At 33.8% G+C, this 72,089-nt stretch overlaps 2 protein-coding genes, 1 long non-coding RNA gene and 1 pseudogene across 4 annotated transcripts; 3 read left to right on the forward strand and 1 right to left on the reverse strand.

Annotated features, from left to right (window-relative positions):
* Positions 1-10,697: 10,697 nt before the first annotated feature.
* On the forward strand, positions 10,698-11,142 carry LOC120134774. Its single transcript, XR_005517182.1, has 3 exons — positions 10,698-10,788; positions 10,887-10,996; positions 11,084-11,142. It is a non-coding gene; the product is annotated as an uncharacterized LOC120134774 (long non-coding RNA).
* A 17,948-nt stretch (positions 11,143-29,090) lies between these two features.
* Positions 29,091-36,515, forward strand: LOC120134947 (serrate RNA effector molecule-like). Of its 2 annotated transcripts, none has more exons than XM_039151321.1 (12): positions 29,091-29,585; positions 31,680-31,789; positions 33,160-33,217; positions 33,390-33,476; positions 33,574-33,648; positions 33,722-33,769; positions 33,940-34,008; positions 34,109-34,909; positions 34,986-35,034; positions 35,126-35,403; positions 35,478-35,657; positions 36,167-36,515. In XM_039151321.1, the coding sequence occupies exons 1-12, from the start codon at positions 29,182-29,184 to the stop codon at positions 36,225-36,227; spliced, it is 2,220 nt and encodes a 739-aa protein (XP_039007252.1). In that variant the 5' UTR covers positions 29,091-29,181; the 3' UTR covers positions 36,228-36,515. The 2 variants fall into 2 exon arrangements, with proteins under 2 accessions (XP_039007252.1, XP_039007261.1); XM_039151330.1 differs by having other exon boundaries at positions 33,402-33,476.
* Positions 36,516-36,860: 345 nt separating this feature from the next.
* Positions 36,861-39,596, reverse strand: LOC120134483 (annotated as a pseudogene).
* An 8,848-nt stretch (positions 39,597-48,444) lies between these two features.
* LOC120134510 (protein ROLLING AND ERECT LEAF 2-like) lies at positions 48,445-53,112 on the forward strand. Its single transcript, XM_039150942.1, has 5 exons — positions 48,445-49,684; positions 49,872-50,018; positions 50,937-51,151; positions 51,692-51,915; positions 52,073-53,112. Exons 1-5 carry the CDS (start codon positions 48,469-48,471, stop codon positions 52,848-52,850), a joined length of 2,580 nt encoding a protein of 859 aa, XP_039006873.1. The 5' UTR covers positions 48,445-48,468; the 3' UTR covers positions 52,851-53,112.
* The last annotated feature ends 18,977 nt before the right edge of the window (positions 53,113-72,089 follow it).

A 72,089-nucleotide genomic window follows, 5' to 3' on the forward strand; every position in this document is an offset into this window, starting at 1 on the left:
TTGCAAAAACACGGAGTACACTTTTAATTGTGTGTCATCTGTAAAAGTCATCTTTTAATTCCCCCCCAATAATTTTAATCCTTTCCCGCTTTTTCCCCTCAATCATCAGTTCACACTTTTGCATTCATGTTACCAAGAAACACAATATTGAGAGATCAGATTGAGAATGCTTCTTCCCCAAACGCTATCCCTCCAAATTCCAAACGAAAGCACCCAAAATCATCTAAGGAGGACTAATTGGCTAGCTTCAAAGGGGTCAGTACTCTTTCTCGTCTTTTTAATTTGATGGTATTTCAACGAAATACTGGAAATTCTTTTGGTGTCCTAACTTTTCTTGGGGAAAACCGCAACATTGTGGAGATAAGCAAAAAGAAGATGAGTTGTTTCCCTTGCTTTAATCCCCTTTCTAAAGATTCAAGGATCGACATTGGCAATGGAAGTCGAACCAGTTCTCGCCATTCCACTGATTCCTCAAGTTTCCTTTTCATTTCCCTTTTTCTCATTACTTTTCTGTACAATCTTGCTTATGTGTAAACTCTTTCTTCATTTTTGTAACCAGTTTCCCGCGCTACGAGAAGAAAGGTAATTCTAAAAGGTAATGCTAAGTATTTTAACACCAAATTTCTCGGGAAACTTTCTTCTTTCCCAGTGGATTTGATTATTAGTTTGTTCGAAATTTTGGTAACAGAGCATAAGAAAGGAAATGATCAGGGACATGGCTCCAAAGGCAATGGGGCACGTAGTTTCACATTCCGGGAATTAGCAACGGCAACAAGGAATTTCAGGGAAACTAATTTGCTATTTATGGAGAGCTCTAATTATTTTGATATTTATAGACCTCAAGTACACCTTTTTTTGGCTCTTTCTTTTCATATTTTATGTAGGGATTATATTGATCTATTTTAGTATAATGGGGGAATGTGATGAAACATAAAGCCTTCCCTTTGCAGGCAAAACCATAACTTGTTTTCAAGACGCTAGAAGCTGACAATACTTTGAATTTGCAAGTAAGTTTCTGGAAATCGAATTTATGTCAAAAGAAAAGAAAAAGAAACATAGTTGAAGTTTGGCTCTTTTTTTGTTTTGGTACCAGGATGTTCAAGGTCTCGTTACTTGGGTTCTTGCCGATCGATTCATGCCTTCTTGGGTTTTTTATTAAGGTATATAAATAGTATAATTTTATGTATTGAACTTTATACTTGATTTCATTATTAATGTGTGGAATAAAGTCTTTGATTGTTTGGTTTTTTTATAAGTTATATAACAAAACATTCTTATTTTATATTGTTTGCAGAATAAACTGTTGAGTTAATCGATCGACGAATATGGCCAAGAGGGGGTGAATTGGCAATTAAAATTTTAGTGGAAGCTTTTTCAGAAAATTGAAAGTACTTGCACAGCGATTTAGAGTGGTTCGACTTTCTCAACCAAAGTCTACGTCCACTACCTTAGCTATCCACACTAAGGATTTTCCACAAATTCACTAATTTGTCTTTCTTTTGCGGACAAAGAGTAACCTTACAAACCCTCAAGAATTATACCCCAAATTCTTGAGAATACTTTCTCCCAAAGAGAACAATACAAATTTGCAAACTTACAAGGAAATCTTCACAAGGTAGATTGTTTGCACAATTCTAGAATAAAGAAAAGAACACTCAAGAATAAATACAATTGAGCACAATAAGTGTTCTTGAAAGCAAAATGAATATTGAATGAAAAATTGGCTTGAAATGCTCAAACTTGAGGTTTGATGCTTTCTCTTTGATTCTCTCTTGATTCTAGTTGCTTGATGTTTCTTGTGGTTGATAAATGGCTTCTAAGCTTGCTTAAATACACCTTGAATTACTTCTGAACGTTGGGGATCATTAATGAAGTTATTGGAGTTGTTTAAGTGTGAAAACAATTAATATTTCTGCTTGGAACATGGGTGGAATCGGTACCCCTCATGGGGAATCGGTTCCCTAAGTGTAAAATTCAAATATTTCGACTGTTGAACAGTGGGGGGAATCGGTACCCCTGGGGGGAATCGGTTCCCTCCGAGCATACTGGAATTCTCGGAGCCAAACCACTCAGGGGGAATCGGTTCCCTCTGAGCAATCTGGAATTTTTGGCTTTGAAATGGTTCGAAATATTTTGTAAAATTGTTTTGAAATTATTTTAAGATTAAAACTTAATTTTACACTTGAGTAAGGATTTAAAATGAACTTTGAAATACTTTGAGTAATATTTTGATATTCGATTTAATATATCGAATATGCTTAGAAAAATCATTTTCAAAATTAAAATTCTTTTAATTTAATTTGTTATATCGAAACATCAAAATGTTTTCAACAATCTCCCCCTTTTTTATATAAAAAACATTTTAAGATTTTCTAATTTCAAAATGAATTTTGATTTTGAAAAATACTACTCCCCCTTATTTTAACACTACTCCTCTACAAAAATGCTTTTATCTCCCCCTTTTTGTTAAATCAAAAAGACTCGTAAAAGATTTTTAAACAAGGTTTTGAAATCATTTAGCCAATTGATTATATATATATAGCTTAAACTGCTAAGAACACAATCAAAAGAGAGGTTAGCCATTAGTTTCATAATCAATATTCATAAACATGTAATGGATAATTGGTCATATATGTCTAAAGATGCAAAATAAACACGAAATCCAAATCAAATGTATTAAACATAAGTTCGAATAACCAAAAATAAACAATCCAAAAGCATTCAAAATGTTTTAACAATAATGCAATTATCCAAGTTCAATCCAAACAAGCAAAGCAAAGATTAAAGTTCAAGCATTCGTAGGAGGATCGGGAGGAGGGAAATAAGCTTGCATCGCTGCCATTTCATGAGTGAGTTCATTAATATGAGCGTTGGTTACTTCATTGTTTGCACGCATCTCCCGAAGAATTTCCAATTGTTGAGCTTCCATAGTCGAGAAGTGAGATTCTATGGAAGTGAAGCGAGAATCCAATGATGCATAACGGAAATCAAATGTCTCCATAAATGATTGAAAATATGAAGGCACATGATCTTCTTGCTGAGCTTGTTCATCGTGTGTTCAGGCTCATCATCGACTTCGTCAATATCTTGCATTAATTGTTCAAGCTCGGGATCATCGTCAGCTTCTGGTGGAGCTTGAGAAGAGCTAGCTCCCGGAGTATTTTCAAAAGATCGAACCCATTCACCGGTGTCCTTATTATTTATCCATCCCGCTCTCGTTAAGGAAATAAGATTAATTTGTTTCTTGAGAGGAAAGACGGCATCTAGACCTACCCCAAGTCTGGCTTTAGAAAATAGATTACTCATAATACAACCGTAAACTAGAGATAAACAGAGTTTCTTATTAGGAACATGATTTACGATTTCAAAATTTTCAACAAAAATAATCTGAGGTAGGTTTATTTTAATATTATTTTGGAAACAGTGTAACCACCAAAGATTTAAAGCACAAAGAGTAGAGTAACGACCTCCGGATGGTCGAAACCACCAAGAAATCATTAGATGAAGAAAACGATCATGAAGATCTAAGACAATGGTAAACTATAAGTTCAAGGTCACAAAGTTTATCAAATTTCCACTCTTGTAAAAGAGGAAGATATCTAAAATCGATATCTATCATAGCTTGACGAGAAGGGATACGTTCTTCTCTAATTTTGTAAGAGTCAAAATATTAATAATACCAAAAACGATGATTTCTAGGACCAGGATGATTGAAGCACGAGTTTTGGATAGTCATATTAGGATCAACGAGATTTGGAATAGGAATTTCAGGAATAGGAGGAGGATTTGGAAGTGGGTTGGATTGACAGTTTGAGCGACTAGATGATGACCTAGCACGTTTAGGATTGGAAATGGTTTAGGAAATTAGAATTGAATGGATAACCTGCAATTTAGAAAACACATGTATGCAATTCAATCAATCCCAAAACTCAATTGAGTTCTCAATATTTCAAGGTTCTCTTAAACTAATCCTAATGGGCAAAGTTTTTGAAAAACTTATTGAAAAATGAGATTTTGAAAATCAATATATGTATAGTTTTCATAACAACAACATAATTCAATCAAAACACAATAATATTTTTTTTTATTTCGAAAATTTCAAAAATCTTGTGTTTTTGATGAAATTAGTTGTAAAAATTTAGTTTCTAAACACTAATAAGCAATGCCTGATCACTATTTCTATTTAGAACTAATTGAAACTAGTTCTATGTTCAAAATCAATGAAATAGAGAGTTTAGAAAAATTTACCTTGAAAGATGAGGTTGAGTGGATTTTGATGTTGTTTGCACGATTTTAATGATGCTAGCAGGTTTAGAAGATGATATTTGAAGAATTCCGATAAGAAATGTTGATTTGAGGCAAAAATGGAGATAGGAAAAGAGTAGAGAGGGGAACGACGTGAAGAATGAGAGAAAAGAGTTTGAGGCAAAGAAAGAGTTTTGGGTGTGATATAACCAGAACCCTCAGGGGGTATCGATTCCCCTGAGGGGGAATGGGTTCCCCTTCAAAGGGGGAATCGGTTCCCCTTCAAGGGGGTATCGATTCCCTCTGCCCTATAATTCAAAAATATGTATTTTAAACACTCAAAATGCTAAATTAATCTTCTCTATTGGTATTGGCAACTCATATATCAAAAATTAATTATGTTCAATCAATCAAATTAATCCTTAAACTACATTTGAACATAAAGTTAATTTTTCATCAAGAATCATAAATTCCCCTAACTAATAGCAATGAATGTAATCAGAAATTACTATTATAAGCATTTTTCATTTACTCTTAAAAGTGCTAAAATTATTTTAAACACTAAGTGAAGATAGGTCAGTTAAACCTAATTCTCTCCTAAGTGTCCAAAACATTCCTTGTCTAAAGGTTTTGTAAATATATCCGCTATTGAGTGAAGATAGGTCAGTTAAACCTAATTCTCTCCTAAGTGTCCAAAAACATTCCTTGTCTAAAGGTTTTGTAAATATATCCGCTATTGATGCAAAGTATCAACAAATTCTACAACTACATCTTCCTTAGTGACATGGTCTCTAATGAAGTGATGTCTTATTTCAATGTGCTTAGTTCTAGAGTGTTGGATGGGATTTTTAGTGAGACAAATAGCACTAGTATTGTCACACTTGATAGGAATGGTACCTACTTCAATTCCATAATCAAAAAGTTGTTGTTTCATCCATAAAACTTGTGCACAACAACTACCAGCTGAAATGTATTCGGCTTCAGTGGTAGATAATGCAACACAATTTTGTTTCTTTGAAAACCAAGAAATCATCATATTTCCAAGGAATTGGCAAGTACCGGAGGTGCTTTTCATATCTAATTTGCATCCTCCATAATCCGCATCAGAAAAGGCATGCAAGCTAAAGCTAGAGTCTCTAGGATACCAAAGTCCTAAACTAGAAGCTAGAGTCTCTAGGATACCAAAGTCCTAAACTAGGAGTGTCCTTAAGGTATCTGAAGATTCTCTTAACAGCTAGTAAATGTGATTCCTTAGGGCATGATTGAAATCTAGCACATAAGCAAACACTAAACATAATGTCCGGTCTACTTGCAGTTAGATAAAGTAGAGATCCAATCATTGACCTATATAATTTAACATCTACACATTTACCTCCTTCATCTAAGTCAAGCTTTGTTGAAGAGCTCATTGGAGTGTCATGAGGTTTGCCATTTTCCAGTCCAAACTTCTTGAGCATATCTTTGATGTACTTAGCTTGATTGATGAAGATGCCATCTTTTCTTTGCTTGATTTGGAGTCCCAAGAAAAATGAGAGCTCCCCCATCATGCTCATTTCGAATTCGCTTTGCATTAGCTTAGAAAATTATTGGCAAAGAACATCATTAGTAGAACCAAATATTATATCAACAACATATATTTGAACTACTAATAAATCTTTACCTTTATGCTTTAAAAACAATGTAGTGTCAACCTTCCCTTTTGAAAAACCCTTTTCAATTAAAAAATTTGACAATCTTTCATACCAAGCTCTAGGAGCTTGTTTTAAACCATAAAGTGCTTTTGTCAATTTAAGAACATGATCCGGAAATTTTGAATCTTCAAAACCTGGAGGTTGTTCCACATACACTTATTCTTTTATAAAACCATTTAAAAATGCACTTTTAGCATCCATTTGATATAGTTTAAATTCAAGAAAACATGCAAATGCTAATAACATTCTAATTGCTTCCATCATAGCTACGGGAACGTATGTTTCATCATAGTCTATGCCCTCTTCTTGAGTATACCCTTGAGCAACAAGTCTAGCCTTGTTTCTCACTATATTACCACTCTCATCAAGCTTATTCCTAAATACCCATCTAGTACCTACAGTAGATTTATTACTAGGCCTTTCAACTAATGTCCATACTTTACTTCTCTCAAATTGATTTAATTCTTCTTGCATAGCCATAATCCAATGTTCATCATTTAATGGATGGATCACCTATCTCACCATTCTTGACATAGTTGTACTCTCTTGGATAAGATACTTCCCTTTCTTCAATGGTTGGATTCTTGAGAGGATCATGAGTTTCCTCATCTTTCGTTTCTTCTTTTGATGATGGTTCTCCAACGTCATGTCTAATGTCATTTATAATGCCTACATAATCCTTCACACAAGAATCCTTCCTCGAAAGGAGATTATCATCGAAAACAACATGTATAGACTCTTCTACAACTAAAGTTCTTTTATTAAATACTCGATAAGCTTTAGAATTTAAGGAATAACCCAGAAAAATTCCTTCATCACTTTTAGCATCAAATTTGCCAAGGTTTTCTTTACCGTTGTTTAAAACAAAACATTTACATCCAAAAGGATGAAAATAGCTAATGTTAGGCTTTTTATTTTTGAAAATTTTATATGGAGTTTTCTTTAAAATTGGCCTAATCATTTCTCGATTTACAAGATAACAAGCGGTATTTGTGGCTTCCGCCCAAAAATATTTTGGCAAATTATTTTCACAAAGCATGGTTCTAGCCATTTCTTCTAAAGTTCAATTTTTCCTCTCAACAACTCCATTTTGTTGAGGGGTTCTAGGTGCTGAAAAATTATGGCTAATACCATTAGAAATACAAAACTTATTAAATCCAAGATTTTCAAATTCAGTGCAATGATCATTTCTAACACTAGTGATATAGTAACCTTTTTCGTTTTGGATTACTTTTGAAAATGTGATGAAATTTTCTAATGCTTCATCTTTAGTACTTAAGAATAGAACTCAAGTATATCTAGAATAGTCATCTACCAAGACAAATGCATATTGTTTTCCACCCAAGCTAGTAGTCCTAGTTGGCCCAAAAAGATCTATATGGATCAATTGTAATACTCTACTAGTTGACACATCATTAATGGATTTAAAAGAAACTCGATTTTGATTTCCTTTAGCACAAGCATCACAGATTTTATCATTATCAAATTTTAGTTTAGACAGCCCTCGAACCAATTCTCCATGAACTAACCGTTCCAAAACACTCATGCTAGCATGTCCTAGTCTCCTATGCCATAACCAACTATCATGCTCATCCTTTGCAACTAGGCATAAATTAGTCATTTCTATAGAGTCTAAATGCACCATATATATGTTTCCTATTCTATGACCAACAAGCATAATCCTATTAGATGTAATGTCAATGACTTTACAACTATTAGTTTCAAATATGACATTGAATCCCTTATCACATAATTGACTAATACTCAAGAGATTATGCTTTAATCCATTCACATATAACACATTTTTAATTTGTATGGAAGAGGTATTACCTATTATACCTATACCTTCAATGTGACCTTTTGAATTATCACCAAAAGTCACTTCTCCTCTATTTTTGGCGTTAAGCTCTATGAACCGGCTTTTATCTCTGGTCATGTGTCTCGAGCATCCACTATCAAGGTACCATGAATTTGAATTTGCTTCCTGTGCCTTGTAGCAATGCTCCTTTTCCTACAAACATAGATTAATTTCTAATTTTTGGTACCCAAATTCTTTTGGGTCCATATTCATTAGTTTCCAAAATCCTAGTCCCCTTAGGTATCAATTGATGTAGGATATCCTTATTTTTAGTAGTAATGAGTTCTTTGGGAACCCATATACTTCTAATGATTTTTCTATTAGAGGTTTGTCGGGGACCTCTATAATTTTAGTTTTTAAAACTTTTTCTAATAAAATTAGATTTTGAATTTTCTCCATTTTCAAAACGTTTTGTTCCAACTTTATCAAAAGAAGCTTTAAGATCATCAATTTTCTTTTGATGATCATCATTGACCTTTGAAAGTAAATTTTGCAAATCCAAATTTTTCTTTTCAAACTCTTCTAGTTTGATTTGCAAATCTTTGATTTTACTTTCAAGATCGTTGTTGGTTTTGGATATGAGTTTAATTTCATTTTTCAATTTTGAAACATCATTTTTATATTTTAAAAAAAATTTCTCATAATCCGAAGCCAACCCATTATATTCCTCTAATAACTCATCATAGGATAAATCATCAAAATTAGATGAGTTAGAGATTACCTTAGAATCTTCCCCAAATGCCATCAAGCACAAGTTTGCTACTTCTTGTTCCTCTGCATCATAACCTTCTTCATCGCTCCATGTAGCCACATGAGCCTTGTGTTTATTTTTTGATTGACCCTTTCTCTTCAATTGTGGGCAATCATATTTGACATGCCTCGGTTTTTTGTATTCATAGCAAATGATTGGGTCTTTTTCTTTTGGTTCATTTTTTAGGCCTTCACTTCGTTTGAATTTTCTTCCTTGGTAAGGTCTCATTATTTTTCTGAACCGTTTGGCAAACAATGACATTTCCTCATCATCGTCATCTTCATTACAATCACTCTCATCTTTTGTGGATTTGAGAGCAACTCCAATGTTTTTCTTCTTCTCATTCTCCTTTGGTGTCTCATCAATCTTATTGAGGCCCACCTCATCTTCAAGCATCATTTCATGAGTGAGGAGGGAACCGATTAATTCTTCAAGAGTTAAGGACGATAGGTCCTTAGACTCGATGATTGCCGTCTTCTTTGATTGCCATGATTTTGGAAGGGAGTAAACTAACTTCCTCACAAGCTTTTCATTTGAAATGATCTCTCTATATGATTTGAGACCATTGATAATCGTTGAGAATCTATTCGTCATAGCTTTAATATCTTCATTTGGTTTCATCCTGAAATTTTCATAGCTATGCGTTAGAAAACTAATTTTAGATTTCTTTACCTCATCGGTACCTTCATGAGTGACTTGAAGTTTGTCCCATATTTCTTTGGCGGTTGTACAAGATGAAACTCTTCTTTATTCATCTAGTCCAAGAGCACAAAATATGATATGGATGGCTTTGGAGTTGAGCTGGAACATTTTTGTCTCTCCTTCACTCCACAATCTTGGATGAGTGAGAGGCTTGATGTATCCTTCTTCTATGACATTCCATGCTCCCATGTCACTTGCTTGAATGAAGTACATCATCCTATTTTTCCAATAGGCATAGTTAGCCCCATTAAAGAAATGAGGCTTGTTGACGGGCATCGAATCGAGACCGGAGTCGAAGTTTGAAGCGGAGGCCATTGATGACTTTGATTATCGATATAACTCTTCCCGAATCGACTCAAGAGGTGATTAAACCTTCAAATGAGTTAGGCTCTGATGCTAATTGTTGAGTTAATCGATCGACGAATATGGCCAAGAGGGGGTGAATTGGCAATTAAAATTTTGGTAGAAGCTTTTGCAGAAAATTGAAAGTAATTGCACAGCGATTTAGAGTGGTTCGACTTTCTCAACCAAAGTCTACGTCCACTACCTTAGCTATCTACATTAAGGATTTTCCACAAATTCACTAATTTGTCTTTCTTTTGCGGACAAAGAGTAACCTTACAAACCCTCAAAAATTATACCCCAAATTCTTGAGAACACTCTCTCCCAAAGAGAACAATACAAATTTTCAAACTTACAAGGAAATCCTCACAAGGTAGATTGTTTGCACAATTCTAGAATAAAGAAAAGAACACTCAAGAATAATACAATTGAGCACAATAAGTGTTCTTGAAAGCAAAATGAATATTGAATGAAAAATTGGCTTGAAATGCTCAAACTTGAGGTTTGATGCTTTCTCTTTGATTCTCTCTTGATTATAGTTGCTTGATGTTTTTTATTATTGATCAATGGCTTCTGAGCTTGCTTAAATACACCTTGAATTACTTCCGAACGTTGGGGGATCATTAATGACGTTATTGGAGCCGTTTAAGTGTGAAAACAATTAGTATTTCTGCTTGGAGCGTGGGGGGAATCGGTACCCCTTATGGGGAATCGATTCCCTAAGTATAAAATTCAAATATTTCGACCGTTGAACAGTGGGGGGAATCGGTTCCCTCCGAGCATACTGGAATTCTCGGAGCCAAACCATTCAGGGGGAATCGGTTCCCTCTGAGCAATCTGGAATTTTTGGCTTTGAAATGGTTCGAAATATTTTGTAAAATCATTTTGAAATTATTTTAAGATTAAAACTTAATTTTACACTTGAGTAAGGAAATGAACTTTGAAATACTTTGAGTAATATTTTGATATTCGATTTAATATATCGAATATGCTTAGAAAAATCATTTTCAAAATTAAAATTCTTTTAATTTAATTTGTTATATCTAAACATCAAAATGTTTTCAACATAAACCACTGATTCTGAAAGTTGTAATGCTTTATGCCCCTGGCTTGGATGCATCTTTGTACTTGGCACAATCCATGAAACTTTCTGGTTTGAAACAAAGTTGTGGCAATCCTCGGCCGCTTTTAGCTTTTAGGTTTGTAATGACCTTGTTTCTGCATTCATTGTCTATCGAAAATATGCTCGGTGTAAATTACAATGCGGTGTGTTTATGAATATTTTTTTTTATTGTAGCTGTGTATCCGATGGGATGCAGACAATAGATGCACTCCTGACGTGCAAGGTGAAGAGAAAGAGAAATGTGATCGATTCAGTGAAGGAAATAAGCCAGCATGCTGAACAAGGTGCAAAATCTATCTTTGAAGTTGAACGGTCCGCTCCTTTGCTTGCATGAGTTTCTTACTTGTATGGTGGAATTAGATTCTTTACAGGGTTAGTTGGTTTTCATTAGAGGATTGTCAGTCCCAACTTGTGTGACTAGAAAAGCAAACCTTTAGGGACAGTAAACATGTGACATTTACTCATCTGGCGGTCTTAACTAACTTTCATGAGACAGAACAAAAGTAATTTAGTTGTTCTGCACTTGTTTATAGTGGTGTTATCAAATGGTTAAGATTCATATCCACTTTCTTACTCTGTATAGCTTAACCATTAGATTAACAAAATTTTCATCGTCACTCATTCCCATCCTTGTTCCAGACTTTGCCTAAGTGTTGTACGGAATAAATCTTGCCAGAGCTTTCGGCATCCTTCAGTGGGATTCAATCTAGTTTATTCCTTTCAAGGGTGTTTTTAAGCTTGGGCTATGTGTTATAGTGCAATATATAATATAATCTTTTACTTTGTAACATGCCCTAACTTGATTCCAACTGTTGTGCCCAAAAAAATATTAAAGGATGGTACATTGTATACTCTTGTATGATTTTTGGAAAGTTCTAGATCTGATATCATGCATTTGCTTTAGCATGTAATGTGTTGTGGCCCTTTCCTTTCAAATGATGTAATTCGATGTTCTAGTAACCCCACTCAGTCTTTCAACTTGCAAAAATAACTTGAAGTAGTTGGAGTTACTCAGAAAAAAGGCATATACGTTTATTCAAAAATAAGTCTATTGTCACTCTTACAATTATGGGGTCAAAGTTATCTTTTAATCAAAACAAGTGTTCTGAAATTTGGTTCAGAGCTTTTTGTATTTGCATGTCTCAATCTATATGCTCATCTCTCTCATTTTTAGGAGAGCATGGAAAATTAAACGAATGGCAGCCTCTTTTTATTGCTTGCTTATTTCTATTGGCATTTGTTGATATTTTTTTCTTCCCTCTCAACCATGATGCTTCTGAACCCTATAGACAACTATTGTTAAATATGGTAGCTAAATTTAGGTGCACTAATGACTTCTAAACTTTTGTAGACATCATCTGAAACAAAGTTAAAGGTTGAACTAGTCTTTGGTTGATCAAACTTTTGTCCTCCCAAATTGCACAAGGCAAAGTTTGCAGTTCTGGTATGACTGGTTTTGCCTTTCATTGTTGGTTCTTTCCCCTTAGTCCAAATCATCTAGTTCATCAGTTGTGTTCATATTTGATTCTCACGGATATTGTGTGGTCCCTTTGTTTCCAGCACAAGAAGTGGGAAAAGCATTAGGCACTGACCTGGGCATAACTGAGACACATAACCTTAGTTTCTGTCGTACTTTAATAAATGTTTTGTGCAACAATTACATTTTTGCCGATTGCACTGCTTGCTCATATGTACTACGTATATCACAACCCCCTGCGCTTTCTTTAGTTTTTTTTCTGTTGGTATGCTATAGTCTGAGCTATAGTTGTAGGTTAGCAATTAGCATTAGAGACCTCAACAACCCTCTTATCCTCTCCCCCTGGATATTCTTGATGATTCCATGTAAGAGTAGTAGTTAAAAACATTATGTTCTTGTATTTGATGTGAGGTAGCTTTTCAATTTTCTCTACATATCAGTATGACATTTCTTTTTTGTGCTTTGTTTGCACTAATCTTGCCACGCCATCTTCATGGTAAGTTGGGATTATAGATGTTTGATATAGGACCGATGTTAACATTTCATATGGTGATGTGTTCTGCAAATTGCTTATATGATATGGAGCTTATTATGTACTGGCTGTGCAAAATTTTGACATCTTTGTTTTATTTTACTTACCATTTGTTGATATTGTTTTTGCATATTCTAAGCATCCTCATTTTTTGTTGTTGTCAATATAGGTTTGACAACACTGCCTATTTGCACATATCTGTGGCTTTTATCCAGATGCTCAAAGCTTTAAGTATGTGGAAACAAAGTTCATTATTGTATATATATAATGGTTATATGTTCTTTCTCAATGTCGTATTTTCTTTGTTTTCTTTGACTAATCGTTTATTATAAACTATTTGTAGTGTGAATATATTGTATACAAATGTATTGCTTATATATAATATGATATATATATTTAGTATTACGAGGCATTAAATGTGATTTAGTTTGATTATTTGTCAATCTACAATATATATATATATATATATATATATATATATATATATATAATTCACGAAATACAATCACGACACACGAATGTGTATCATTTTATTTATGACGGGGGCTTCAATGACACGCAATGTAAGTCATAAATGTGTGTCATAAATTTATGACACATAAATGTGTGTCATCTTCATTTATGACGGGGGCTTCAATGACGCGCAATGTAAGTCATAAATGCGCGTCATAAATGCGTGTCATAAATGCGCGTCATAAATTTATGACGCACAGTTGCGCGTCATCTTAAATTCATGTCGGTGGCTTCAACGACAGGCAAATGTGTGTCATCCGCACCCATAGATGACGCGCAATGCGCGTCATTAAAGGGGTTTTTTCTACTAGTGATTTATACGAGCTGTGGTAACATCATTAGTGCACAACCTCTATAGACTCACATATCTATAGTTCTCACATGTGTACATGGGCTAATAAAGAAATAACAACAAATATATTACATGTGACTTGTATGCTTTTGTGCTATGAATGGTATTATATGATTTATATGATGATATGTAGAGTGTATGATTAAATGAGTCAAATGTTGGTTAAAATACTATGTATAAGAGGATATGTATTAAGTGATATAAACGATAATAATATTGATAATGAAATAAGGCTAATGATGGAAATGATGAGTGATGAATATATGTGTGTATATGTTCTTTTTATGTAATGATATATTGCATATGTGTTATAGGGATTTGTTACATGAATAAGGGTATGAGTGATAGTAGTAATTGTTCATGCATGATTACAAGTTATACTTTATATTTTATGTTTATTGCCTCACTAAGTCATAGACTTAGCGTGTGATTGTTTCACACGTAGGTTACCGAAGTGAGAAGAGTAAAGAGCAATGTGGAGCAAGACAGGTCAGTTCTCCTTACCAAAGGTCAGATCATAAGAAAGGTGAATAATATGTATTTTAATAAATAAAGTTCTAGCTGGCATGTATTCAAAATAATATATTGTATAAGCTCTAAATAGTTTGGTAAAAGGTTTTGAATAAGTTATATGTAATAATAAATTTTAAATTACTCACTATTTTATACTAGTAAAGGTTTTGAAAAGTCAATGTGACACTTCGGACTCGGATCTGAGTCGGATACGGGTTGGGGTGTTACAAAAGTAGTCCCAAATACAAATACCCAAAATCGGGCTCAATTACAAAGCAAACCCGAACCAATTATAATCGACCCAACCATTTTGGCCCAGAATGAAGAACCGGTAGACCCAAATCAGGCCCAAACCCGGCTAGGGTTTTCACCCTTAGCCCCAGCCACCTTCATCCTCAATCGTTGGATCTGATCTAGATCCAACGGTCCATATTAGACCAGAATTAGGGTTTTAGCCTAAGGAGTTATCAGTCACCGTCGCCGATGGAATCATAACTGTCCGATGGTACGCGTGAAAAGAACGTACCCAACTCTTAAACTTCCTGCCACGTGAGCCACCGATCAAGCCAAAGACAACGCTGATATCACTGGCCAGATCAAAGAATATCTAGGTGCATTTAATGCACCCAACCACCTCACCGGCTGCCCGCCCCTAATAACCACCATAGATCAGTGACTTAGAGGGAAACCCTCATTTGACCGGTCGTTGGTTCTATAAAAACCCACCTGCAAGAAAGAACATAACAAGATAGAGAGAAAGGAACCCATTCGAATAAAAAAAAGAGTCATCAACCAAGAACTAACAGCCAGTCGAATAGAAAAAACACCTAAAAACAGAATAGGAAGGGTTTTAGTCATTAGAATGTCGTTCGGATTAAGATCTATTTTGGGATCGGATGTCATTTTGGGATCGTTTTCTAAACTCTGGCCGCCGTGAACGACGACGGAGATCTCCAGCGGTGGTGGCTGGAGTCTGTCAGCTTCCCAACGGTGGGGAAAGGTAGAGAGAAGCCAGAGAGAAAGGCTTTCTCTCATTCTTGAGAGAGAAGTAAAAAGAGAGAAATGGGGTTTGGGCGGCCATTTAGGCCGATTTTAAGGCTATTTATACCCTCCCACATACGACACTGTTTTGAGAGGGTTTATGCGTTTTGGGCACATAGAAAAATCATTCCTACAGCCCTTGAGTTTTGTAAATTTTCATTTTAGTCACTGAAATAAATGTTCCTCGTATTTTAATTTGGATTTCAAATTTTACTTTGTTTCTATTTTTGTCACTAACCGTATTTATAGGTATTTTGGGTAAATGTGTAATTATGTCCTTATATTTTAATGATTTTCATTTTAATCCTGAATTGCGATGATGGCTAAATTACAATTCCAGTACCTATCTTTCATGATATTTTCTGTTTATGACCATTACTTTTGCTTTTTTTACAGTTTAGTACCCAAATTTTAATATTTCTTATTATTTTTGTCATTGATGAATGAAAATGGTTTATTTATGATTTAAGTGTCTAACATATAAAATATTTACATGGGCTGTCTTGATCTTTTGTTAGTTTTATAATTTAATCCCTAAATTTATCATATTTATTATTTTAATCCTTTATTTACATGTTTGTCAATTTTTGCTAATTGAAGTATTTTCACATATTATTTTATACGAGTAATTTAAATAAACGCCCCTTAACTGACAAGGAATATGTTTCTAAGGATTGCTCGAATAAAATAATACATTTTATGTTTTAAAGGAATTTGTTCATATTTGTATGTATATGTACATCTAAAATTAGTTATATTTTATCCGACATGTATAATGGCCTTATGAGCAATAACTCGACCCATATAAAATAATTTGACTAAGGGTAACACCTTTTCATTTTACAGTTGATATGAGGTGGTTGTCTTAACTTATGAGAAAGCTACTTCTGACAATTTAAAAATGAAAATGTATCCCGTTAAGTGAAACCCTAAAATTTGATCTCACCTAAAAATTAGGAAGGAGATAACAAGAAATGTTAGTCTATTTAAATAATCGAATATCCTTCTTCTTTCTAAAAGGATTGGTAATTTTTAAATTTGTTTAATTTCGTGTATTTGAATATTTCAATGAAACTGTGATATTTCTTTATTTCGATTAGAGTAAGAATTGGTTGTCTCAAGGTATGAGGGGTCATTTCTTCTTAATAAGAAATAATTAAATATTATTAGGTTTTAAAATTCATAATATTTTTTAAGGGATTATTAACTAAATTAAATTCGAACTTATAAATTTCATTGCAAAGACAATCAATTAATCGACCAGGTACCGATTTTGGGAGTTGTGGGGATGCTAATCCTTCCCCATGCGTAACCAACTCCCGAACCCTTGTCAAAACGAATTTCTGGTTAAATGCATATCATTATTTTTTTATCTTTTAAAATTGTTTTTCTTAAAATTATTTTAAAATGTATTTTTAGGTATTCGACTTACCTAACCGAAAGGTTGATTGCGACTCCAAATTTGTTTATTTATATATTTATTTTAAGACCTAATCATTTCCAATATTAAGTTGGATCGATCCCCGCCATAGCCCTAAAAAAATTGTAAGTACCGTTTCGACAGCTTGGCGACTCTACTGGGGACATATTGTTAGAGAGTCAAGCCACCAGTTCATTAATTAATCGTCTTTACAATAAAAATTATAAGTTTGTTTTAATTTAGTTTTTTATCATTTGATTGTTTTAAATAATCATTCTTTGTATGAATTGATTTAATATTAAATAGTTGCACGGATTCGTTCTCTAATGTTTTCAGATTAATTGTGTATTTATGGGAATTGAATGAGTGTTGTGTGTTTGTGATTATGTGTTTCTTTTTTATCTTTTCCTCATACACTGTACACTGCATTATCATGACATGAGCTAAAATCCCGCTCCATCATATTTAAATAGGAATAAGAAACTTCTCCCTCGTGTGGTTTTCACCTCCGTTTGGGATAGTGGATCGCTCCTGGAGCTCACGCCTTATGGTCCTCGTGACGGTTTTCACCTTCTTATGGATAGAAGGAGGTGTGTTTCCTCGAATTGAACTCGATCCAAAAGCCTGTGATGGGTTATGATTGAGGGTCTGGCATCCCAAGAGGGCACCGACAAGGACAATTCAAGAATATTCTACTTTAGAGCTGAACTCAGCATATAGTGAACCTAGAACTCGAACCTAGATTAGAGTCTAACCAAAACTTAGAAATCCCGTGAGGAAAGCACACAAGGAAAAACGTTTTGAGTATTTTAATTTTTGTAGTATAATTTTACTTTCCGAATAAATGTATGCGAACTAGAGATCATACGGTTAGGTTTATTTTTCATACAAAGCATACGAATTAGATACATGTGGTTAGGATTTTTTGTTATTGTAAATACAAAGCATGGGGGTATAAAACATGTATGGATAAGATTGCTATTTGATAAAAGCATGTCAGGGTAGATACCATGTTGGGTAGAATCTTTTCCTACTATTTTAATTGATTAGTATTAACCATTCCTCTTGACTTATTTTTCTATCTCTTATTTGAATTTGCATTTTTTGTTTTACATTAGCTTATTAATCTATTTATTTTGTTATTTATACTAACTTGTTTTTATGTTGCTTTCTTTTTGCCTACATTGCATGATCATAACATAATTAAAAGGTGTTGATTTGTGAGTGGTCATTAAAGTAAAAGGTTTTCATAATGGACAAAGGGTTTCATGATCAAGTAAACTATAACACAACTAGGGAATGGCATCTTGAGGAAGTTCTGAAAATAGTGGAGAGCTATGCACCCAAAGATCATATGTCAGATGAAGAGCAAAAGGAGATACAAGAGATGAGAGGGAAAATTTCCAAGATGATGGATAGAATATATGCTTTCGCCAAATGAAAATAAATTTCTGGACAAGAAGAGAAAGAGCTTGATAAACATAATCCTGTAATGTCAAATGCATAAGGGATTACTTTAGAACAAGTAGATCCTAGTAAATCTGAGAGATAACACACAGTCATCATTCGTATCAACAAATTATCTGGAAATACCAAAGAAATATTGACAACTGTAGAAGCTCCCATAGATGAAAAGAAATCATACAATAAGAACTCATTGATATTTAAGAGTTTGCTCCCAAAATCAGAGACTCAAGTTCAATCCAAGCTGAGAGGTGACTCTCATTTTGATTATATCCTTATATCATATAAGGAGTTATATGAAAAGCTACTAGATGCTCGAGAAGTGGCTCCGCATTATGTGAAACCTTGGCAACCCTCGTATCCAAATTAGTATGACTGCAATGTTCGTTGTGAATATCATGTCGGAGCTCAAGAATATTCCATTGAGAATTGCACTGTCTTCAAGCATCGAGTCTAACATCTTTTGGATCATGGAATCTTGGAGTTCGAGATAAAAGATTGACTTAGTTTGGTAATTGATTGTCTTGTTAGATTGGTTCCAAAAGTGTTCAAAGGTAAATGTATCAGTGGGGGCATCCAAAAGGAATAAAATTTGCTAAAGTATAAAGTTCAAATTCGTCATTTTAGAAATGCAAACGATAAACTGAATGGAGAGATGGAAGCCATGTGTGTTGGTTTTCAAAGGATCAATATAGCCTTTAAAAATGCTGGTATATGAAATACCCCGGAAGAGTGGACAATAGAGGTCACTAAACTGAAAATCGACGCTGAACACTAGAAAAAGAATTGCAAGACACACGAAGGTCGAGTTAAGAAATTCTCTCATGATTTATATATTGTTGAAAAAATATGCAATACTGCCATAAATGATTTAGAAAAATGCCAAGTCTAAAACCAGATGCTGAATATATCCATAGCTAATATGGAAATTTCATATCAGCACCACAAGGGCGAGACTGATGCTGAACTAGAAGCCACTAAGGCCAAAAACAAGACATTAATGAAGTTTGTAGATGATTATGAAGATCTTGTAGGGTAACTTCGTAGCCACAAAGATTTTCTTACAAGGAAAAATAAACTACATTATCTACAACTCTGAGAATTGACACAAAAGATGCAGGAAAAAGACAATGTCATGAAGGAAGCTGCTGCCTAAGAAAGTAATGTGGCTCATAAACTGGTTGATTTAGCTGGCTTTACTAGAGAATTAAAGCAGATTGACAACTCAACACCTGAATATGAGTGGAAGTTAACTTGGCTTTTAAGAGGGATAGAGAAGTTAGGAGTTAAAGTTATTCCTTATATGTAAAGTTTGTTTGATGTACCAAAACCTTTTGTGTTCAATGAAGGTTGTTCTATGGTGGTCACTTATGGAATTAACACCTTTTGCATTTGCATTTGGAATTTACATTTGCATTCACACTGTTTTAATTTAAGCATTTTTACATATATAAATCATGAAAACATGAGAGTAACTTACAAAGGATACTGTGGTAGGGTTTCTGAAAGCTAATTGAAATTCCCAGGGCATGTTTCTGGAAAGATAGAAAACAATGAATGAGATATTAACACGTGTTGGTAAGATCGAGAGAATTCAGGAACAACTCATAAAGACCCAACAAGAGATGATCGATCAAGCAAAAATGTTCCAGAAATGAATCAAGAAAACAAATTACCAAATTAATGGAGATGGTGAATGTTATGATCCATGGAGAAAAGCCATTAAAGGATCTCATTGTAAAGGATTTGAATGTGATTATGAATATCAGTGGTAGAGTCGAAATAATAATGACAGGTGATCGAGGACCTATTAAGGAGCAGAATATCTCAAGCCAGTTCCAAAAATCAGATATGGTCGTGGAAGGTCCCACTGAATCAACAATGAATGAAGAAGTAATGAGAGATAAAGGTTCCCTTGTGAGAGATAATCTTTACTCAAAGAAGAGGGGTATAGAAGAGGGTTGAATGCTAATCAAGAAAACTAAGAAGGATCAATCTTTCATTAGATGTTCTAACCCTTCGCAATCATTCAGTCAAGATAACCAAGTTTCATCTCTAAAACCATCACTAAGCAGTCTCTCGTCAAGGAGATTAGATGAAAAGAAAAAGAAAGTGCAAGGTTTTTAGTTCTCTCTCTTCCACTTTTCGTGTGAAAAAATGCATTAAAAAATACTCACAGCCAGATTGATTACAACGCGATATGTCTAGCCATAGTGACCTCCAAATGAGAAGTGGACCTATAAAGAGGTTACTTGGATAAACTAGATTTAAGCCCCAAATTATTCAACTAAGGTTCCTAGCAACCTTGAGGGAAAGTTCCAGGATCCTTTAGAGTAAGCAATTCAAAGGTGCAAGGTAAAAGAAAAAGGGGATAAGGTTCAATTCTCGAAAATCGTTGCCTCAATAGAGATTAATATAGTTAAATCATGTGAAGAACATATGACGCAAGAGGATGGGAAAGGAATCCAAGAAAAAGGGCTCTCATGGATGTAGTCCGAGACTGTCCCATAGGTTTAAGAATAAATTGGGCAGATACAACCCTGAAGACACCTCAAGCACCTGTATCACATTTTCTGAGGGCAATTAGGGCTTTGGGCAGTTTAGAGAGCCTGACAAATACTACGCCAATTACAGCTGCAATATGCGTTCAGAACCAGAACAAAACTATCATCACCAAGGAGAATTGTTTTGGATCTAAATTTGGTCCTAATTTCCAACCAGGGAAGAAAAAGGCTATTAGATAAGGAAGTGAAATTTTATCAAAAAGCTACTGAGGAGAAAGCAGAGATTTGTGCGTCCGAGGGATCATCCAAAAGATCCTTGATAAGAGAAATGATCGAGAAGCGGGGAGCAAGTGAGGATAAAAACCCTAACCCAATTGGACACCCGTCATTCTAGGAGAAATAGGGCATTTTGATCGTGCTCCACCACAGTCGCACTTTATGTTTTCAGCATCTTGTTTGAACTTGTTCTTTTTTTAATTTTCTTATCTTTATTTTTGTTAGGATATTTAAATGAATTTATGCTACTTTTTAAGGTCATGATCAATGAATCAAATTTTTAATCTTGAAGTTTTTTTAGTACTGAGTGAATTAAATATTCTTTTAATTTTTCAAGAGTTCTAAATCTTTGGCAAGTGGTAAAATTAGAGCTTTTAAATCCCATCTAAAGCCAAAAATACAATTACTTAATATGTTTTTTACCTTAAATAATTCTTGGTCATTACCAAAACCAAATTTTGGCACTACATATATCGGAGACTCTGAAGTCGTACTTTTACCTTTTTCGAGAATCCAAATCCATACTTTTACCTTCTCGGGTAGAGTCGATCTATTTATAACACTATGTTTCTCCATATACACGACTTCAAAGTCACATTCTTTTGTCTTTTCAGATACAAAACCATCATTTTTCTTTATACCAATGAAACCGAAAGGCCTCAAAGTACAAAACTTTCATTTGTCCGTGAATCTTCCTGCAAGAAGAGAGGAGATGGGGGCATACAAACCAACTTGTTGAAGAGAAGCTCGAGTAATATGGGCATGATCGAAGCAAGAAAAAGAAAAAAAATAAAGGGAATGATTTAAATAATTATATCATGCATTAATTGCATCGTTTTCCTGTAAATAAAAGTTAATCTTGAATATTCATCCCTTTGGGGATACCTTTTTTTTTACAAAGACTTCTGTGTATGAAAGGATGAACGTCATTCTTTCATTTATCCCTTAATAAAAGGAGAAAATATATCCCTTGTTGTCCCCATTTGAGCCTGAATTATTTTTCTTTTGGATTCAACCCTAACCAAGGATCACCCACTATATTGGGGGCAAGGTAAATGATATCTGCTCGTAGGAGTAAAGATCGTCAATTCAATTTTATTACAGAGGCAAGTCTCTATGAATTAAAGAGTAATAACAAGGAACCGCAACGTAGATCAAATGCAAAGTGCTCACATATTAAATCCAGTCGAGAACAATGAAAGAAGTTCCAAATACAAGAAATAAAGAAGAAAAGAAAAGAATAAGTAAAGAGATAAAAAGAATAAGAGAAAAAAGAGAAAAGTGAAAGAAAAGAGATAAAAAGAATAAGAGAAGAAAGAGAAGAAAAAAAAAGAAAAAAAAGAAAAAAAAGGAAAAAGAGAAAAAATGAGAAAGAAAATAAATCAAGTATTTCAAGATGGGTGACTCATTATGCCTCAAGCCATAAGGTTAATCTAGTGCAATCATTTCAACGATTCATAATTAACAAGAGGAGCGAGAAATGTTGAAGATATAAGAAAGTGGAAATGAACTCTAGGGTGAAAACCCAAAAATGTACAGTCTAGAGGGATCTAGAAAAAGAAAAAGAAGATAAAAGACAAGTAGCAAGCAGATCCAAGCCAAGCAATGCAAGATTAAAGGCATCAGAATGAATTAATCCTTGGTTCAATTACCATTAAACACTTGTTTGGGCCTATTTATCTATTTCTTTCGTAACCGTGAGCCCTGACCTATATTATATATTTGAAAAGTCCATTCTAATCACACATGGATTTCAAAGTGAAAGAAACTATCTTCAGATTTCATTATGCTTCTCAGGATTGATTTTTATTTGCAAAAATTGGTTTTGTAAAAATCTTTAATGCATGGTATGAAAAATAATAAAGGGGGTTAAAGACGTAAAATTTTGAATAACATCTTTAAGCCAAATGAGGATTCGAGTTGAAAACCTGAAAGGGCGGCTCGAATATTAAATTGTGTGACGACGACCTAAGAGACGGTATTACAAAGATCTTGATTAAATACTGCACATTCCAAAGGTGGTCTTGAGAGTTTGGAACCAATGAGTATCTCTAGAAGATGATCATAACAACCAGTTTTTCAAGTCAGTGGACGCCGAAAGAGCCATATATGCTATAATAAAAGTCAACCTGAGAGACCTTGCCTTTTCATAATCAACCTACACCTTAAATTTGTCAACAATTTTGACAATGGACTATGATTTTTGAAAGATTAAAAGAGTAGTTGGCTTGTTTGATATTCATTAAACTCCAGTTTTATAATTTGTTTCAATTGTGAAACCTAGAAAGGGGAAATATTTTTCATAAAAAATTTTATTAAACATTTTTCAAAATTCTTTTAGTTGATATTTTCAATTTTTTGGAAATAAAAGAAATGAGAAAAACATTTTCAAACAGGACAATCTCAAATGTGAAAGGTCCTTGAAGCATGTAATGTCTATTATGCCTCTATTGGAGAAAAAATAAGTGATGAAGCATTCCACAATCTTGAAAGCAAGTAGTCCAGGAGGATAGAACTTGTAATATTTCCTTGTGATGTTGTCGGTAACCCTTCGAGAAGCAGATAATCACCCTATTTGAAATGGGCACATATTCCAGCTCATGGCATTTCTGTTACCAAAATTGATTACTTCTTAAGTGTCTGTGGCATCTTAACATTGTTGTTTAGTAATGCAAGAGTGAGACCAGTCAAGGATGAAATTTTCGCACACAAATAGGGATGAGTCATGAAAGTACCTACATTGGGGCATGGCCAAAAGTCTAGATCATGTTGGGATAACAAGGTTCAGGCCAAAAAGACATTGACAATGAGCCTCACAACTTGGAGTGTCAGGGATAGACCATGAATTAGAGAAAAATATACCTTGTAGAGCAAATCAATCAAGCATCAATTAACTGTAGGGTCCTGGAAAAATAACTCTAATAGCGTAATTGATTCAAGGACAAAAAGGGGGCACCAAGGTTATAATTATGACTGCAGGAAGAATTCCACAAATGAAACATCTCTTCTAAGACTTTAATGCAAATGGGAAGACACAAAGATATAAGTGGATCAGATGGCTCTTAAAAGGTGCAAGTTTAAAATTATAAGTTGATACATTGATATCTGAAGTAAACCCTAGAAAATAATGATCAAATGGAAAAATATTGAGTTCGCCACTTTGGAGTCAAAAGAAAATTGAATGAATATTTATGCATTCATGAGAACATCATTTGCATAAAAGGAAATGCATTACATTTAATTGCATTCATATTTCGCATAAACACATGGTTTTTACAGATCTTCAAGTGAAAAGAGAAGATTCATGATGTCAAAATCCTTACAAGTGGAAGACAAAATTTAAACCTCAAATGTAAAAATCACGTTAGGAGAGGTAAGACCTGAAGAATAGTTGGGCGCAATCCAATTATTTTGAATTGGGGCATGTTACCCGATTATTAAGTTGTTTTAAAAATAAGAAACTGATTTCTAAAGTTTCTCATTTAATCTTTTTCAAAAATGAAATTTTTGAAAAGTAATAAAGCGATTTCCAAAGTTTCTTACCTAGTAAACTATTTCCTAAATTGGTAAGTCCTTCGAGCCATCAGTAAGTCTTTTGAGCATGATGATTAAATCCTTCGGGTCATCTGTAAGTCTTTCAAGCAAGATGACAAGTCCTTTGGGCCATCCGTAAGACCTTCGGGTAGGATGTTTTCACATGAATTGTGAAAATGGGAAAGCGATTTCCAAAGTTTCTCATTTAAATCTTTTCTAAAAATGAAATTTTTGAAAAACAAGAAACGATTACCAAAGTTTCTTACCCAGTAAATTATTTCTGAAATTGGTAAGTCATTCGGGCCATTAGTAAGACTTTCGAGCATCATGATTAAATCCTTCGGGTCAGTTGTAAGTCTTTCAAGGAAGATTATAAGTCATTCGGGCCATCCGTAAGTCTTTCGAGCAAGATTATAAGTCATTCGGGCCATCCATAAGACCTTCGGGTAGGATGTTTTCACATGAAAATGAGAAAGCAATTTTTCCAAAGTTTCTCATTTAATATTTTCAGAAAATGAAATTTTTGAAAAGTAAGAAAGCGATTACCAAAGTTTCTTACCCAGTAAATTATTTCCAAAATTGATCTAACTACCTGAAAAAGAGGAATAAATCAAGTCTGATCTCCCCTAAAGAAGAGTGGAGCAGACCCGTCTTTCTTCATATCTGACTACCCGAAAAAGAGGAACATATCAAGCCCGATCTACCCTGGAGAAACAGTGGAGTAGATCTCTCATCAGATTTCAAAGCATGAAGTTGAATGGATGAAAACTCATTGTCTCTTTGTCTTTTCCCTATTCTTGTTGACATTAGAATGAGCAAAGAATGGCAGCTGTAAACAGTGGTTTTCGTCCTAATAATTTTTATTATTATTATATGATTATTATTATTATTATTATTATTATTATTATATTTTTATAAAGCATGCCCAAATACAATAGCCTAAAATCGGGCCCAATTACAAAGCAAACCCGAACCAGTTACAACCAGCCCAACTGTTTCAGCCCAGAATGAAAACCCGGTGGACCCAAATCAGGCCCAAACCCGGCTAGGGTTTTCACCCTTAGCCCCAGCCGCCTCCATCCTCAACTGTTGGATCAGATCTAGACCTAACGGTCTAGATTAGACTAGAATTAGGGTTTTACCCTAAGAAGTTATCAACTGCCGCCGCAGATGGAATCAAAACTGTCTGATGCCGCGCGTGAGGAGCACGCACCCAACTTTTCAACTTTCCATCGCGTGAGCCACCGATCAAGCAAAAGCCGACGCTGATATCACCGGCCAAATCAAAGAATATCTAGGTGCATTTAATGCACCCAACCACCTCACCGACCACCCCTGGTGAGTCACAGCCGGCCATAGTCACCGTCATAGATTGGTGACTCAGAGGGAAACCCTCATTCGATCGATCCAAGAGGTGCACTGTTGGTTCTATAAAAACTCACCTGCAAGAAAGAACACAATAAGACAGAGAGAATGGAAACCATTTGAACAAAAAAAAGAGCCAGCAACCAAGAACTAACAACCAATCGAATAGAAAAAAACAATTAAAAAAACAGAAGAGGAAGGAGAGTCTTGCCTCGCCGTCGTTAGAGTCCTCAAACATCATCGGAGTGTCAGGTTTTTTAAAGGTAAAATCCTAGATCTACGTCGTTCGAAGGGTTTTTAGGCTTAGGGGTGGTCGAATTCGGGGTTAGGGAAGATCAAATATCATTTTAGGATCGTTTTCTGAATTCTGGCCACCATGAACGGCGATAGAGATCTCCGACGGATGGTGGCCGGAGGCTGCCGGTTTCTCACCGGTGGGGGAAAGGTAGAGAGAAGCCAGAGAGAAAAGGCTTTCTCTCATTCTAGAGAGAGAAGGGAAATAGAGAAATGGGGTTTGGGCGACCATTTAGGTCAGTTTTAAGGGTATTTATACCTTCCCCATACGATACCATTTTGATGGGGGTTTCTGCGTTTTGGGCACATAGGAAAAATCATTCTCGTAACCCTTGAGTTTTATAAATTTTCATTTTGGTCACTGAAATGAATGTTCCACGTATTTTAATTTTGATTTAAAATTTTACTTAGTTTCTATTTTAGTCACTGGCTGTATTTATATGTATTTTGGGTAAATGTATGATTAAGTCCATATATTTTAATAATTTTCATTTTAATCCCGAATTGTGATGATGGCTAAATTACAATTCCAGACCTAATTTTCGTGATATTTTCTGTTTATGACCATTAATTTTGCTTTGTTTACAGCTTAGTACCCAAATTTTAATATTTCTTATTATTTTTGTCCTGGATGAATAAAATTGGTTTATTTATGATTTAAGTGTCTTAACATGTAAAATATTTACATGGGTTGTCTTGATCTTTTGTTAGTTTTATAATCTAATCCCTAAATTTATCATATTTATTATTTTAATCCTTTATTTACATGTTTTCCAATTTTTTCTAATTGAAATATTTTCACTTATTATTTTATACGAGGAATTTAAATAAACCCCCTTAACTGACAAGAAATATGTTTCTAAGGATTGCTCGAATAAAATAATACATTTTATGTTTTAAAGGAATTTGTTCATATTTGTATGTATATGTACATCTAAATTTAGTTATATTTTATCCAACATGTATAATGGCCTTATGAGCAATAACTCGACCCATATAAAATAATTTGACTAAGGGTACCACCTTTTCATTTTAAAGTTGACCTGAGGTAGTTGTCTTAACTTATGAGAAATCTACTTCCGACAATTTAAAAATGAAAATGTGTCCCATTAAATGAAACCCTAAAATTTGATCTCACATAAAAATTAGGAACGAGAGAACAAGAAATGTTCATCTATTTAAATTCTTCGAGAAAAGATCGTTAGAACTTACCAAAGGTCCGATCTCGACGTATTTAAATAATCTAATATCATTCTTCTTTCTAAAAGGATTGGTATTTTTTAAATTTGTTTAAATTCGTGTATTTGAATATTGCAATGAAACTGTAATATTTCTTTATTTCGATTGGAGTAAGAATTGATTGCCTCAAGGTATGAGGGGTCATTTCTTCTCGATAGGAAATAATTAAATATTATTAGGTTTTAAAATTCATATAATATTGTTTTAAGGGGTCTTTATTTAAATTAAATTCGAACTTGTAAATTTCATTGCAAAGACAATCAATTTTACTTTCCGAATAAATGTATGCGAACTAGAGATCACACGGTTAGATTTATTTTTCATACAAAGCATGCAAATTAGATATCATGTGGTTAGAATTTTTTTTTTTTGTAAATAACAAAGCATGGCGGTAGAAAACATGTATGGATAAGATTGCTATTTGATAAAAGCATGTTAGGGTAGATACCATGTTAGGTAGAATCTTTTCCTATTATTTTAATTGATTAGTATTAATCATTCCTCTTGACTTATTTTTCTATGTCTCTTATTTGTATTTGCATTTTTGTTTTGTATTAGGTTATTAATCTATTTATTTTGTTATTTTTACTAACTTGTTTTTATGTTGCTTTCTTTTTGCTTGCATTGCATGATCATGACATAATCAAAAGGTGTTGATTTGTGAGTGGTCATTAAAGTAAAAGGTTTTCATAATAGACAAAGGGTTTCATGATCAAGTAAACTATAACACATTTAGGAAATGGCATATTGAGGAAGTTCCAAAAATAGTGGAGAGTTATGCACCCAAAGATCGTATGTCAGATGAAGAGCAAAAGGAGATACGAGAGATGAGAGAGCAAATGTCCAAGATGATGGATATAATATCTGTTGGAAAAGAAATTTCTACACAAGAAGAGAAAGAGCTTGATAAACACAATCCTGCAATGTCAGATGCATAAGGGATTACTTTAGAACAAGCAGATCCTAGTCAATCTGAGAGATCACACACGATCACCATTCGTATCAACAAATTATCTGGAAATACCAAAGAAATGGTGACAATTGTAGAAGCTCCTAGAGATGAAAAGAAGTCATACAATCAGAACTCATTGGTATTTAAGAGTTTACTCCCAAAGTCGGAGACTCAAGTTCAATCCAAGCTGATTGGAAAAAAATAACATTATAGAACCCCAATTTACAAATTTTAGCACTCACCAAATACATGAGCTAATTGGTTCAATTTTAGATTTATTTTTATTAAATTTATACTCTTTTATCACTTAGATATAAATTATTAGATAAAGATCTGGGCTAAAAAAGATCAAGAACTCAAAAATATAAAAACACGTGAAGCTTACCTCTTCTGAAGACGTCGGAGTGATAGTGTGTGTAAAAAAGAGTCGATGAGATGAAGAGAACTAGTGAGAAAAGCCGGTGAGAAGTAAATATAGTCGATGATCGTGAATTGTGATGCCTTTGATAGAAGATTTGGGGAAAATAAATAATGTGTGAGAAGTTTTAGGGAAATGACTTACCCAAAAAAATTTCGGTAAATTGTTTTATCGTGTTTAAGCCTCATCTTTCCTTTGATTGTAATTGGTTTTTCATTGAATGAAATTAATTTTCCCCAATCAAACTTGAAAAGAAAAAAGTTTTTTCATAAAAATGAATTTGTCCAAATAAAAAAAAGTTTTTTCATAAAAATGAATTCCTCCAAATAAACAAACATTTAATCATTGAGGTTGCTTGATTCATATGATTAAAATGAACATAACAAAAAATAAAAGGTGCTACCCCGTGTAGTTTACCCAAATACTTATTATACGAGGACATATAAAAAGTAAATATTTATTTATTTTCTGGACCATATCGGCTACTCGTTGCTCTCGATCCTCAGTCATCGCAAATATAGTTTTCGATTTTTTGCTCTATATTTTATCTATCTAGGGTTCATTTTACCGACGCCATGGCCGAGGTCATAAACATGACGGTCGATTCCCTAGACAGCCGCCGCGGTGGCGACCGTAAAGATAACAACAACAACGGCAGACAACTTCCGGTGTCTGACGATCCCAACTCTTCTCCCCCTGCTCAGCCGCCTCCTCGACGCCGCGACCGAGATTCGCGTGAGCGACGGGACCGCGATTTCAACGATCGCAACTGCTCTCCCCCGCCTCCACCTCCCATAGAGCGAGATTACAAGCGGCGCAGTAGCATTAGCCCTCCACCTCCGCCGTTGAGTTACAGGGGTAGGAGACACTCGCCTCCGCCTCGTAGGTCCCCGCCTTATAAGAGGTCTAGGCGCGAGGATGGAGGGTATGAAGGGAGGAGAGGAAGCCCTAGAGGCGGATTTGGACCCGGAGACAGGAGGTGATACTTCATTTCTTAGATTTTTTTCTGTGTAGTTACAAGTTACAACTAGAATGTATTGATTCTACTTAATTTTACTTTATGTGTTTGAACTGTCGCTTTTTATGGTTTTAGGTTTTTTCTGTGCTTGATGTCATGAACATATTTCTGATTTGCTGAACATTGTATTTTTCTTGGCTGATGATTGAAAGTTCGTTAGCTTAAAAATTAGGATGACACGGGTTAAATTAATAATAAACAGTTGTTTAGGTGCCAACTGCGGAGTTTTGTAATACATACATTGTTTGGCCATGATAGACTACTTAGAATGCGAACACTTCCAATGAATCCTAATTGCTACTGCTTATGCTGCCGATGGATCCTATTTATAGAGAAATTGGCTGATGGGAATAGTAACTCTATAAGATTTTTTTGTTAGGCTTAACATATTAACATTTTTATGGTCAATGAAAGCCTTTTCACTTGTCAGTGTTTGTCAGTGTTTGTTCTGTTTTTGAGAGTTCTTTATATTGAAAGTTCGTTACCTGGTTACATTAGTAATAATCAATTGTGTAGATGCAAACCTGCAGAGTTTTGTAATATATACATTTCTTGGCCATGATTGACTATTTAGAATGCAAACACTGCTAATGAATCCTAAGTTCCTAATTGCTACTGTTTATGCTGCCAATGGATCCTATTTATAGATAGATTGTCTGATGGGAATAGTATATGTGTAAGATGTTTTTTGTTAGGGTTAACATATTAACATTTTTATGGTCCATGAAAGCCTTATCAGTGTTTTGTTCTGTTTTTGAGAGTGCTTTATATTGAATGTTTGTTAGCTGGTTACATTAATAATAATCAATTGTCTAGATGCAAACCTTTAGAGTTTTGTAATATATACATTGTTTGGCCATGATTGACTGTTTAGAATGCAAACACTGCTAATGAATCCTGATTGCTACTTCTTATGCTGCCAATGGATCCTATTTATATAGAGATTGGTTGATGGGATTTGGTAGGGTTAACATATTAATATTTTTATGGTCAATGAAAGCCTTGTCAGTCAGTGTTTGATCTGTTTTTGAGAGTTCTTTATACTGATTTCGTTAGCTTAAAAATTAGGATGATACATTAATAGTAAACAATTGTTTGGGTTCAAACCTACAGAGTTTGCAAAATATACATTGTTTGGCCATGATTTACTATTTAGAATGCAAACACTACTAATGAATCCTAATTGCTACTACTTATGCTGCCAATGGATCCTATTTATAGAGAGGTTGGCTGATGGGATCAGTATCTCTGTAAGATGTTTCGTTGTTAGGGTTAACATATTAACATTTTTATGGTCAATGAAAGCCTTGTAAGTGTTTGTTCTGTTTTTTTGGAGTTCTTTATACAATTATACTGAAAATTAGGATGACATGGGTTACATTAATAATAATCAATTGTTTAGGTGCAAACCTGCAGAGTTTTCTAATATATACGTTTTTTGGCCATGATTGACTATTTAGAAAGCAAACACTGCTAATGAATCCTAATTGCTACCGCTTATGCTGCCAATGGATCCTATTAATAGAGAGATTGGCTGATGGGATTAGTATTTCTGTAAGATGTTTTTTTGTTAGGTTAACATATTGAAATTTTTGTGGTCAATGAAAGCCTTGTAACTTGTAAGTGTTTGTTCCGTTTTTTTGAGAGTTCTGTATATTTATTCAAGTCTTATTTCATTTCTTCTTGGTAATGCTCACATATTATTTATGTCCCTTGTTTATCATGTGAATGATTCACTCATCTTTTCTTATTATTGAAGGCTACATTGTTTTCACAAAATACTGGATTGCCTGTGAATATATCCGACACTGACCTTTTGTTTTCTTGAATCATTTGATGTTAGCTGTGGAGTGGATCATTCAGTCTGTTCTCATTTTTCTTTCTATCCAGTGTAACATCTATTGATTTGTTATTTTCACTGTTGAGCCTGGAGATATGTTTATGTTAATATGTTACTCTTGTAATTTTATCAAAAATGATTTGTTATTTTCACTTGGCAGTTTTGTTTCGATTCCGATTTTTGCTCATGCTGTAAAACACTTTTGAATGGTGTAGGTTTGGGTATGATCATGGTGGTGGATATGATCGTGAGATGATGGGTAGGCCTGGTTACCTTGATGATAGGCCTCATGGCCGGTTTGGTCGCTCTTCTGGTGGTTATCAAGGTGATGTTTTCTGAAACTTGCTTAAATACTTTAAAATTTCCTCCAACTTCTTATTTTAACCTTTTATTTTAGCCTTTTTATTTGCCTTCCTTTTGCCATTCAGTTTGGTACAAAGTATCATACATTATCGAGTTTCTGGAATGACATTACCTTGTTTGGTTTCACAATATTAGCTAATGGTGGTAATGTAAGGTTACCAGTAGTAAACACTATTTGGGAACATGGGTAATGTCATTACCTCCCATTTTTTTGGTGATGTAATATTCTTGAGGGAATGTTACATTTTTGGACAATTTTGTCCCTAGAATGTATTGTTTTGTCAACTTAATTCTTCAAAATTAGACCCGTTCACAGTTCATGGATTAGGTGGTATAATTAAATAAATTAAAAATATATTTTTTAAATTTAATTATAAATTTAATTTTTACTTTTTAAATTAAAAATTGATACTTTGGGCAAATGAGTTGGGTCCGAGCCCTCACTTTGAATTCAGACCTTGGCCCAATCCAGCCCATGGACACCTCTATTTCAAATAGAAAATTATTTTGGTAAATATATTAATTATATTAATAATATGTGCATTTGTTTTTAAATGTTATTTAATATATTAATTATATTAATAATATGTTAAATGTAAAATTTAGATAGAGCCCAGTTGAGAACTTTCATACCAATATCTTCTAATTAATTTAACAGGTTAATCTTGTTTTAAAAAATCTATCAGAAGGATAATATAATAAAATGTACTCATGCCAATATCTTCTAATTTAATATAAAAGGTTAATCTTCTTTTAAAAAATCTATCGGAAGGATAATTTAGCAAAATGCTACTTAATATGGTAATGTAACGTTTCCTGTAATATTTCAAGTAATCTTACATTTTGGTAATCCTATTACCAGACATAAGGTTACATTTCGGCAACCAAACACCCCCTTCTTACTGCTATAATTTAAAAGGTTACATTACAAATTTAGACCCACATTTGATTTTTATTTGAGTTATTAATATAGAATCTTGGATTATCATGCTTGATGTTATTTATATAAAGAATTTACTTTTTCCAATCCTTGTTTTTCTACCCTAGGAATTGCACATCTTTTGTGCTATAATTATGATGAGTTTGCACTTGGGTTTCCTATTTTGCCTGCTTTATTTAATAATGTCCCTTGGAAAGGAAATGACGTAATTTCAGGCATCTACAAAATGATGCATAATTGCAGTTAATCATGACTCTATGAGGAATGGGCATATTCCTTCTAAGATTCCGTAAAGTGATTATGCATGTATAACACGGCGGCAGCAAACTTTATTATCCAACTTTTCAATTTATGATTTTCGTTTTAGTCGTCAAATAATATTGCTTTTGCAGATTGGGATTCTGGTTCTGGCAGATATGGTGATGCTTCTTATTCAGGGAGTGCTCAAAGGTTAGCTACCATTTTGTTTTGGGCTCTTGTTTTAAATATGGCTCTAATAATTTTCATTTCAGAGCATTGTTGATATCATTCAAGTATTCTTTTAATTGAGGTGGACTTTGAAGTTGTTCAAATTATTTGATTTTGGATCTTCATTTCCCATTCGGTGGTATGACATGACAAGTAAAATTTTCAGAGAAGGATTGATGACATACAAGCAATTCATTCAAGAGCTTGAGGATGATATACTACCAGCTGAAGCTGAGCGCAGGTGTAACTGTCTAACAATATTGTCAATTTTTTCGTGTACAGTATCCACAGCTTAAACAATTGGGATGTTTAGTAAATGTTTCTTTATTACTGTATAGGTACCAAGAATACAAGTCAGAGTATATATCTACCCAAAAACAAGCTTTTTTTGATGCCCACAAGGATGAGGAATGGTACTTCCCGTTGTTTAGTTGATTCCTGCCTCTGTATTCACAAATTTCTTATTGGACTTGCTTATGTTTGTAGGTTGAGAGACAAATATCATCCGACAAACTTGGTCACTGTTATTGAAAGGTTAGTTGTACTTCTATATTTTGTGATGTTTCAATTCATGAATTTGTTTCCTAGTTGATTGACACATACTGCATTTTCTACCATGTTATTGATGGATACAGTGTCTTCTATCTTGCTATCTTTTGGATTCTTTCCTGAATTTCATATTTTTTGGCATGTCTTTTTTTTAGGAGGAATGAGCTTGCACGCAAAGTTGCTAAGGATTTCTTGCTTGACCTGCAGAGTGGAACACTGGACTTGTAAGATCAGCATACTGATTGCTTATTTTATATGCGTATTCAACTTTTTCCCTGCTTAATATTGTTCAACTGCTCTCAATAATTTATGTTCTTGATGCAGAACTCCTGGTGTCAATGCTTTTTCGTCAAATAAATCAGGACAGACCAGTGAACCTAATTCTGAAGATGAAACTGACACCGGTGGCAAAAGGAAGCGGCATGGTAGGGAGCCTACTAAAGAAACTGGTCTTTCTCTGGCTCCAAAGGCTCACCCAATCAGTTCTGATCCCAGAAGAATTCAGATCGACATTGGACAAGCACAGTACCTTGTACGTAAACTGGACTCTGAAAAAGGAATCGAGGAAAATATTTTAACTGGGCCAGACAATGACAAAATAAATAGAGATAAATCTCATGGTAGTTTGGAAGGCCAAGTGATTATTGTACGTGGCTTGACTTCTGTAAAAGGCCTAGAAGGTGTTGAGCTTCTTGATACTCTTATAACTTACTTGTGGCGTGTCCATGGTGTGGACTACTACGGAATGGTTGAAACAAGTGAAGCTAAGGGTCTTAGGCATGTGAGAGCCGAGGGAAAGAATTCAGATGTTACTAGTAATGGGTCTGAGTGGGAAATGAAACTTGACTCACACTGGCAAGGGAGATTGAGTGGTCAAGATCCTTTGGAGGTAACGACTGCTAAGGACAAAATAGATGTTGCTGCTGTTGAAGCTTTGGATCCTTTTGTCAGGAAGATAAGGGATGAAAAGTATGGTTGGAAGTATGGTTGTGGTGCTAAGGGCTGCACAAAGCTCTTTCATGCTGCAGAATTTGTGCACAAGCATCTTAAACTCAAACATCCAGAACTTGTGTTTGAGCAAACGTCTAATGTGCGTGAAGAGCTCTATTTCCAGAACTACATGAAGTAAGTGAGCTCTTACATTATTTTTCTCATGACTTGAAGAATACTTCTATAAGATATTCATCGTTGCCATTCACAGTGATCCAGATGCGCCTGGTGGGAAACCTGTTTTGCAGCAACCTTTACTGGTATTCTATGAGTGGTGCTGTTTTTATGTTATGATTATTCAGACTGCTTTTCTAACCTCACTTTTCCCCTCCTATTTTTTTTTTCTTGCAGAAGAACAAACCTCAGAGACGTCAATTAATGGAAAATCGCTTGAAAGATGAACGTGGCTCACATAGAGAACGTGACAATCGAGCAAGTGGTAGTGACAGATTTGATAGGTCTGAAAACCCTCAATCAAGTGATTTTCCATCAAACAATGATGGGCCTGATGGGGGGAGCAATGATGATCCTATGTTTGATGCTTTTGGCAGACAAGGGATGCATGTAGCAGCCCCATTTTCTTCAGATATGGCACCTCCGCCAGTATTGATGCCTGTTCCTGGTGCTGGGTAGGTCTTGTGCTATTCTTCAGAGTGGCACTTAGCTTATTATTCCATTGTAACTTATGTGTGTGTGTTTGCAGTCCACTGGGGCCCTTTGTTCCAGCTCCACCGGAACTTGCAATGCAAGTGTTTAGAGAGCGAGGTGGTAATGGTCCTTTTGAAGGCAATGCTCGAAGTGGATGTGCTGGACCTAATTTAACTGGACCAGTCCCCTTTCTTTTGCCTCCTGGCTTCCGAAAAGATCCTCGGCATTTACGAAGGTAAGTTTGCCTCGGACTGCTACCATACCATACCTCGGCATTTTACTTGTTGAGCAATTATCTTGATCAAATTTTATGATCTGATAAATTCAGAAATTGTGTTTTAACTGTATATAGCGTTGGGATGTATAAATTCAGAAATTAGTTTGGGAACTGTCTGTCTATAAATCACAAGGTGGCTCTTAAGTGATGATTTTGATCAACAATTCCTTTCCTTTTGAAGTCTATATTCACACCGCAATATTCTTGTTCAATACCCTACCCCTGCATCTACGCTTTAAGTTTTGGTTTCATTTTGTCATAAAATTAAATTACAATCTCCATGGTTTTCCTTATGGTTTGGGTAGAAAGTTGTTTCTTTATTTGGGTGTTGAATAGATTTTACCTCATCTCAGATATATGCTATAATCTCAACCGGGGTTACCGCTTTGTTATTAGTAAGATGAAGATTGCCAATGTTGTTTTAGTTACAACCACTTTAATAAAGTTCACTGTTTTATTTGATGCAGTTATCAAGACCTTGATGCACCCGATGATGAAGTTACGGTTATAGACTACCGTAGTTTGTAGGTATAAGCAATTAAGGGATCTAAAATGCATCCAATGGAATCCGGAAGCTGTTTCATCAGAACTCGTTGAATGCTGTTATTTTACGATTCTCTGAGCAGAGAAGCATTGACCTTGTACTATAGCTGCACTTCTTGCGAGCAAGAGTAGTTCGAGTCGCTTGTGTGTAGGTCTTATTATATTTCTTGGCCCACATAACCTATTCGAAAAGAGATGATTATTGAGATACAAGTATTTATTTGCTGTAGAATGGACTTATCCTGTTCTGAAGTGAACAAGTTTTCTTGGATAGAAGCTTATTTGTTTGGTCGTATTAGAGAAAAAAATGTGAGTAAGATGGTTCCTGCCTTTAGCCTTTCAACTTTACTGTTTGTAAAACCAAAATCTGAATGCAACTTCCCAAGCTGATACATTCCCCCAATGGATGAGCAGGCCGCAAAATGATTATATAAACCTAATCGTTATTGTACTGATTGAATACATTGAACCAGAGGGAAAAACTAAGGCAAAGCATTATGATTGAATTTGCTTCTTTTTTCATGTATGTTACACAACGTGCACAAAGAGGATAAGGTGAAAATATCGATTCGCTAAGGAGAGTGCTCCCCCGCCCCCCATCATCTTCATCATCATAGTCTAACTGATGGATGATGGCATACCGTCAACAAACACAGACTGGTAGCCCCCAACTTCAATGCCTTGTTTCCTATGCTTCTTCGATAAAGGCTCCGCTTGTGGTTCACTCTGGAGAAAGTAAGTTCGTACAATTAAGGTATAGTGCATCAACATTTGATGAAACGGATAGAGAAATGGTTGAAGCTGGGAGGAATCGACATGTGAAACAAGCATTTCCTTACGCATTGGTTAACTGCGATATGTAAAAGAATAGGATGCTTACAACATTCAAAAGCTGCTCCCGGATGTATGCCATTGACCTCAACATTGCTCCTAATGTATCCCTGGATACCTGGAATTTAACCTCCGACTCTCCTTTACTAGTTTCGGTGTCTTGAAGCTGTTCAAATGGCAATCAAGAACGCATATGTTGAATACAGCAGCATTATTCTATTTTAAATCCAACCTTATAAGCAAATTAGGACACAACAGGAAAATGTATTACAGAATAACAAACTGTCGGCAAGTTCTGGAATCCTAAAAATGAAAATTATCATTAGATTTAATTTGCTCAAATATCTGACCATTATGGATTTGCATACCTTCAAATTGATTACAGCTACTCTGTTAGCTGGGGTAGAAAGCTGTTCACTTATATAAGCCATAGACCTCAACATGGGTTCTAAGCCAACATTTGAAAGCTGAAAACCTCCATTTCAGCTGATGGGCTCTTGCTATCATCTTGCAACTGTGTCCATATATCAGATACGAGTAAGAAAAAGGCTTCACGAAAAAAACAGTAGTGAATAATATAGCTATGGACCTCATAAGCTTAACAGTTTTGAAGGGTTCCATGTGCTTTAGCAATTAATTCTAAGGTTATATTAACGGTTAATGCGACTACACTGCAACTTGGGATTTTACGTGCTCACGGGCTATTACAGTTTTACCACACGTATACCTTTAAATTAATGACTGCCAACCTACTTCCAGGGGTTGAATTTTTGTTTTCCATTACCCAAGTCATCGACTTCAAACAAGGAAGAATTGGCTGCATTAATGAAACCCATAAACATGTATCAAGTCAGTATCCTGTTGTTCAATTCAAAAGCAATAGATGAATGGAATGAATTTTAGAGAAATAATGAATTACTTATTGTACCATGTTATCAGTATGACTGTCATCTCGATGAAGGGAAATGGGTGCCATACATGGCAGATTCAAATCTGAGACAGACTGAGCAGGAGTACCAGTGTCATATTGCTGTAGACATAGCAAAGGGGCCACATCTGGAGCTGAAGTTGAGTTCTTCTTGTCATGATAGGCAACTCCACTGGCTAGTGAGTCAGGAGGTGCAAGTTTTGCAACATTTTTCTTTGCAACGGAAACCTTCTTCCCACCTTCCTTAAGTGCACCCATTGCAACATTATATGTCTCGGTAACTATTGCCCCATCTTCTGCATATTTGATTGCTTCCCGACATAAATTATTATACCGTGATGTCAACAAATCTTGACCATGCAACTCAGCACCATGTTCATCTGTTCCAACCTCAGAATTTGCATTTTGTGTCCATCGTTTCAGGATGTAATGAGGTGGTAATTTAAGTACATTTGTCATAGTGAAGACCGTTAAAACATGTTTACAAAGGATGCCAGCATAACATTTTACAACTACAATTAGCTCTTATTTCAGGGTAGTTTAATGTAACTATGTACACTCTTGTCATCCTCATACTTTGCAACTCTGAATGTGCTGATAGCTCCGTCACTTTCAATTCTATTCGCAGTGTAAACAAAAGTTTCAACTAGTTCTTGAAATTACGTGAAAATTTTCCTTGTATATAGATCTGCAGCCTGCTTTTCCATAGGCGATGGTGTCCGAGGGACTGGTGTGGTGCGTATTGTGTCAAAATCAGCTTCTATATCCCTTTCAAACCAGTTCTCTAGTCCTAGTTCATACTGTCTAAAGAACATAGGTAATGTGGTATGTTGATTCATATATCCATCAAAAAATGAGTGATCAAATCCCTGATTGGGAGTTATTGCTGCAAAAAAGGAATCCCGAAAATATAGAGGCACCCACTGAGCTCGGGCATTATACAATGAATGAAGCCAATCATGCCCCCCAAGATTATACTTTTCAATAATCATACTCCAATATAATTCAAACTCCTCAATAGTTTCAGTCAAATTTATGCAATTATACAGTTCCACCTGAAAATTAGGATGCACATGAAACACCTGGAAACACCTGAGACATTGCTGTCTGTATGACTCTGTATTGATCAGTGACTAAAGAAACAGGTTGATGATTTTTCATCGCTGTAAGAAATGTCTTGAGAAGTCAACCAAAAGAAGCCTCAGAGTCATCAAATAGTAATGCACAACCAAACAAGATTGTCTGACCATGATGATTCAATCGGAAAACGGAGCAAATGGCACCCGCTACTGATTTACTCTGTAACTTGCGTCCAGTTTCACAGCATCACCAAAATGCATGAAGGCTGTCCTTGACCTTGCATCAGCCCAAAACACATTAACCATGCAGTTATCATCATCCAGCTGTATTGCATAAAAGAAACCAGGGTTCTCAGCCTGCATTTTCTTGAAATAATCAAGCAAATTTTGAGCATCCGTCCCCTGTGTCCTCTTTCTGTTGACCGGTCTAAGTGCATAATTTGGTGTCCTGATGTTCTTACCAGAGAGATTTGCTTCTTCTGGAGTTCTCCTGAAGCCATGATTGTTAGCATCCATGGAGAAAGGATTTCCATAGAAAATAAAAACCATAAACTCAAAGAAAGTGAAAAGAGTTAGCAGTACCTGAAAATGCAAATCTCGAGAACATTGAAGGACAAAAATTGTGGGTTGGAAAGGAGAGGAAAGTTGAAAATTTTAGGGAAAAAATGAATCTTCTTCTTCTTCTTCTCCTCCTCCCCCATAGAAAAAGAAAACCATAAACTCGGCTTGTTTAAACATTTCAAATTTGCGAAAAGAAACAAGCCCGTTATTTTCGACCCGATAACTATGGTGATCCTTTGATCGAGTCGAATAACTTTTTTTGATTATTTGTGTTGATGAATCTTATTTGATTTGAAATTTTTTTAGTCAAGTTGAGTTTACGAAATTTGAGTAGAATCGAGTCGAGTCGATTTTTCGAGTTTTTGTTTAAATTTAATTATAAATATTTATAATATTATAATATTCTTTGATTCCAATTTAAGTGAGTTTCTATAATCATATATACAATACAAATATATTTCTTCATATTTTTTTCATACATGATATATATCATACAAAGTCCAAAGACTCGATTCAAACTTGAAAATAAATCCACTAATTACTAATTTTTTTTGAGTTATTCGAGTTGCATTTTTCAATTAGATTTGAATTTGAAATTTTTTCGAGTCGAGTTTATGAAATTGCAACTCTAAGTCAATTTAAATTGAGTTTTAACCAAGTTAACAATTTCGGGTTTTCGAGTCGAAATTTGCACACCCCTACCGGTAGCTATCTTTTCTTACTATCCTACCCGGTTCTTTTAAGGTGCACGAACCAAATTACCTACGTGGTACAAGAATTGTTATTATTTTTTGAAGACCCAAGTTCAAGTATCATAAATTTTAGAGTGTGAGCGTTCAATATCAAAATATTGAAAGTTATTTGCTATCTTGTACTTACCTCATATTATAAAAAAAAAAAGTAAACTTCTTCTATTTTTATATACTTTTATTCATAAAATTAAAAATTGTCACGTTTTATTTGTGATTTATTATTTTTGATAATTTATGTTATTTACTATTATATTTGGATCATTAAGGTGGTGTTTGTTTTTGAAGAGGTAAAAGGTCTGCAGTCTGCGGACTACATCTGTAGACATCTGCAGCAGAAGAGGTGGACCAAAAGTCTGCAGTCTGCAAGAAGAAGACTGTTTATTTTTTAACGTCTGTAGACTGCTAAAATAAACTAAAATATAAAATAAACTGATATTTTAAACTTAAAAGAGTTTTGCAATACTGAAATTTAAATAATTTTAGTTTTATAATATTGAAATTTAAATAATCCATACAACTACAATAATAATTTTTTTAAAATAAATCAATTCATATTTTAAAATAAATCAATCTATATTTTAAAATAAATCAATCCATATTTTAAAATAAATCAATCCATATTTTAAAATAAATTTTTTCATATTTTAAAATAAATCAATCCATTTTTTAAAATAAATCAACCCATATTTTAAAATAAATCAATCCATATTTTAAAATAAATTTTTCCATATTTTAACATAAATCAATTCACATTTTAAAATAATTTTTTCATATTTTAAAATAAATCAATCTATATTTTAAAATAAATTTTTCCATATTTTAAAATAAATCAATCCTTTTTTTTAAATAATTTTTTCCATATTTTAAAATAAATCAATCCATATTTTAAAATAAATCAATTCATATTTTAAAATAAATCAATCTATATTTTAAAATAAATTTTAAAATAGATTTAAATGATTTTAATTTTCCCGCAGACCTTTGAAGACATTTGAAGACATAAAACCATGTCTGTACCAAGAAGAGCTCGTGCAGACGTTTGAAAAGCTTATGTCTTCTAAAAAACAAACGATCTGGGAAGTCTAATGTCTGCGCGTGGTCTGCGCGACACAGACATAAGAGGTTTGACCTTTAATTTTATAAGAAAATATTATTTTGTCCATAAATATTTTGTAATTTTGAAGGTGACGAACCTATTATATCCTCGATGATTTTTAACAACTAGTAATAATGAAGAAGATATAAAAAAAATTCAAAATTTCTCAACAACGATAAGAAGCATTATCGAAAGATTATACCAAAAACAAAATAGCATTTGTCAGCTAAATTATTGTATTTTCTGTAAAATACTTTTGAGTTTTATTGTAAATATTATTCCAGTATTGTTCGAGTGAGAGCTTAATTTTTGTAAATATATTTGTCTTATGACTTGTTAAATTTATAATTATTTTTTTTTACGAGAGAGTATACTCAAGGAGTCAAGGTTTTGGGATACGAACTTCAATTTCATATTTTTCTTAGTTTTAATTAATAAAATGGTGATACGTGTTATTATTTTATTAGAGAGGTAAATTTATTAAATTATTTTAAAGTAAAAGAGGATAAACTCAAAAGTATTTTAAATATTAAAAATTTATTAAATTATTTTAAATTAGGATAAAGCTGAAAAAATATATAAATTTTGGTATAAAATTTTTATTATAGCAGACTACATCAGGAAATGATTCACTATATGCGTCGGAAGGAGAGGAGAAAGGGTTGGATGGCTATTAAGATTGATCTTGAGAAGGCCTATCATGGTCTTGCTTGGTTGTTTATTGACGACACTCTTCATTACATTGGGTGCCCAAACGATATTGGACAGCTTATTATGAATTGTGTTATGACGGCCTCTACTCAGGTTCAATGAATGAGACTTTGTTGGATGAGTTTAAACCAGCTCGAGGGATTAGACAGAGAGACTGGATGTCTCCTTATCTTTTTGTTTTGTGTATGAATCGTCTCGCTCAGGCTATTCAAAAGGAGGTGTCGGACGGTAATTGGATCCCAATTAACTTTTCCCAGGGTGGGCCTCCTTTATCTTATTTGTTCTTCGCTGATCACCTGGTGTTATTTGCCGAAGCGTCTTTAGATCAACTTGATGCAATTCAACGGGTTCTTGGTGATTTCTGTTTTAGCTCTGGACACCGGGTTAGTTTGTTGAAGACTAACATTTGCTTCTCGGATAAAGTTGGGCATCAATTACGCTCGGAGATTAGTGGGGGCTTTCAGTTTACCCAAGTCCAGGATCTTGGTCGATATTTGAGTGTTACTCGGGAAACCTATGACTATGTGCTTTAAAAAATTTCCAATCGCTTGCCCGGCTGGAAGGCGAAAACATTATCTTTAGTTGGTAGAGTCGTTTTGGCTAAATCTGTATTGAATACTATCCCTCTTATTTATGTGATGCAATCATCTTATCTTCCGAAAGGAGTTTTTGATGAAATTGAGAGACTTACTAGGACTTTTTATTTTGGGCCATACTGATGCAAGGAGAGGGTTGAATTTGGGTTGCTGGGAGCAGGTTTGCCTTCCGTCATCGAGGGGTGGTCTTGGCCTCAGGAAAATGAGTGCCCAAAATGATGCCTTTTTAATGAAGCTTGCGTATCGGCTAGTTTCAAATAAAGACCAACTTTGGGTGAAGGTGCTGCCTGCAAAGTATCGAATGAATGAAATCCTTTCTGACAGCATTTTGAGGGGCGGTTGCTCTCGATCTTGGAGGGGAATAAATAATGTTTGGCCTGAAGTTCGAAAAGGCCTTGGTCGGATCCTTGGAGAGGGATCAACGGTGGATTTTTGGAAAGACGATTGGGTGGGCGATGTGGGTCCTTTAATCAATCATTGTGTTAGTTCCCCACCAGACACTCAAAACATGATTCCGGTCAGCTCTATGGTTGGACCTAATGGGGATTGGCGATGTGATCAAATCCGTGGTCATTTACCGGACACGCTGCTGTTAGCTCTTGCTGCAATTAAACCGCCGATTCATTCAGGAGGGGAAGATCGGATCTGCTGGCAATGGGACAAGAATAGACGCTTTTCTATTTATAGTGCTTACTCTAGGATTATCGATAGCTGGGATAATGCTGTTTCGGATGTATGGCGTGGTCTCTCAAATTACAGAGGTCTCCCTCGAGTGCGGATGATGTGTTGGCTTATTAGTAAGCAAAGGCTTATGACGAGTGAGGAGCGTGTTCGACGTCATATGTCGGCTTTTCGGGTTGTGGGTACTGTGGGGCAGCTTCTAAATCGATCTCTCATATCTTCCGGGGTTGCAAAGGTGCTACTGCCATTTGGACTGCTCTGATAAAACCCGATTGGCTTGGAGAGTTTCTTAGCATGGAGATGACTGAATGGATTCATGTTAATATTCAAGGTAATCGAACATTTCCAATTAACCCTGAAAATTGGGATTTGATGTTTGGATCTATCCTATGGTGTATCTGGACTCGACGGATTAAAAATACCTTTGATCCAGAAGCGGTTGACGGGGAGAGTGTGGTTGGTCGAGGCCTCCAAATGTGTTCCGAAGCTTTACATACGTTTGCTCAAAGGAATGCCCAGCAGAATGTTGCTCGCCTATCGTGTGGAAGTGTTGTTTGGAAGCCTTCCCCGATTGTTTGGTTTAAAATCAATACGGATGGTGCTGTAAACCGACTTCGGGTTTATCTGTTTGTGGAGGGATTATTCGAGATGCTGCTGGCCAGTGGTTGTTTGGTTTTACGAAGGCTCTTGGTCGGTGTTCAGTTTTGGATGCAGAGCTCTGGGGTCTCTATGAAGGTCTGCTTGCAGCGTGGGAATTAGGTTTGGAAAATGTTATTGAAACAGATTGCAAAGCAGCCTTCGAGCTGTTGCGACAAGGAAAAGAAATGGAGAGTCTCTCTCACATTGTGCCCCATTTAGTGGAGATACTGTCTCGTAACTGGCAGGCTCGTGTTGCTCATATCATGCGCGAAGGTAATGGTTTAACGGATGGGTTGGCGAAGATGGCCTGTTCGCAGCCGTTTGGAATGAAAAGCTTCCTGCAACCTCCATTGGAGATTAGTTCGTTGATTCACGGGACATGGAATCTGTCGCTGGATTCTTGTCTGCTTAGTAGACTGTACTTTCCTTTGTATTCAAAAAAATAAATTTTATATTATTTAAATTATTTATATATATTTTTATAAGGATAAAGTATATAAATGATCCCGACCATAAGATATTGTTTTATTAAGCCTTTTCACCATTAAAATTTATAAAATGGTTAATCGACTATAGAGTGTTGTTTTATTGAGTTCCTCAATCATCTAGTCAAACATGAAACCAGAAACTACTTTATAATCCATTTAACTTAATAAAAAAATAATTATAAAAATATTTAAATTAAAATTTATTTTATTATAAATATTTATAATTAAAGTTAAACATAAATTCAAAAAATTTATCCACTACAATAAAAGAATTTTAAACCAATTGTGAATTGTAAAATAATAATTTTCAACTCAAATAATTTATTTATTTTTACTGAACTTTCAAATGTTGTTGGCATTGTATTTTTATTGCGCCCAAAAAGTAATAAAATAAAGGGTAAACTACTCCAATGGTCATTAATGTTTAGTAAGTTTTCGTTTTCACCATTGATGTTTCAAAAGTTACAAATCAATCACTAACGTTATCGTTTGTTACAAATTGGTCACTCGTCGTTAATAGGCATGACGGAAAACACACGTAGCCTGTTAACAGTAGTTAACAGGCTTACCTGAATGATATAATTACACAAATAATTCATGTTATTTATATATTCTTTCGGTTTGATCTTAGTTTTAATAATTTAAAATATATTTATTTTTAATTCTTATAAATAATGATATATTTGAAAAAAAAGAAATCAAAAATTTAAAATTAGTTATAAAAACAAAAAATTAACGTTTTTTTAATGGTAGGGTAAACTAATAAAAACAAAAAATTAATGTTTTTTAATAAAATTAACATTTTTTTCTTCCCCAATTTTTTTTAAATTAATGCTAATATTAAAATCTTGTTTTTGAAGAAATTTTTTTCACTCGGTGCATAAAATTTTTTAAAATTAATTTTATTAAGTTTTTCATTTTTTGAATAGTATTATAATTTAATTTGTCATTAAATCTTTTAAATTAAATTTTATCATAACATAAATTGTAAATTTAATTATTATTATTGATATGATGAAAAATTAATAAGCACATAGGTCGTGAAATTGTTTAGAGAATGGACCGAACTGCATTCTTAGTGACTCGTGATGATATCATCGGTGAATTTTCAGAGAGCTTTGTAGATTGGGTAACTAATGGAGATTTTCTTCTTCTGATAATCGTCAAGTCGAACTAGTTCGTTATATGTTCGTAATAGAATTCATTTCAACCACAAGAAGAAACAAATTGAATCCATTCGAAGGATAAATTCGAGATAATAAAAATAAATCGGCTGAAGGTCTGGCTTCTGCTCGAGGAAAAGAAAATTTCCAGCTCGTGTTATATCCGATGATACGACCACATTTGCTTTAATCACGATGGATTCATTAGGTGGTGTAAATTGGTGTCTATACCTAATTTATTTTGGAGCTCCGATTGCCTCTATATGGAAAAAAGTCATAGGGATTTCGATTTCTAATGCTTGTAAATATTTCATAAATAGATTTATGTTGTCTTATTGAGAGCCCCTTAACATTATTGGTATTCCTGTATTTCCTCGTGCTTCGGTATAAAATCTTTTTGGGAAATACATAAATGTGCATTCAAAAATTTATCATTTCATGTTATGAAACTTTTGTCTGGTATATTATTATTAGCTTGAATATTGGAATTTTATATTTTCGTATCACTTCAAGTAATATTAAATTAAAATTTTGGACAAAAATTTACTTGGAAATTAAGATTTTTTTTCTTGAATCATGGAAGAGGGAGGGGCTTAAAAATTTACTTGGTGCCGATGATATCATCACGAGTCACTTCGGATGCAATCCGATCCATTCCCTAAACAATTTCACGACCTATGTGCTTATTATTTTTTTATCATATCAATAATCATAATATCATCACGTTAATTTTTTTGTTTTTATAAATAAAAAATATTTAATTATTTTGTATAAAAATATATCATTATTTATAAGAATTAAAAATAAATATATTTTAATTTATTAAAACTAGGATTAAATTGAAAGAATATATAAATAACATGAACTATTTGTGTAATTATACCATACAAGTAACAAGCCACATTTATTTTCCGCTGTTAACGATGAGTAACCTATTTGTAACAAACGATAATATTAGTGACCTATTTGTAACATTGGAAACATTAGTGGTGAAAACGAAAACTTAGTAAAATATTAGTGCCAGTGGAGTAGTTTACCTAAAATAAAAAATGCATATATACAACACATCACCATCAGATTCGCCTCTTCTGCATCTCTCTAATGACTGTTTAGATGAGTCGTCTCTACATAACACGACGACTCTGCTCTGAATTCCAAGCCTTTTCTTTGTTGTTCCACCTGTTTCACTGACATTTATCGAGTTTCCCATCAGCTCTTTATATTCCCTTTTCCCCTAAATTTTCATCTTTGTTCTTTAAGGCTATTGCTTTTGCTTCCAAACACTGATTTGGGTCAGAAATTTTTTATAGGTATCAGTATCTGGATTTTCCCTTCTATTGAACTCAACGATTTTAATTGTTGAAGATTGATGTTTGTTCATGAATTTTGCTTATAAACGTTGTTATTTTATTGCTGCCCTTTGTTTTTCAGGGTGAATCCTATCTTGGCACCTTCTTCTGTGTTTTGAATTTGATTCTATTTTGCTGCAAGTTTTGAATCCCAAACTGGGGATTTTCTCTCTTCCGAGGTATTTTCATCTTTCTTTTTGTTGGTTTTGTTTCTGTTTATGCTTAATTGTTTAGATAAGCAAAAATAGATTTTGTGGGATGTAGAAATAGAATTTTCTTGGGAAATGTTTTGAGTTGAAGAAAAGTTAATCATGTTAGGATTATATTGTTTGATAGCTATTGCTGGCATAATTAAACTGGGTTTTTTTCCTTGAAAGATGGACACGTGAATATCCGTATAGATTCTCTATCATCCCCTTTTCTGTTTTAATTTTTTTGCCTTAAAAATTATGAACCTTGAAGCTTTTTGTTTTTCTATTTTGCCCTCACCTTTGATGTTGCTGATGTTGCTTTGTTGTGAATGGTTAAAGATATGTGAGCATTATTAAATCATACATGCTTTTTAACTCTTACTCAATGGTTGTGGGTTTATCAGAGGTTTTGAGTTCAAAATCATACTACAAATCTTTTTCAGACACTGTTTTCAAGCTCAGTTCCCAATTTTGAGACTTAATCATGGTTTTAGCTTAAGTTTTCTCGTTGAATTGCTTTCTCTTTCTTTGTTGGCTACAATTGTGAAATGGTTTTTCTATTTTCTTCTTGCTGATCGAGGTGTGTAGCCTCCCGTATTCTTCTAGCATTTATTTTTTCACCTCGACTTTTTGTCTACCCCTCACTCTCAATTTGTTTGGATACATTATCTATTTTCTGTAGTAGTAGTTCTTAATCAATTATTGTTGGCTCGAAGCTTCTCATAGTATGATCGTGAAATCCAATGAAATTGTGCATCCGAAAACTTGAATCTGCAATCTTAAGTGTCAGCATCATTTTTATTAAATATTCGAGATGCATTTTTGAATATCCAAGATGCTTAGTTATAACAAGTCTCGGAGTGTTGAAATTCAATCATAATTTGAGATAACTGGACACTTTCCATTTGTATCTATGGAATTTAACTTTGAATCCATTTTTTCTTTCTTGATTGTTTTAATCTTTTTAGCACGTGTTTCAATAGAGGTAGCTTTGATTTTGGATGTGTTTTGCTTGGTAGTTGTATGAGATATACAATCATGGTTATTAAAAAATTTCTTCCAAACTGTTGCTGCATGTTTTAAGTTTAATTTATTTCTGGAGAATCCTTATTTTTTGACCATTGATTACTTTTTTAGGGGAGATCATTAGAAAGTAGTAATATGGGGGCCTCTGCCTCAAAAGTAGAAGAGGATCAGGCCCTGCAGTTATGTCGCGAAAGGAAGAAATATGTTCGTCAGGCACTTGATGGAAGATGCTTACTGGCTGCTGCTCATGTTGCATATATTGAGACACTGAAAAGTTCAGGCACTGCTCTTAGGAAGTTTGTTGAACTTGAAGCTCCAGTTGAGTCTTCCCTTTACACTTCAACTAATGCTACACCAGAGCCCCTTGCTTTAGCCGAAAAGTCTCTTTACCAGTTTTCATATTCTCCTCCGTCTTTCTCACAACGTGTTGATGCAACTGAAACCTTTTCTCCATCACCTTCTCCTCCCACTTCCAGTCATTTTCAGGTGAACCGCATGAGGTTTGGGGTTACATCTTCGAGAAAAGTCAAAGAGAAACCCCCTGTTCCTAATATCAGATTGGTAACCTCATCAAGTACTCCACAGAATACCACCCCTTGTTCCACTGAAAAACCAGAATCATCACCATTTGATACTTCTTCGCCGCCAAGAACTCCAGAATGGGATTTCTTTGGCCTTTCGCATCCAATTGACCGTCAGTTGTCTTTTCAAGAAGGGAAGGAATTGAACCAAGGTCCAGGAACCATCGACGATTTTAGACGACATAGGGAAGAGGAACTTCTTCCAAAGCTGGAAGATGAAGAGGGGGCTTCTTTACATGAAAGAGAAGAAACTCAGGGTTCAGATGATGAATTTGACGATGAGCCTCCTGCAGATACTCTGGTTCGAAGTTTTGAAAACCTGAACAGAGTAAATGACAATAAAATAGCCAATGTACCATCAGATATCCCATCTGTTGGTAGTGTAGCTTCAGAAACTGATTTTGTCAGTAGGGAAAAAAACAGTTCTCCTGATTTGTCTCCATTACAAGGGACACCCCGCGGCTTTTCTGTTCCAACTGAAATAAAGAGAACTCCTGTCAAAGAAGAGGCTTCTGAAAACGAGGTTGCCCCTAAAGATTTCTTTTCTGTCATGAAAGATATTGAGTTTCTCTTTGTAAAAGCTTCTGACTCTGGGAAAGAGGTTCCTAGGATGCTTGAAGCTAATAAGTTGCATTTCCGTCCTATTTTTCCTGGAAAAGGTCAGATCCAGACATCATATCTTTCTCACTCACATATGCATGTCCATCATCACACACACACTGTAAATCTTGTGTATGTTTGGTGTCTCATCAGGGCTGGAAGTTATGCATAATTAAGAAGTGGTTTATCTAGTGAGGAAGGGCATTATTGAGTTTTGCAATTTTTATATTGTTTATAATTCATCTTTGTGTTAGAATTGATTTTGAATCTATTTGGTTATATTGATTGAGATGTGAAAAATTGGTAAAACGATTACGAATTTATGGAGATTTATGGAGAAATTTCCATTTTATTCAGTTCCATTGAAGGGTCTTCATAATTGGTTATCTTATATGAATTTGTTGAAAGCTATAGGTAACAGGACTTTCTACCATTTTAGGTCGATCGACGGCATCTTCAGAGCATTCTTCTCTTGTGGAGAAGATCAAAGCCAAGTTAAAGAAGGTAAATTTCCATTCCCCATTTTTTTCGTGACAGAGTTGAATCATTTTGAGTTCCTTAAAATGTAGTGCCTGTCCTGTGCATTTTTGTTCGGTAGTGACTGGTGGTTGTCTGTAGCAAATAACATATGCTTGGCAGACAGAGCTAAGAGCAAATGTAACAAATGGGTTATGTTATCATATCTTGAAATCATATAATGCAAGTTGGAAGAGCCATATTTGATTTTTTGAAGAAAAACAATGTAAAAGTGATAAAATGACATACAAAATATGCTATTGCCTTGAAATCATTTCATGAAACCCTTGCACAATGAAACCATGAGCAGCTGGAAGTGACTGCTTTGCCAACTTTTTGACGGGAGACTACGAGATGCTTTTTTTCTTTCAATTGCAGGCTATTTTTGAAGTATACATTTCGCAAGAAACACATTAATATGAAAGGATGACAAAATGACATGCAAAGTATGTTTTTGCCTTGAAATCCTTTTATGAAACCATTGATGATGTAACTTTGAGGGGTTGAATGTGACTGACTGCCAACTTTTGAAGTGTCTGAGATTTTATATCTTTTCCTAATGCATATTATGTTCCGTTTTCAAAGAATACATTTTGCTTGAATTAGTTGCAAGTGTCTGTCATGTTATGAAGTTGCAACAAGTGGAAGAATACAACAGGAAATTTCATATATCTAAAGTGCATTAAAGGGAATATAATCAATATGGAATTATATGAACAATAGAAGTATGTAGATGGCAATTGTGGAAACAGCTTTATATAAGAAAACTTATTCAATTTAAAATGTATGCAGTGGGATCTAGGGCTAGTTCTGTCATGGTTTACCTTCTTAGAGATTTTAGTTTATTTTTTGTTCTTGATTCTTGGTTCCAGATGCTTATGCTAATCCTTTCTTATTTTTACTTAGAGCTTCCTCAAAGTGATGTGAAGTACTTGGCTTGGCATAGGACAACGTCATCTCAATCATCTTCATCCAGAAATCCTCTGGAATTAAATTCAAAGGATGATATTGAGGACCTTAACAACAATCTTTTCTATAATGGCTGCATGATTTCAGGCAGTCATGCCTCAACCTTGGATAGACTATATGTGTGGGAGAGGAAGCTATATGATGAAGTCAAGGTATTATTTGTTTTTTCTTTTGCTTTTTGTTTCCCTTCCTGATATTTTCATTTCTGTTTATGAGCCTTCTGTTTTGACATTTAATCCAAGCTTAGGTGAAATACAATATCCCAAGATAAATTCAATGTTTTGGTGTTTTAATATGGTAGAAATTGAAACAATTGTATGGAAGAATGTGCTTGCATAAGTACTGGTCTTTGGTTCCATGATACTCATGTTTCTTCTGTTAAGTGATCATCATTTAAAGAGCAATCCTTCAATAATTTAACTTCGAAGTCCTCGGTAAATGAATTCTTTTGTTAATCTTATGTTTCCAAACTCTGCCTATATGTGGAGACGTGCACAGTTATTTATCTGGCTTTAGAGTTGAACCTCAAATAGTTTACTATATTGTGACTTGTTTTCCAAAGTTGAAAGTTATCCAACATTTTACCAGTAAGTCGAATCCTTGAGGTTATCTAGTCAAGTACTGATTGGTTTTGGGCAATTAAAATTTATGATCACTGAGAGTTATTCATTTTGCATTTCTCTTAATTTCAGGCCAGCGAGACAGTCCGTAGTGAGTATGACTTGAAGTGTAAATTCTTAAGACAGCTGGAGTCAAGGGCAGAGAGTTCAAGCAAAATTGACAAGACTCGAGCTGTTGTCAAGGATTTGCACTCAAGAATTAGAGTTGCAATTCAAAGAATTCACTCAATATCTAAAAGGATTGAGGATTTACGTGACAATGAGCTGCAGCCACAACTTGAGGAGTTGATAGAAGGGTATGTCTTCATCCACGATGTCTTATCTGCCATTTCAACCATATTTTTACGGGCCGGTAGCATCGATACTTTTACTTCATAAAATAGTCTATGCTTGTGCTTCTATCTCAAATACTCGTATTCTAAATTATCTGTTTCACCTATCCTTCCAACATAGGTTGAGTCGAATGTGGGAAGTAATGTCTGAATGCCATAGGCGTCAGTTTCAAATTATCTCAGTTGCATACAAGAATGGCACCATGAAAATCTCTTCACTGTCCGAATCACATCGGCCTATTACCGCTCATCTTGAACATGAACTAAGCTCTCTGTTTTCGAGTTTCACAAAGTGGATCGGTGCCCTGAAAGCTTATCTGAAAACCATAAACAGTTGGCTCGGGAAATGTGTTTCTATTCCACCAAAATTGAAGAGATCAAAGAGAAAAAACTTCAAAACCGAACTTCTGAGAGCACGCGGCCCTCCAATATACAAAACATGTGGTTCTTGGTATGACAAGCTTGATTCATTGGAGCCTTCTATTAAGCAAGTCTCTGACTCCATCAAACTATTGGCAGCCGATACGTCTGGCTTTTTGCCACACCAAGAAAAGAACGAAGGGAAGAATGCTGATCGTCCATATGCACCCCCAGGGAACAATGACAACAGTGATTCTGCTATCAATATGTCGAGAGAGGATGATGTAAAAGAGAACACGGAAATTAGTGATTCTACGTATAATATGTTCCGAGACGATGCTTTGAAGGATTCGTTTGGGACGAGCCTAGTTTTCTTTATTGGTCAATTGAAGAGTTTTGCCGAAGCATCTGTGAAGATGTATGCAGAACTTGACAGGGAAATTCGACAAGCCAAGCATTATTATGAATTGTATGTCAAAGGAGCCGAGGTCGGAAATGAAGAAAACAATGTTCAGAGCAACGATCAGAGCGATAACTAAAGCGGCAACCAAACCAGTGATCAATTGAAGGATCAACTGAAGCCAAGAGTAAACCTATGAATTCTGGAAAAGAAAGTTGAGCATTCATGACATTGTTTTTAAGAGAGATATCAGACGTGAGGCATTTACATAAAATGGCAGCATTTTGATATTGGAGATGGGAATAAAAGGGTATGTGATATATATCCTTGTGTCTACATTAAGTCAATAAAGAAATGATTTTGTAAAAGTGACCCCCAAAAATGGGGTGATAACAAATTTATCAAAAAAACTAAAACAAACTTGTATAGTCTATTTCTTACTCCTTTTTACCCAACAAAGGGTGTATTGTAGACATCAATTTTTGTATGTATGTTCGAGTAAGCGGATTAATTTATTAGGGTATTAGGTTGGCCCAGTTTTTATTTTGAGAAATACGGTAAATGCTATTATTTTGAGAAATACGGTAAATGCTACAGTGCACCTGAAACTCGTCATCTCGAGGTGAGGAGTTCGCTCGGATATTATTTTTAAATGGTCCTTGAGTGGTGGGTTTTACGTTGGTCATTATTTTATTGTCATTAAAATGACTCGTCAGGTGACGAGTCTCTTAAAAATTCATTTTTTTAAATTAAAAACATCGAAATAACTCGTTGCCAAGTGATGATTTCCTTCAAATTCAAAAAAAATTAGTTGTTGGTTAACGGGTAGATGAGTAATGATCACATGGGTAACGACCACTTGGAACTCGTCACCTCGAGGTGATGAGTTCAGTCGAAATTTTGAAAAAACTAATTGTTTATAGCCGTTGAGGGTAAGATTATAAATAAGGGTTGGGGGTTTTGGTTTTTCATTAAACCCTAAATCTAAAAAATATAAAAAAAATCATACGTTGTGTGAAAATCTCGAAAAATGGCAACCCGATAATATATGTTGCGCCTGGATAATGTCCATGTTTCGTCGATCTAATGCGGGTTGGAAGATGAATGGAATATTCGTAAGCGTGGGAGCCCATAAGAAGAGCTGCATCAACGAATGCTGATATATCTACAACAATCCGGTTTCTTTCCGACCATATTTGTACGTGACTTCAAGCGGTACCTGGCGTTGATTGAGGCTCTGGTCGAACGTTGGCGGCCTGAGACGCACACGTTCCATTTCCCGAGTGGTGAAGCGACGATTACTTTGGAAGACGCCGCTTATCAACTCGATGTTCTTGTGAATGAAGCCCTCGTGGTGAGTCAGAACATTTATGACCCCACAACGTTGGTCCACCAAGTTTTGGGAAAGATGGCGTCATCCGACTTCATCAAGGGTTATTGAGTACATATTACATGGTTGGGGATCAAATTCCAAGTGACGACCGACTCTACCGAGAATGAGGTTATTTTCGCGTCTCGAGTATATCTTCTCCTACTGATCGGAGGGGTCTTATTACTGGATAAATTCGGTAATTTGGCGCACACTCAATATCTGCGATATTTGGAAGACTTCGATGTATGCCGCAATACCAGTTGGGGCTCGACGATTTTACCATTTCTTTACCAGGAGCTTTGCAAGATTGCAATTGTCCAGTCGGGTCGAAAAGCTGACGTAGCAGGCTGTCTAATACTGCTACAGTCGTGGGTTTGGTATCAATTTCCTTTTTGACGCCAATTACAACAGCCCTGGTCGAGTTTTCACTAGTTGCAAGGTAATTGTTTAACTTCATTTGTTTAATCTTTTTTTTGAATTTTATAAATTTAATTATTTTTTATTTGTTTATAATTTTTTTTTATTTTTAAATATTTTAGATGACGTCATAAAATATCCGAGACGAAGTTGGTGGGTGCCACTGCATAAGATATACAGATGAGGATCGACATCGTCGGTCGATATGTGGTATGACATAGGATTTTTTTTTAAATTTTTTTAACTTTATATATACTAACTTTGATATTTAATATTTACAATTTTCTTTGTAATACCTCGAATCCCATGTCAATAGTTTGGGTTAACCCGAGACCCATAAGTCGAGTCCATTAGATATTCCACTACAGAAAAACAAGTATGTAGCGGCGTTTGGAAAGTAAACGCCACTAATTTTATACATATTGTGGTGTTTACAGTCAAAACGCCACAAAATGTTATATTTCTAAACGTACGACACTACAAACTTATACTTTACTGATATGTTTTTAACAAATGCCGCTATAGACTTGTACTAGTGGTATTTTTAAACAAATGTTGTTAAATATTCTATACTTTAGTGGTTTTTTTAAAACGCCTCAATTTGTTAGTGTATTAGTGGTGTTTTTAGTTTCAAATGCCACAATAGAAAATCGGTGCCTTGTTACAAGCACCAAGAAAATCGGCATTTTTGCAGAGAATTCAGTGGGGGATAGTCAGAATTTGATTCATAATATTTCTGAAAACCATTAAACACCCAATTCCTCGGTGTCTTGTTCTTCTAATGAAGACGAAAATTCGAACAAGTCTAAGAAAGGGTCTGAAGATCAAGGAGATGACAAGTCAAAGAAAGTGTGGGTTCTTCTTCTTTTTCTTTTCTTCTGGAAACTTTTGTTTCTGGTTTCTTCTTCTTTTTCTTTTCGTCTTTTCCTCGGTGTCTTTTTCTTTTCTTTTCATCGATTCTTCTTATGTTCTTCATATTTCTATTCCAAATCTCTTTTTTGTTTTTCCCCAGTTGAAGTAAACTCCTTGTTCATCATCATCATTCGTATCTTCCGTTTTATGGCTGTTTCCTAGCTTGCTGTTTGTGGTTTTACCAGGGTAATATGTTATACCCGTGCGCGTGAATTCAGTCTTGTTAGATGATCTTGTTTTACTCCAGGTAAAAGAAGAGGCACAACAACTTGCTCTTATATTCGAAACTGTTGGGGCTTTTAAGGTGAAGCGAAAAGGTGGCAAAGGAAAGAAAATTTTTGGAAGGTGTGTAGGATCTGAATCCACACCAAACGTTTCATATTTTAGTTTTTCACTTATCATATTTGACTCTGACATTCACTTGTTTTTTTTCTTTTTTTTTTCCCAGTGTTACCGCACAAGATCTTGTAGACATTATCAAGGCACAACTTCAAAGGTACCAATCATAAAATCTTTGTGGGATTTAGTTGTTAACAGGCATCATACCTCTGCAATTTATTCATGAAATGAATTTGCATTAAATAAGAATTCAAGCCTTTTGCCATAGTTTATGTATAGCGTTCTTAATGCAAATACGCAATCTGCATCTGCAGTTACAGCGAACAAATGAAGCTGACAGACTGATGCTTATATTTAGTTTGGTTCTGTCAACAATTATGCAATCATGAATCATTTGCATTTTGTTAGTGAATTGTGATATTCTGTAAGTTCTGGTATCACCCCTTTAGTAATGATGTTAACCTTGGTTTCTGTATATATTTATATGATCTATTTTAGCTTGCTTTTATTGTGATCTGAAGATGGTTAAAGTATTTAACCTTCTTGGTTTCCAATGTAGGCATTGGTGCTGGATTGGAGAGCATGACAACTGATGGTTTAGTTGCTGGGTTAGAGAAAGTAAATCCAAAAGTATGCCAATGTTTTCACCATTTAGGATATGTTTCACATTTGCAGCTTAATATGCAACTGCATTTATATTTATAGACAGAGAAGCTAAAGAATTTATGAACTTGTTTTACAATAAATGGGTTCATTTGGTGTCTTACAGTATGAATTTATCTTAATTGTTATTGATACAATAATATCATTTTGATTTTTGAACATGCAGCAATAAATGGGTTCATTTGATTCATGTGTGGTAGTGCTAGCTCTGTCTGGTTCTTACTGCAATCACTTTTATTTTAGCATAGAAGTACATGGTGTTTGCATGTTAAAGCCTTGCTTCACTTTTATGCTACCTACTGCAAATACTGAGTGTTCTGAGTTTGAGGTTCTTTCTTATAAGTCTAGGATGTTTTCATCTATTAAGATATTATATTACTGTGTGAGTTGAAAATGAGTTCTTGAACAGAATCATGCAGCTAACCTATTTTTTAGTAGATATACAGTGTGGAATTTTGAACTGTAAGATAATAAATAGCTTATTTAGGAGATGTTAAGACTGAAAAGATTATGGATTTCTAATGGCTGTTTCTTTGGTACTATAAGTATTCATAATTTCTAATGGTATTGAATGCTCTTCTTTTCTAGTATGTACTATCTGCAACCTTATCTTATTATATGGGAACAAAGTTATTTAAGAAAACTATTTGTTTTTAATATATATTGGGCATGAAGTTTTGACGATAAGTTGATAGATCACTTAATTGGAAGGTGTAATGTGAAAAATTATGTTTTAATTTGGTTGGTTGATGCAGGAACATCACATTAATTTAATAAAGTTTATTTTTCACGTTTCTTTACTTTAATCTATTTTCTTTATTATTATTTAAAGTGTTATGTAATTAGCATAGAACTCTTGGTAAGAGTTTTAGTATATCTATTCTACTAGAGTTTTAATACTGTTAGCAAGAGTGTTGATCTCAAAATGTTTCTCTCATCATGCAGGTATTTGTTTCATATCAAATGAAATGGTAAGAACTGTTTCAGGAACTTGCAGTCTCAGAATTTTCGAAGTGACAAATATTTTCTTGCTGTCCAATTCTTCAAAATATTTAGCGTACTTTTAATCTGGTCAAAGAAGTTGCAGTTTCACTGTAAGCAGCCCTAAATGAATTAGTCAAGACTCGAAATCTGCCCATCTTTTATTATACCTGTATTAGTCAAAGAAATGGCTTGATTTTTCTTGTTCTGCTCAGATAATCTTTAGATATGTCTGCGGGGAAGGCGGGTGGTTCAAGGAATTCATCATCGGTCCTAAAGTCTACCACGGTCGATGTAATCATAGAAGCAGAAAGAGCTACTTGTGTTGAGACACATAAACATTTATCTTGCGGATGATCCGTATTTAAAGCAGTTTCTTCTGCTGGATCCAGCTACGAATGACATTTTCGATCTTGCAAAAGATGGTGTACTTTTATGGTATTTTTATCTGTGCTCCATTATGTACGTGCTCTTTTCGGTTTTAATAAAAGCTGCTATGGAGCAATGACACCAGTTCTGTTCTTATGAACTTTTGAAGTAAGCTTATCAATATTTCTGTTCCCGGAACAAAACATGAACGAGCTATTAACACGAAAAAGAAACTTAGCATATGGGAGAGGAATGAGAACCATACCCTTGGTCTCAACTCCGCAAAGGCTATTGGTTGCACCGTGGTAAACATTGGTACCCAGGACAAAATTGAAGGAAAGGTTAGTATTGATAGACATATTCCCATGTGAGAAGAAGGATTAATTCATGGAATAAACATTTCTTTCAAATAAAGGGACTGATTCGTTTTTTAGTCGGGGGTTGTTTGACTAAGTCATGCATGCTGTGAATTCTAATGTGGTCCTTATATTCTTCTTGAACAGGAATGTCTTGAACTGCTGAAGAATCTTCTATTGATAGCAATTAGATGGAATGTAAGTGTAAAGATTTATTTTGGTTAGAATTGATTGTAGATCAGAGTTTAAACCTTGATACTGTCATCATCTCCATTCGTAGTGTAGAATGTGTAAGAAGAAAAAACCACCACTTATCTATATGCTTGTTGGATTTGATTCTTGTGATTAGAGAAAACAGTTTATGAGAGCTTATTCGGTTTGTTTTAGAGAAAATTTTGTCGATCTCGTGTAGAATGTGTAACAACTCAATAGACGATGGTGATTAATATTTTTTTTTGTTGAACACTGAATATTCAAGCCCGAATAGACACTACAAATTACCTTTATTCACCTTACTGTTTCTTTTTAGATGGTTTTTTCCCTACATAATTTGGCTCGTAATTAAATTTTAAGTTTATTTATTAGATAATGCTACATGATATTAAATTTGGGTAAATAAAGTAGAAAATGATAATACGAAATCGTTAGCCAAAGCGGCGTTTGAAAATAAGCCACCAAAAGTTAGGTACTTTTGCGTCGTTTTCTAAAGAAAATGCCACTAATGTCGTAAACATTTGTGGCATTTGTAAAGAAAAACTTCGTTAAATATCATGAAATATAGCATCGTTTGAAAAAATAAACGTCACTAAATACAAGTAATTACCGACATTTGTAAGAAAAATGTAGGGATAGAGAAGACCTTTTGCGACGTTTAAGAAAAACGCCGCTATAGAGCTTCACCTTTTGCAGTAGCTTTTGTTAACAAACGCTGCTAATGGTTGCGTCGTTGGTTTTAGCAGCGCTTCTTGTGGCGTTTTACTTGTGCTAGGAAAGTTTTTAGCAACGCTTAAAAACATCGTTATTGAGCTAAAAAAACGACACTAAAGACCTATTTTGCTATACTAAAACAGTTTGAACCAGTTTCCCAAGGGTTAAAGGCAAGTGACGATTTTAAAATGGGATAAAAGGGTGAGGGACCAAAAGTGTAGTTTATCCATTATTTAAGTTAAAGGATAAAAAACCCTTATAATAGGTGTTTTTCAAGTGAATCATACCCACCAAAACTCTCTTCTATTTCCTCTTTCTTTCTCTATTCTTTTTCCTCCCCAAGAGTAGGATAAAGGTAGAAGTTTTTGGAATTTCAAGTTTAGTCTGAATCAACCAAGGTAAGAACCTTAATTTTCATCCCTCAAGCTTTAATTTAAACCCTTAATCTTAGGTGTTAGTTATGGTTTCAAAAATAGGGTTTTGAGAGGTTAAGGGGAATCAAGGGATTTAAGCTTGTTTCTAGTAAATTTGAGTTGTTTAGAGTGTTCCTAATTCAATTTTAAGTCATAGACAAGTTAGTATTCCTTTTCTTACCTTTATTTAGCTAAGGAAGTGAGAGAAAGTTCTAAGGCAAGAGGAAAAGAAAAAGTGCCTCCTAGTTGATTTGAGAGAGGTTTAGCAGCAAAAGAAATCAGGTAACACACTCACAACTTCCTCATAGCAATTGTGGGTCATTAGAAATGTGTCATAGCTAGAGAGTTGAGTTATGAAACTTAGAGATGCCTTTCATGGTAGATTTTATCTTTGATGTTATTAGCATGTATTAAAGCCTTATTTATGATCCCTTGTTATCACATAAGACTTAATTAATGATTGGGAACCTCAATAGAATAAATTGGGAGAGTTTGAGTGTCAAATTCGTGCCCAAACAGGGCAATTCGTAGTGAAGGTATCGATACTGTAAGTACAATATCGATAATGTTCATCTTTTAGACAAAAATTAGGCAAATTTTAAAGGGAAGGTATCGATACTCATTCATTGGATATCGATACCAGGGCAGGAGTATCGATACTCTCCATAAGTGTATCAATATTGGGATATTTTTTTTCAAAACATCGAACCTAAATTTGGTATCGATACTCAGGATAGTATCGATACCCCATTACCAGAGTATCGATACTACCTTAATCAAATAGCCTATATCAGTTGTGGGTATTGATACTAAGGGGTTTAGTACCAATACTGAAGGGTCAGTATCGGTACCCGTGAACAGTAGGATGAAAACCTAAGGAATCTTATGAGAAATTGAGGTTCCCCAAAAGCTTTAAAATTACTCTCAAATAAGACTACAAGTAAGAACAATAATAATACTTAATTACACGTAGGAATGAGATAAATTATGGTGACATAAAACTAGCCTTTCTTGATGCTCAGGAAACGATCAGGATACCTGAGTTCCTTTAGTAAAGTTAAGGCTATCGAATGTATAGAATCAATCCGAAAATCCTTAGGGAGTGCGCAAGACACTTTAAGCTGACTAACTAGGGCCAAGGCCCGACACTAGCAAGGGGTGGATTAGTTTTGGGTCTTGACCGATGCAGAGATTCTGGGCACCATCCTCGGTAGACTAGAGCGTGTGTGAGCTCCGAGATACATAACCCTCAGCTGCACCATGATGTCTACCATAAAGTAGACTGAAGAGCTTGAGCATTTTAGTGATACACTTTCAGTATGATCTAGTTTTTACTGTGGCACTGAGCTAGTTAGCTCAGCGTTTGGAATTTGTTTTCTTACGCAGATTAGGTGGAGCGTTCGAGGAGCCTTTGAGTGATCGAGGTCCAGATCAAGTGCAGATCAAAGTATGTCTCAAGTTTTTCAAGGGCATGTATATTTATAGACCTAGTTATATTGATTCGTAACTTTATTGTAAAGTGGTCTGTTTATTTATATTTATTTTGGGATCTCCCCAATGTAAATTTTCAATTATATTTTATGGATGATTTTCTTATGAAAGTGGTCATTTTAAATTAAAAGAAATGGAGAAAAATTTGGGTTAGCCACTTCGGTGGTTTTGTGTAGCATCCTAATCGGTTGACATTGTGTCGTATTGGTTTAGGGTGTTACATTCTTGGATTTCGTATGTAGACGAGGAGATCAATCAATTATTGCCAGCGTGATTTTTAGGGGTCCCACTTATGGTGTATTGTGACGTCTTGCATTATGTGATTGTTAAGTGGCACACCACTGATAGAGTGATGTGACCGTTAGCGTTGCATCAGTCGATTCCTACACAAATGGTTGATATGAACGCGCTCCCCAATCGACACGCGTGAGAAACATACCGAAAAGTGGTCGGTGAGGCACACTTACTACATCGACCTATGGAATCAACGTGAACTATCGGTCCCCTGCGTTACGATATTACACTGTTGGACCTAAATTTCGACTATTCTCCTCATCTCTTAAATTACAAAGCAAATAGGAAACAATATTTCACGACACCGGAAAAGAGGGGAGAATGAGAACAACATCATGCCATATGAGCCAAGTCTAAGTCTAAGTCCAAGAAGAAAGCATCATCGTCGTCTTCTTCCGCTTCAACATCTGTAGCTGAAGAGTACTATTATGCATCTCAGGCTAGTTTCAGATTTTATCCTCCATATTATACTTCAGCCGAGAGTTGACCAGATTGGGTTGGAGGTTCATGGGATGCACCGCAATACACTCAAGCATCTTCGACAGAAGATGCGGTTGCGGGTGAGTGGGATCATATCCTATATGGTCACCAAAGTAGCTGCCAATTCGAATCAGTTATGACAATGATGATGTCAAATACCATAAACCCATCACCGTATTTCGAAGGTGAATCTCAGAGTGTGTTAAGTACACTTCCTTTACAAGACGACGACGATCAAGGCCTATGACCCTATCGTATTCGATGAGCCTCGCGCCATTATCATTCGATAACTCCTCAGTATCGTCAAGAACTTAGAAAATATAGATAAACTTTCTAAGTAATTTTTCTGTAAACAATTTATTTTTTGACATTGTATTTTTTAAAATATAAATAAATTTATTTTTCTTTTAATTTTAATTTTTTTAAATTTTATCCGGTCAAGAGGTGATGAGTTCTTTTGATTTTTTTTTAATTTAAAAATTTTATTTTTATTTTATAATTTAAAAAATAATTTTTAAGAGATTCGTAACGTCGAGGTGACGAGTCATTTTAATGAAAATAAAATAATAGCCGACATGGAGCCCACCACACGGGATCATTTAAAAATGATATTCGAAGGAACACGTCACATCGAGATGACAATTTACAGGTGCGCTATAACATTTGTCGTAGTTCCCAAAATAAAAATTAGGCCAACCTAATACCCTAATAAATTAATCCGCTTGGGGTATTGGAGAAAAAAAACCGAGTTTTGGACCTTTTGGCCGTTGATGAGAATTGGATTTGAGTCGTAAATTTTCAAGTTTTGAGCTTTGTATCTTTAATGCGGAATATTTGATAGTTGACGTGAAATAAATATTGAATTTAGGTCATACATTTTCAAGTCTTAAATATAAATTAAAAGTATTTGAAAAAGCTTAAAAATATTAAAAATTATTAAAATAATTCAATGTCAATGTTTTAAATATAATTTCATTTACATTATAATTAATGTATTTCCATAAATGTATATATAATCAATTATAATTATGATTTAATTTAAATATTTTTGTTAGCCGAAAATGCGACAAGGAAATAAGTTGACTTGGTAATTAAAGTTTGAGTCTTTCATCCTCAATTTTTATTTTTGTTAGTCAAAATACGACAAGGAAATAAGTTGAATTGGTAATTAGAGTTTGAGCCTTTCATCCACTAGATCTAGTCACTCTTTGATTTGTTTAACTCTTGCTCACTTAAATCAATTAGATGATGTCATATGCCATATCGTTAATTGTTATTAATTTAATAAAAATAATAATATATAATTAATTAATTTAAAAAATATTTTTTAAATAATGTGACATCACATGTGGGCATGTAACATTAACATCATGAGTAGGAAAATTGAATTTTAAAATTGTATATGAATTTCTTTGAAATACCAAATTTAGAAATTATTTGAATTTTTTTAAGTAGGAGCATGGATGGAGGAGCTATTCAATATTCATGGTATGGGAGGGGTTGTTGTCACTCTCAATTTTTTAATTTAAACATTTAGTATACCCTTGCCTCAATATTCAATCTTAACTCCATCCCGAGTAAGAAAATTGAATTTTAAAATTTTATTATTAAATACTTTTAAAAAGTGAGATCAATTTCTTTTTTTAAGGGTGTTAAATCCTTTTTAAAAGTAATATCATTTTTTATTTTATGTTCATATTATATATATAAATTATATTGGGAAATTTTCTTTTTAGTAATTTTTGGGGTGTTAATCTGTTGGATATTGGCTCTGTCAGTGACAATAGCATGAATTGCCCATCTAGCTCAGTTGATAGAGCGTAAGGTTCTTAACCTTGTAGTCATGGGATTGAGTTTCATAACGGAGGTCTTCTACGGAAGCTGCTCTCAACCTGGTGTTGGGGGCAGCCTACTATCATACCTCCCCCTTACTCTATTACATATGGGAATAGGGTCAGCTAATTTTTTCAGTGATATTGTAAAATACGATTAAATGATCTTAATAGTTAAAAAGATAGTTGTTATTTCTTGAAATCTTGAGTTTGAATATAATATTTGTAAGGATGCATGAGTGTTTATTGTCAAATATTAAAAATCTTATAAAATTACTTTTATATTTGAAATATGAAATATTATTTGAATATTAAAAGTACATAAAAATATAAACCAATCTGGTTTATTTAACAAAAACTTTTGAACTTATATGGCATCAAATATTTGAATACTACCCTATTTCATTTTTATTGCATCACTTCTCTCTAAGTTTTTTTTATATATTTTATTATATCAGTTTCGAGTTGATCATCCACTATTAATTCTTTTTTGGGTTAACTACACTAATGATCATTTATGTTTGTGTTTTGCCCTATTTTAGTCACTGATTTCAAAAAACATAAGAGATTGTCACTTTTATTTTTATTTAATTAAGATATGACCACTTTCGTTTTTATTTAATTAAGATGTGGTCTCACGGTTTAACTGTTGTTAACAATTAACAAAATATGTGACGTGATAGTTGATATAATCATGCATTTGGTCCCTATTATTAGGAGTGTAAACGAGCCGAGTCAAGCTCGAGTATTATTGAGCTCGAATCGACTCGATGCTCTAAAATGGAGTTCGACTCGACTCGAAAACTTGTGAGCTTAAAATTTTCAAGCTCGACTCGAACTCGAAATCCTGAATTGAAGCTCGTGAGCAGCTCGAAAAGGCTCAAAAGAAAAAAAGTTCTTAAACTTAACTAGATTGAAGCCTTAAACTCAAACTCGAACATAAACCTTAAATACATGAAAACCTTACTATATATATTTTTTAAAAATAACACATAAATGTTAATATTATTAATAATTTATTTTTTAAAAATACAATCTTAATATATGTTATTTACATATTCTCTCAATTTAATCATATTTAATAAGTTAGTATAAAATATTTTTAAAGTTAATAGATATAAAATATTATGAATTTAAGCATTTATACATTAAGATACAAAATATATACACCATGTCATCTACTCTAGACCAAGCAATAGTCTTGGCTTAATGTTTGGATACATCATACATGTTTAGTTTCCTAAGTGACCAAGGTTTGAATCTTTTTTGCTCCAATTTGTTACCATTTGTTTTCTTTTAACTAGAGGGTGATATATGTCACTCTTTGATTGGTGCAAATATATATATATTAAATTAAAATAAAGTTATTCCTCCAACCGAATGGTGACTCATGACATCATTTGATTAGAGGGTTAAATTTATTTTAATTTATTAAAAGTAGGACTAAATTGAGAGAAAATATAAATAAAAGGGACCAAATACGTGATTATATCAAAATATTTAACTGATGTTAACGACAGTTAATTTGAAGTGACCACATCTCAATTAAATAAAAACGAAAGTGGCCATATCTTATTTTTTTGAAATAAGTGACTAAAAGTGGACAATGCATAAATATAAGTGATCATTGAATAATTAAACCTTCTTTTTTATTTTTTTTATCTTTTGTGTCTTTTGCTCCCATGATCTAATTATATTACTTCCTTGTTTAATTAATTATTCTATTTTAGTCAAAAAATAACAAAGATTTATCTAATTTTATAACATGTTCTTTGTTTACTTTTGTAATACTTTTTTTCATTTTTTCTTTCTTTTTTCCTTTTCAAGATTAGATTTTTATTGTATATCTAAATCGTTTATTTAGTAATTATATTGACCTATATTTGCTTTGAATTATTGAGTTTGATATTGATTGACACTCATAGTCACTAAAAATATATTACAATTGAATTTTAGTAATGTAAAATGAACCATCATTGTTATATGTATTTTTTATATTAGTGATGTTGTTTATCTTTCACGATAATGATTTTTGTATATATCATTTATCTTAATTGTTTGATTGAGTATTGAATTTTTCTTCTTATATGTTTTTTTAGTAGTCTGGGGTGATTATAAGATATTATCTATTCCAAAATTTCTTAACATATTGATAATACATACACTGCAAATATAGCTGATCGAACTTAAAACCACTAAGAAGAATAACCTTTCCTTTAATCACCGAGACAACTTAACGAGTTTCTAATATAACTTTTTTAAATTGTTAGTTTGTGTACTTTAATAATTTTAGTTTGTATAATTAATTTATTTTTATAGAATTTTTAAAATTTTAAAATATTTCTTCATTGTTTGCAAAATTTAAGGGTTTGTTAGTTTCACATCAATTATTTTTCTCATTTTTCTGTATTTCGTAGGTGAAAAATAAATGGGTCAATGTAAACATTTTCTTGGTCAACAAAATTTTGTAGTATCTATTTTAAATACTATCAACCATTTGATAATGAAAGTTCAATCACCCCTGCTGCAGTCGCTGGTGTTCAAACCCAAGATCTTTAAGAACAACAACAATACCTCTAACCACTGAGGTAAGTTGATTTGTGCAGTTAATATTTAAAAAATATAACATTATATTTTTTAATATTATAATAATATAATCAATTATATCATAATAATATATGATATTATATTATTATTTTAATAATATATAATAAATTATTAATAAATTTATATAATTGACTAATTTTCTAAAAATAATATTATTGAATTATTAATAATAAATTATATTATTTACATATTTAATATTAATATAATAGTCTAATAATATTTTAATAAAAATAATAAAAATATTTTTATTTATAATTTTTAAAATATAATTATTATTTTTATTTCAATGGAATATACTAGACTTAATATTTTTATTTATAAAGTTATAAAAATAATATGTCATAATAATAATAATGACATAATAGTATTAAATAGATTATTCTATTATTTTAAAAATAATAATATTAGGTTTTTATAATAATAATAATTTATTATATTTGATATTTGTAATAATTTCTTTTTAAATTTACAAACTAATAAAAAATAACTTACACAACATCTTCCGAAAACGCAAAACGTTCTAAAAAAAAATTAGATGTACAATAAACAGCTAAAAAGAAAAAAAGACACTGAAAGGGGAGATGAGAAGATGACGGAAGTCTCGATTTTAGATATATAAAGCATGAGGAAAATCAAGAAACCTGAAACATATGTATTGATTTCCAAATAATATATAATTATTACTTTAATAGAAATTTCTGGTTTATGAAGCAGCCCATTTTTACGTGTTCACGGATATGATCTTTTTTGCTCATTGGAAATGGAAAGTTTTTCTGGCATCCACTTTGTCATCATCTGTTTAACCAAAGACTCCTCTTTCGTTACATACATTTCTCCAAGCATGATTATTAAATGATATACTTTGAGATTCATTAATTAGTCGAGTAATTAAGAATATTCTTATTATTTTATCTTGGATGAATTTAAATTTTGATATTTACCTTAAAAATATAACACCTCTCTACTGAATAAAAAAATGATATGCATTGATAGTGGTCATAGACAAATCCATGTATTAGATCGTTGTGTTGTTTGACATCCTAGTCTTTTTAAAAAATATATATATATAATAAATAAATATATATATTAAAAATAAATTTCATTTATCAATAACTAATTGATCTAGTGAGATGAGTCATTAGATTCCGTCGAAGGTTACCAAACTACAATTTAATTATAGATAATTTAAGTATTATAAATATATACTTTTTAAAATAAGTTAAAAATAGTTATATGAATCCCCTTTATTTATTTTTTCTTCATTTTATTTAAATAATCTACCATACTTTTTTTTTATCTTTAATTGGTGCCCAAACAAGTCATTAAACTTTGTGATCGGTTGTAACTCTTGGTGTTGATCATCGACTGTCGATATTCATTATTTTTTATTTTCTTTATTATAGCGTATTTTTTTCTATTTTTTGTTTTTTAATATTATGTCTTTATGCCACGTCTTCTTTTACCTTTATGACGTGTTTTTCTTTGTCTTTATGACATGTTTTCAGTCATTTAGCCGTTTATTTATCTTTTTTTTTTCAGCGTTGGATTTGACATTATCACGACTGATCAAGATAACACTTATATTTTATGCATGCTAATCTTCCCATGCTTTGGACCATCGAATTGGATTTGAATACGCGATTTGTATTCGTGGATAGTATTTTCGTGTCGTTCGATTCTGATTGTGATTTGTCGGTGGTCTTTCAATAGTTTTATCCTCTTTTGTAGTTCATTTGCCGATGCGGTTAGATCTGTTCGTATCTATTTTTTGTTCGAATTTGTTTGGTTAAGTTTTTTTAACATTTTCCTTGTATGGTCATTGTGTGATCTTAAATGCCTTGTTTTCTTGTGTCCAACAAAATGTCCTTATTATGTGTTGTTTAGCTTATGATTGTGATTGTAAATATTTATTATAATTTATATATTTTCTATTTTTAATAAAATTAACGTCTTCCGTAAAAAAACCTTTGTAACTTTATTTGAATAAACCCTTTTTATTTTTTTATTTAAATAAACCATTAGACTTTAAGAAAGTGTTTGATTTGTATTATCTAATATTACGACTCATAATCTTAGATTCTAGTGGAGACGGAAATTGAACCGGAGCCCAAAAGCTCGACACAAAAAGATCCGAGTTCAACCTTGTTTGAACTTGATTTCACCAAAAAGTCAAGCTCGATTTTTTTTTAAAAAAAATCTAAAATCGAAATAGTTTTAACTCAAAAAAGTTAAAAACCCAGAAAAGCCTAAACCGAAAACTCAAATCCAAGATCAACATGAGCCCAAGCTCAAATTAAGTACCTAATGTTTTAGTTATTACTTATCTTGTCCCATGTGTTTTATTCACATTATTTTATCATCTTATTCTTGGAGCATCTTTTAACTTCTTCTTGTTGGTACATAAGTTTACATTAGATTTAATTCATATTTCCAGTCTATAAAAATTCATTTTTGACTTGTAAGGAGGCCTAAGCCACGGAATAAAGAAACAACAATTATGTACTCCTAAGGATGGCCAAAAATCTCTCTGACAGCTAAGACTTTAATCTCCTCCGGAGCAACACCATAAATGGTTATCTGAAAGCAGGGACTGAGCCATGTTCTATTGTTAATTACCTAATTAGGGATGATTACCTATTCAGGCCTTTAAATTTTGATTTGTTTTGATTTTATCCCTCCCCTATTTTTTATTTTTAATCATACTTTACCTTTTGAACTAAAATCCTGACTCCGTCCCTGTCTGAAAGTGTTGAGAATCTATTGATTTGATCGTTTCATCAACTATCGTATTACCTTAGTGATGAATTCGTTGTATTTTCGTCATCCAACATCTTTTCCACAATCTATATATCGCATGAACCAACGGAAGAGTGAGATTGTGCCTATGAATCTTTCATCTATTGTGCCACTTTGACATTATCAATTTAAACCTGTAGATATTCTGAGTAAAAAAGTACATAACTAATAAAATAATCGATCTTAATCAATATATAAATAACAAAAAACATAACTCATAATTTTCATTATTGAGACATGTTGGTCGTAGTCCGACTCTCCACATATATTCAATGAAATCGTCAAAATGTTGAAACAATCCATAAGATCAATGGTTTTCTCGTGTTTTGAGAATGTGCATATTCAGATTTCCTTGAAAACCTAATTTTAAAAATATGATGAAGTTTCCATTGATCATTTAGAGCTAAGTATGATCAAACATCTATAAAATCATCTTTTAAAAGAAAGGTTTTGAAAATCCTTTTTAAAAATACAATTTCTCAAGTCCATCTTTAGAAATCAGAGAAAACAAATGGTCTCAGTAGTCAGTTATGCATTAGGAAGAGTTTGCACCCTCGCAACACCTAAACTTGGTGTCTAGTCAATTACATGTTATCTTAATAGTGAATTCTTTAAGTTCGAGTTTAAATTTAATGTCACACTCTAAATTTGGGGTTGAATTAAAGTGCTTGTGAAATTTTAGTGCTTATTCGTGAACTCTCGAAAGCATAAAGACTATTTCACTATTAGTGTTTAGAGTATTTAAATATCCATTCTTTTTCTTTCTATTTTTCTCATTTGTGCAAACCACTAGTCATTTATAACTCTCTCTCACCTTTCCCATCGTCATTTTTGTTTGGTGTTATTTTTTTCACCGTTCGTGTCATCTTGATTTTCACCACAAGTGCCACTCGACTCAGTTCTTTGTTCCTGTTCGTCCCGTGCCCTTGATTCCTTGTTGTCATCGTCGTCACCACCAACTAGGAAGGAGGTGTTGTTTCAAGTTTTGAAAAAACCCTATCTTCACCGTCCATCATCACAAAATAACTACAATAAGGGATTTTATATTTCATTAATTGTGTAAATTTGGAAGTTTTAGTGTGTTTTCGGTCACTAGAGGACATCACACGCCCTGTCGCTGTGCGTGGGAGTGATTTCAAATAAATCAATACAAACCAGTATAGAGGTTAAACTAGTCTGATTTGAACCAGATTTTAACTAGTTGACATGAATTGTTAACCTGACCAATTGACCTTTGACTCAAACCGTTTATCGTTGATCCCTTGGTCGTTGATTGTTGACTTTTTTCATTGACCCTAACTATATGTTTTTTGATGTGCTGAGATTGTTTTTGCATTATGTTTCTGTGACCCAAAAGCTTCATTTTGCATCTTGCATTGCTTTGTATTGCATTTTATGTTACATAAATTTTGAAATTAATGGTCTTACAATATGATATTATATTTTGAATGTGATCGTGTACCTCTACATCGTTCTCTAGTATATCCATACTACTTCTATTAAGTTCAGCTTAACGCTGCACATTCGACTGGAGTAACACACTCTCACTCTACAGGATCTAGTACTATGGACCGTAGAAAGCGTAAAGCTTAGTTGGTATAGTTTAGCTGATATATGTGTTTTCTTGATTAGTGATATACTTTTGTTTTTATGATATGTTCAGTTTGATGTACCTATCATCAGATCGACTTAAACTGTTTATGTTTACACTATTATGTTGTATGATTTTTATTTACAAACATGTACTATTTTTTTGTTATATATGGTGCAAGCATACCCAATTCTTGAATAATGATATAATTATGTATGACTGGAGCTTTATTCATGTTCTTCGGTTTGAAATAATTTGGTATAAATTTTTGTATTGAGACTACCCACAGAAGTCTTGGGTTCCTCTTTGGAGGATAAGGTCCACACCATGTTTTCTGTGAGTTCTCTGAAGGTTAACTCGGGTTCCCATCATGTTTCATGTTTCTTATTTCGAGTTTATCTACATAGTTCTTGGGTTCCTCTTCGAAGGGTAAGTTCTTCATCCTGTACAGTTGTAATGAAAAGTAAGATCAACGATGAGTGATAAAAATGAAATCAAAATGTGACATTAAGTATGATTTTGGAAAAAATGATAGTTGGATGATTAAAATGAAAAAGTGATAATTTATAGGTCTCTTAATTTCAGCTCAGGGTGTAGCTACTAACTTATCAAAGATTGCAGCTATGAGAGATTGGAAATTACCTACCAATTTGAAGTATCTTCGAGGATTTCTAGGTCTCACAGGCTATTACAGGAAATTTATAAGAAACTATGGGATGATCAATATGCCACTAGCTGACATGTTAAAAAAGAACAATTTCACTTGAACACCTGAGTCTAAGGAAGCTTTTGAAATTCTTAAATCAACCATGTGCCACTGTTCTTGATTTTCCAGATTTTAGAAAACCATTATGCTTGGAAACAGATGCGAGTTATACGGGTATAGGGGCTGTTTTATCTCAAGATGGACGCCCAATAGCTTATTTGAGTAAGGCTCTAATTCCTAAACATACTAATCTATCTGTGTATGATAGGGAGTACCTAGCTATTCTTATGGTCGTAGCTAAATGTCAACACTACTTTGAAGGGGTTCTATTTGTCATTAAGATTGATCATGAGGCACTTAAACACCTCTTGGAGCAAAGATTAACTACTTACATTCAAAAGAAGGGACTTACTAAACTTCTTGGATTAGATTATAAAATCCTTTACAGAAAAGGAAAAAGTAATTTGGCTACTGATGCCTTGTCCAGAAAATCTGAAGTTGAATTACAACAATTAACTGTCAAAGCTATTGTTCTACAGTGGGTGTAGGACCTTGAAAAGAGTTATGCAGAGATGACTTTGCAAAAGAAAAAATTACAGAAGTGAGTGTCAACACAGATACATAGAGCCAATGGACTTTTACTCAAGGAGTTTTGAGATTCAACAAGAAAGTAGGTGGGCAGTACTGGAGGGTTGAGACAACAAATTTTGTCCCTTTAGCATGCATCCCTTTTAGGAGGGAATTCTGGAATACATGCTAGAAATGATAGAGTTCAACTTTATTTTTACTGGCCTGGATTAAAAAAACAGATCAAGGAATTTATTAGTCAGTG

Source organism: Hibiscus syriacus, unplaced genomic scaffold (genome assembly GCF_006381635.1).
Source record: "Hibiscus syriacus cultivar Baekdansim isolate YM2019G1 unplaced genomic scaffold, ASM638163v2 tig00001818_pilon, whole genome shotgun sequence".
Taxonomy (NCBI): Eukaryota; Viridiplantae; Streptophyta; class Magnoliopsida; order Malvales; family Malvaceae; genus Hibiscus; species Hibiscus syriacus.

Bases quoted from the DNA above. Each gene is read 5' to 3' on its own strand.
- LOC120134947 (XM_039151321.1), top strand. From the start codon at position 29,182: ATGGCCGAGGTCATAAACATGACGGTCGATTCCCTAGACAGCCGCCGC. The intron at 31,790-33,159 runs GTGATGTTTTCT...TTGCTTTTGCAG, and splicing joins CTCTTCTGGTGGTTATCAAG to ATTGGGATTCTGGTTCTGGC. The intron at 33,477-33,573 runs GTGTAACTGTCT...ATTACTGTATAG, and splicing joins CCAGCTGAAGCTGAGCGCAG to GTACCAAGAATACAAGTCAG.
- LOC120134510 (XM_039150942.1), top strand. From the start codon at position 48,469: ATGGGGGCCTCTGCCTCAAAAGTAGAAGAGGATCAGGCCCTGCAGTTA. The intron at 51,152-51,691 runs GTATTATTTGTT...TCTTAATTTCAG, and splicing joins AGCTATATGATGAAGTCAAG to GCCAGCGAGACAGTCCGTAG. The intron at 51,916-52,072 runs GTATGTCTTCAT...CTTCCAACATAG, and splicing joins CTTGAGGAGTTGATAGAAGG to GTTGAGTCGAATGTGGGAAG.